General features: G+C 49.9%; 1 protein-coding gene across 1 annotated transcript; it reads right to left on the bottom strand.

Moving 5' to 3' along the window:
- Window positions 1-28,481: 28,481 nt before the first annotated feature.
- HAUS7 (HAUS augmin like complex subunit 7) lies at window positions 28,482-57,145 on the bottom strand. The gene is made up of 10 exons (XM_075322868.1): window positions 57,066-57,145; window positions 54,370-54,485; window positions 53,684-53,751; window positions 50,054-50,115; window positions 47,097-47,206; window positions 46,819-46,974; window positions 39,949-40,039; window positions 38,689-38,898; window positions 31,093-31,204; window positions 28,482-28,819 (listed from the first exon to the last, which is right to left on the bottom strand). The coding sequence occupies exons 1-10, from the start codon at window positions 57,117-57,119 to the stop codon at window positions 28,776-28,778; spliced, it is 1,023 nt and encodes a 340-aa protein (XP_075178983.1). The 5' UTR covers window positions 57,120-57,145; the 3' UTR covers window positions 28,482-28,775.
- Between the last annotated feature and the right edge of the window lie 3,823 nt (window positions 57,146-60,968).

Raw genomic sequence — 60,968 nt, forward strand, 5'->3', positions numbered from 1 at the left:
CGTTTTATCCACATCCAAAAGAATGTGGATGATGTCAAATAATTAAAACATATATTAAAAACAAACAATACATGCACAACTTGAGTTTCAGCAATAATATACAGCAAACATATAGAAATATATACGGATGAAGCCAAATGCTCCTTTAATCAACCTAGAAATACGCTAAGGTCATTTTTATCATTTAACCCTAGGGGGCCTGTTGTATTAAATCTCATAATATATTCAGCCTCCTTTCTTAGTAACGTTTTATGCGTATCACCTCCCCTGGCATTGGGCTCAACCAATTCTAACCCTGCAAAAGACAATACATTACAATCGGAATTGTGATATTCTTTTACATGGTTAATTAACCTGGTTGCACCTATTCCACTAAGAATGGAGTTCCTATGCTCTCGAAATCTTACAAAGAGTTGTCGTATCGTCTTCCCAATGTAAAAATATTGGCACGGACAGAAAATGACATAAACGACCATTTTGGTCCTACAGGTTATCAAATGCCGCACATAATGTGAATGGCCACCAATTATAAAGGAATTACCCATCATGTGAAAACCGCAAAACGAACAGTTTCCACATCTGTAATTGCCTATAGGACCCTCCTGGTGTAACCAGGTTTTAGGAGGTATATACCGTTTTTTGACTAAAATGTCACCAACATTTTTACATCTTCTATGCGTTATTAGGGGTTTATTGAGGGCCATTTCCCTAAGCTCTGATACACCTTCAATTATGTGCCAATTTTTATTTATGATTGTTTTAATCATCCGATCCATCGGGCCATATTTGAAGTTAAAAATGAATCGATCTAATTTTTTAACAGATGTCATGCTCTGATTTTCACTAGAACTATTTTTCTCCTGTTGAATCTTACATTCAGCTTGTTTTTGCATAGAGTCAATGAGTTTAGAGGGGTAACCCCTTGCCAAAAACCTTTGTTTTAGATCATTCCTCTGTGCAGTGAAAGTATCTGGATTATTCGTGATTCTATTTAACCTTAAGAATTGACTAAAGGGGACAGATCTCAGTACATGAGCCGGATGGGCACTATGAAAATGCAACAACGCGTTCACAGTGGCAGGTTTTCTATAAAGTTCACGTACAATATTCCCTTCTTTTACAGTCAATTTGACATCTAAGAACTCTATAGTTTTATCCCCAAAATGGTGTGTGAACAGCATATTATAGTTGTTATTCTCATTCAGATATGTAACAAAAGACTCAAACTGAGATCTATCCCCATCCCAGATTATCAATACATCATCCACAAAACGCATACATTTCTTTATGTGTCTTATGAAAAAGAAGAGCTGTGGAGAATAAAGCGCAATAGGGTCTTACCCTTATAGGCACAGGGCAATAGGCAAGGGGAGCAATTATACTCACCAACTTTAGTTGTGATAGTCACAACAACTGTAGTCGCATTTGCAAATGGATCCGGGCAGCGGCAACCCCAGGCGGCTGATAACAGAGAACAATTGTGGAAAAAAGGGTTTCTATACCGCGCCAATGATCACAAATCTGGAAGTCGGATTGATGTGGCTTTATTGTAGCACAGGTCTACGCGTTTCAGGAGCTCTGCTCCCTTCCTCAGGACCATAGAAACAACATCAAAACAATGATGTTGTTTCTATGGTCCTGAGGAAGGGAGCAGAGCTCCTGAAACGCGTAGACCTGTGCTACAATAAAGCCACATCAATCCGACTTCCAGATTTGTGATCATTGGCGCGGTATAGAAACCCTTTTTTCCACAATTGTTCTCTGTTTATGTGTCTTATGAAAGGGTTAATAGGGCTGTATATGAGATTATCTTCCATATGTGCAAGGAAAAGATTTGCGAAGGTGCAAGCCACAGGGGTCCCCATCGCCACCCCACTATTTTGCTGGTACCAGGTATGGCCAAATTTAAAGGTGTTATTTTTCAGTACAAAGAAGAGAGCCTCCTCCACAAAGTTTATTAATAAATCATCTTCACCGAGTCCCCTCAGCATCTCAATGATAACATCGACACCCAAATGCTGTGGTATTCTTGTGAATATACTTTCCACGTCCAATGACGCCCAGCAAAAAGTGTCTTGCCATTCAAACTGATTTAATTGTGTCACTAGATCCCCCGTGTCCCTTACAAAGGAGGGAATAATTTCTAACAGAGGATGTAGTAACCAATCAAGGTATGCCGACAGGGGCTCCGTGAGTGAACCTGAGCCGGAGACGATGGGTCTCCCTGGAGGTCTAAATTCAGACTTGTGCATCTTTGGTAAAAAGTACCAATGCGGCTTTGTGGGGAATAAAGGAAGAAGTTTTTCCGCTCTATTCTTTGTAATGAAACCCAGCATGACATGCTTGTTCAGAATGGTACGCAGTTTTTCTTTCAACTTATTAGTGGGGTCACACCCTAATTTCTGATATACATTAACATTATCTAGGTGACGTTTTGACTCTTCAAGATAATATTCAGTGGTCATAAGCACCGTGGCCCCACCCTTGTCAGCCTTCCTTATTACCACATTTTTAAGGGATTTAATTTTTTTCAAAGCAGATTTTTCAATATTAGATAAATTGTTTTTCAGCCCTGGGTAGTTTAACGCTCTCATGTCCTTCATGACAATTTCTTGAAATAAATCAATATTATTGCCCGGGGATATGGGTGGGACAAATGATGATTTCAAACCTTTAGAAAATCTTGCAGTTGTAGCTGCGATATTTTTCCCTGAGGGAAAAGGTGTATTATCTATACTGCTATCTGTTAAACTCAAAAGTTGCAGGGCGTCTTTACTAATCTTACTGTACTCTGAACCTTCATATGAAAAACCGAGGGGACCGTATTGACATTGCCTTTCACCCTTACAATCCTGTACTGTGCCCTTACTGATGTTAGCAAAATGTTTCTTTAAGGCTATGTGTCCACGGTAGAATGTACCTGCGGATTTTTCTGCCTGAAAATCCGCGACTTTCGCGGAAAATCCGCACCCGCGGATTTGCCGCGGATTTGCCACGGATTTTGATGCGGATTTTTTTTGTTTTTTTTTCCCCATTCAAAACCAAAAATCAGCACCAAATCTGCACCAAACAATTGACATGCTGCAGATTTTTCCGGATCAAAATCCGCGGCAAATCCGCAGTGGAAAAATCCGCAGCATGGACACAGCATTTCCAAAATGCCATTGAAATGGCTTGGAAGTGCCGCTGCTGCAGATTTTCGGGAAATCCGCGGCAAATCCGCGGCAAAATCCGCGCAAAATCCGCAGCGTGGGCACATAGCCTAAGGCTATGTGCCCACGCTGCGGATTTGCCGCGGATTTGCCGCGGATTTCCCGAAAATCTGCAGCAGCGGCACTTCCAAGCCATTTCAATGGCATTTTGGAAATGCTGTGTCCATGCTGCGGATTTTTCTGCTGCGGATTTGCCACGGATTTGCCGCGGATTTTGATGCGGAAAAATCTGCAGCATGTCAATTGTTTGTTGCGGATTTTGGTGCGGATTTGGGTATAGAATGGGGAAAAAAAAAAAAAATCCGCATCAAAATCCGCAGCAAATCCGCGGTAAATCCGCGGCAAATCCGCGGGTGCGGATTTGCCGCGAAAGTCGCGGATTTTCATGCAGAAAAATCCGCAGGTACATTCTACCGTGGACACATAGCCTAAATGTAATTTTCGACATGCTTTATATAAATCCACTTCAAACTGAACTAGATCAAAAGGTTCTGGAATGCAAAAGTTCAGCCCCTTCTCCAGGGTCGAAATCATGGCACTATCAAGCAGGTGGTCCGTAAGATTATATATTTTTTTCTTTTCAGAAATCTCAGTAGGATCCGATGTTAATCCCTCCAAGAGACAACTTTTCTCTTTCCCATATGCTGATCGCTTATTCCTGCCGCGACCTCTCCTTGTCCTCCTTCTAAAGGGCGACCTGGTTGATTATGTATCGCCTTGTCATCACTAAATCTCCTCTTAAGAGGCGGAGGTTCTTCTTGACCACTGGAATCAGAGTCCGTCGTCCAAGCAGGTTTTTTATTATTATTGCCAGCTTTATGAAATTTCTTCTTTGATTTACTCTTCTTAAAAAAGGAAAATTTATCAGTATTCTTATTCCAACTGAAAACATTGTTAGACTCGTAATCAGCCTTATCTCTCATAAATTTCTCTTTTTTCCGTTTGTGAGGTAAATCCGGAGATATGACGATAAATCATGATATTCAAGTATGTCAGGAAGCCCTCTCCTGGTGTCACCCCCCCCTTTCCTTCACACAACTGGTTTAGCAACAAATCCCATGGCCATGTCCTGTGATATGGAAATTAGGTGGCTTTAGGACAATGGACACAGGATGACTCCCTGCCGTCACCCTGTAGTAGGAGCTGCTAGCTAGTTAGCAAGGCTATGGAAATAGCCAGACAGAACGACTCCAGTAAAAAATGGTTCATATCTCGCAAGCCATATTTCCGATAAATATGGCAACCATAAAAATGGTGTCTCCGCATGTGGACGATGCCGGCACCCCCTTTTTATGGGAGCAGGACATTGGGAAATGCCCCAGGCGTGATATCAGCCAATGGGGAACTGGCAGACAGGTCATGAGTCCCCTCGTTCTGTAGCTAAATTCATAACTGTCACAATGAGAGCATTGGCGTCTGCCTACGACGCTCCCAGGCAAAGTTATGGCCAATATCCCCTTTGCTGGATAATTCTGATCCATGCAGGGGGAGTGGCAGTGCTTCCCTGTGAGGTCACTAAGGTAGGAGGGGACCTGGATTGCCCAGGTTGATAACCCTACTTCGGCCATTTTCCAGTGTTCTTCTGCTCGGGGGCCTGGTTGGGAAAGACCTGTGAGGGAGTTCCTGGAAACCTGGTCTACAGCGCCCCCCTGTGGCCAGACGCAACAAGGTAACTGCTGGAACTGTGTATGCCTGTTTGTAACCCATGCTTTGATTGTAACTGTACTCTGACATAACTGTATATTCTGTAGATTCCCTATTGTATATATTGTAGTTCTAGTGTGCTTTAGGCTGATTAAATTATATAATTAATCTTGGGCTGTTCTGTTATCTCGATCTTGAATCCCACGTCTGTGTGTTCGGCTAATAGTTACCGTAAATCGGTTGGTGGCAGCGAATTGTGCCAAGGATTATTGTGGGGAGGCCAGTGAGATTCGGGGAGATTTTATATATTCCGCCCGCGGAGGTCGGGGGAATATATACCTTACTCTCACCGGGGACCCTTCAATAATCGGCATAAGTAGTATAGCGGCCTCCTTGCTTATTGTCGGGCAATTCCATAATTGGCCTGACTATAAGAGGGGCGCTAGAGAGCGCGTCACGTGCTCTGTCTGTCGGTCGGGAGGTATAAAGGAGGGGTGACCCCCACTTGTTACCCCCCGATTGTGACGTACTGGTAGCCAGCGCGGGGGATTTTTGAGTGACCCCCCCGGTGGTTTGTGACATATTGGTGGCATAGCGGTGGGATCGAGATAATAGTGTGTGTGAGTGTGAGACCCATACTCCCAGACACTAAAGACTGCCTGCAGCAGCTGTGGCTGCTGGGGTCTTCAGACTAGCTCAACACTAGAGTGTCAGAGTGCAGATACTGTAAGGTGTGTGGAGGCATCAGGTGTCAGTTCTGTGTCAGTGACCAAAAGTCTGCAAGAATGGCTGATGGCACCAGGAGCAGAGCTAGGCAACTGGCCAATGCTAAGGCAGGAGCCGAAGAGAGGGAGGACGGTGCTGTGGACAGTAATGAGGAGGTTGCCCACGAGTCCTCCAGGAGCTCGACGCCAGAAAACCGTTCTGCCGAGGACATTGCGCAACCTGGCACTGCTGGACAAGATGAGGAGCAGCTCACCCAAGGTTCCTCAACGAGCCAGATGCCAGCCCTCCGCTCTGAAAGGGACAGTGAATCACCAGGCTCCGCAGCGTGCCGCAGATCACCACGTGCCATTCCACCGAGCCTGGGAGGCTCGGATAGCCTTCTTCAAATGGCTATGGCCCTTCTCCAGGCTGGAGACCAGAAGGGCTACAAGGAACTCCTGGCAGAGCGCAGGGCAGAGCGGCACGCAGAGCGTGAGGCTGCGGAGCGAGAGCGGCAGGCAGCGCGTGAAGAGCGAGAGCGAGAGCGACAGGCAGACCGTGACTACCAGCTGCAGCTAGCTCAGCTCCGGCCCTCATCAGCCACATGTGACCTTCAAAACACCAAACTTCCAAAGGTCCGTGTTGAGGACTTCCCAGTGCTGGAGAAGGATGGAGACTTGGACTCTTTCCTGACTGCTTTTGAACGGACTTGCTTGCAGCACCATCTGAACAAGGACCAGTGGGCCAAATACCTGACCCCCCGTTTAAGGGGTAAGGCCCTGGATGTCCTTGGGGACTTGCCTGCTGAGGCAGATCAGGGCTACGACACCATCAAGCGGGCCCTGATCCAACAGTACAACCTCACCCCGGAGTCCTACCGCAAGAAGTTCCGGAGCCTACAGAAGGGACCAAAGGACTCCTGGGCTGACCACAGGCGGGCACTTGCCCGAGCTGCCGACCACTGGACCCAAGGCCTGCAGCTTTCCCCCGGACCGGAGATCCTGGACTTGTTCATCACGGAGCAACTCTTGTGGAACTGCCCTGAGGATCTCCGCCAGTTCATCCGAGACCAGAAGCCAAAGGGGTCCACGGCTACAGCTGCCCTTGCCGATGACTACACCAACAACCGGGCCCCTGAGGCCAGGAGAGCGGCCACCAGCAGCACCTGGAGAGGGGGTAAGATGAATTCTGCGACTGCCCCACCTGCCCCTAGACTGCAGGGGGTGTCCCCCTCAACTCCCCTCTCCAGGCCCGTGGCAGAGCCAAGACGGTGCCACCAGTGCAACCTACCTGGACACTTCAAGGCCATGTGCCCTCAGCGTCCCAAGGCCCCGGCTCCGTCCCCGTCCCAAGGGCCGCCCAAGGTGTATTGTGTGGGTGGGGGTGGTGGTAGGTCCCTGGACAGCTTCCAACCTGTCACCGTCGGCCGGTCTGTGACCATAGGACTGCGAGACAGCGCCTCGGAGGTGACTCTGGTGCGGCCGGAGATGGTGTCCCCCCAAGACTTGATCCCTGGAAAAACCCTCGCTGTCTCCGGGATTGGAGGCACTGACCCGGCGCTGCCTGTTGCTGACATTTATGTGGACTGGGGCGCAGGGCGGGGGGTGAGGGAGGTGGGGGTAACTGATCGGATCCCTGCAAACGTGCTACTTGGGACAGATTTGGGGCAGATAACCTCCCAGTTCGGGCCCCAACCAAGGGCTGAACCTTCAGCCCGTACTGACATGCCTCCGGACAATGTTAATGTGTTATCTATGAATGATGTAAGGGAGGAGGGAGTGAACTCTGATATTTCTGCTTGCATAGACACCATAGACACACACACAGCTGCAGCTGTGACAGGGGAGGGGGTCAGAGGAAGGTGTGACAATGCCTCTACAAGTAACCAGCCTGTGAGCTGGGATCTGTTGCCCTCTGCAGGGATAAGCAGGGAGCAGGGTGCTGCAGGGGGAGGACCAGTGTGTGGGGTGGGGGCTACCACAGCAAATGTGGGGTCCCCAGAGATTTCACAGCGGGGTTCTGTTGCTGCAGGAGGGGAACAGGCAGGTGAGATTGGGGCCGGTCCAGGAGCGGAAGTGCTCCCAGGTAAGATCTCGGTGCATGGTTCCCCCACAACCGGGGTGTCAGGAAGCCAGGTAGGTCTGCCTGAACCGGCGACTTGGTCAGGAACGGAGGAGGAGCAGGCACGACCCACGGTCGCAGCGGCTGTGGCCGCTGTCACCCGCAGTGGGAGTGCTGGAAGCCAAGGGGCCTCCCGGAGGTCCGATAGCTCTTCCCCTTCTGACCAAGTGGCAGCCGAGTCAGGTGGAGGCCAGGACACAGGTCCCGGGGTACTGACCGAAGATGTGACAGTCTCGTCGATTCTGGCCACATCTAGTCAGGGGTTTCAGGCAGCGTTAGAAGCTGACGACAGCCTGAAAGCTCTTAAGGAGCAGGCGGCACAGCCTCCCTCGGACTCGGACCCGGAGCGAGTGGTCTGGGACCAAGGACGGCTGTACCGGGCCACGGTCCAGCAGGGTTCACCGGAGGCGTGGCCCAGGGACCGACAGTTGGTGGTACCCTATCCGTTCCGGACGGAGTTGTTGCGGATCGCACATGAGATTCCGATGGCCGGACACCTAGGGATCGCTAAGACCAAGGCCAGGTTAAACCAGCATTTCTACTGGCCAAAAATGGGGGCCGATGTGGCTGCCTACTGCCGTTCGTGTGAAACCTGTCAGAGAGTGGGGAAGGCGGGGCCACGCCCCAAAGCCCCACTGGTATCTCTGCCAATCATCGATGAGCCTTTCAGGAGGGTGGCTGTGGATCTGGTCGGCCCGCTGGCCATCCCCAGCAGCTCCGGGAAACGCTTCATACTGACGGTAGTGGACTATGCCACCCGGTACCCAGAAGCAGTGGCCTTGTCGTCCATTCGGGCTGACAAGGTGGCCACCGCATTGCTGGAGATTTTCTCCCGAGTGGGTTTTCCCCAGGAAATGCTCACTGACCGGGGGACCCAATTCATGTCCCAGCTGATGGAGGCCCTCTGTAAGCAAGTCCAGGTGCGACATCTGGTGGCCAGCCCGTACCATCCACAGACTAATGGCCTGTGCGAGCGGTTCAATGGCACCTTAAAGCAGATGCTTAAGATGTTGGTCGACTCCCATGGGCGTGACTGGGAGCGGTATCTCCCACACCTGTTATTTGCTTACCGGGAGGTTCCACAGGCCTCAACAGGATTCTCACCGTTTGAGCTCCTGTACGGGCGACGTGTGCGGGGCCCCCTGGCTCTGGTGAGAGAGGCTTGGGAAGGGGATTTGGCCACCCCTGGAGTGTCGGTTATCGAGTATGTCATGCGCTTCCGGGACAAAATGCAGGCCTTGACGCAACTGGTACACGACAATATGGCTCAAGCCCAGGCCGATCAGAAGCGTTGGTACGACCAGAACGCTTGTGAGAGGACCTACCAAGTGGGTCAAAAGGTGTGGGTACTGGTCCCCGTACCACAGGACAAGCTTCAGGCAGCCTGGGAAGGCCCATACCTCGTGTACCAGCAGCTCAACCCTGTAACGTACCTGGTCACCCTGGACCCTGCCCGTGGAAGGCGGAAGCCCTTCCATGTGAACATGATGAAGGCACATCATGAGCGGGAGGCATGTGCGCTCCCCGTGTGCAACCTGCCCGAGGAGGGAGAAGCGGAAACCCTCTTGGATATGCTAGCCCAGGTTAGGGCAGGCGGATCCATTGAGGATGTGGAGGTTGGCCACCAGCTCTTGGAAGACCAACGGTCCCAGCTGTGGGCCACCCTCCTCCCCTTCCGGGGGTTGTTTACCAACCAGCCCGGAAGGACTGACTTGGCTGTCCATCACGTGGACACTGGGGATCATCCCCCGATCCGGCGTTCAGCATATCGGGTCTCCCTGGAGGTGCAGCAACACATGCGCCAGGAGATTGACGAGATGCTGAAGCTGGGGGTGATCCAGGCATCCAACAGCGCTTGGGCCTCGCCTGTAGTCCTCGTCCCTAAGAAGGACCGAACCACTCGGTTCTGCGTGGACTACAGGGGGCTCAATGCGGTCACGGTCGCCGATGCGTACCCAATGCCACGCATCGATGACCTGCTCGATCAGTTGGCCGGGGCTCAGTACCTGACCATCATGGATCTGAGCCGGGGATATTGGCAGATCCCCCTGACTCGCAAGGCCAGGGAACGCTCTGCCTTTATTACCCCATTTGGACTGTACGAGTCCACGGTGATGCCATTCGGGATGAGGAATGCCCCTGCCACTTTCCAGCGGATGGTCAACACCCTGCTCAAGGGACTTGAAGGGTACGCGGCCGCGTACCTGGATGACATTGCCGTCTTCAGTCCCACCTGGGAGGACCACCTAGAGCATCTAGCACAGGTGCTCAGGCGGATCCACCGGGCAGGTTTGACCATCAAGCCGGGAAAGTGTCAGCTGGCCATGAGCGAGGTCCAGTACCTCGGTCACCGGGTAGGTGGGAGAACACTGAAGCCCGAGCCTGAGAAGGTGGAAGCCATCGCATCCTGGCCCACCCCCAGGACCAAGAAGCAGGTGATGTCCTTCTTGGGGACCGCTGGGTACTATAGGAGGTTTGTTCCATGCTATAGTAGCCTGGCAAAGCCCTTGACGGACCTCACCAAGAAGAAGCTGCCCTCTGCAGTCGATTGGACAATGGACTGCGAGACAGCCTTCCGGGCCCTAAAGGACGCCCTGTCCAGCCCGCCCGTGCTACAGGCAGCCGACTTCACGCGGCCGTTTGTAGTACAGACCGACGCCAGTGACTTCGGCCTCGGTGCGGTGCTCAGCCAGGTGGACTCTGCGAACCAAGAGCACCCGGTCTTGTACCTGAGCAGGAAGCTGTTACCAAGGGAAGTTGCCTATTCCACGATGGAGAAGGAGTGCCTGGCCATAGTGTGGGCCCTGCAGCGTCTGCAACCCTATCTATACGGGCGCCACTTCATCGTGGAGACGGACCACAATCCCCTCAGCTGGTTGCACACCGTCTCTGGGACGAATGGGCGATTGTTGCGATGGAGCCTTGCGCTCCAGCAATACAACTTCACCATTCGCCACAAAAGGGGCCGTGACCACGGTAACGCAGACGGGCTGTCCCGACAAGGAGAGGTCGCGGACGGGCGCACGGGGGAACACCGGAGTGTGCTGCCCCCTAGCGCCCTCAAAAGGGGGGAGGTGTGAGGTAAATCCGGAGATATGACGATAAATCATGATATTCAAGTATGTCAGGAAGCCCTCTCCTGGTGTCACCCCCCCCTTTCCTTCACACAACTGGTTTAGCAACAAATCCCATGGCCATGTCCTGTGATATGGAAATTAGGTGGCTTTAGGACAATGGACACAGGATGACTCCCTGCCGTCACCCTGTAGTAGGAGCTGCTAGCTAGTTAGCAAGGCTATGGAAATAGCCAGACAGAACGACTCCAGTAAAAAATGGTTCATATCTCGCAAGCCATATTTCCGATAAATATGGCAACCATAAAAATGGTGTCTCCGCATGTGGACGATGCCGGCACCCCCTTTTTATGGGAGCAGGACATTGGGAAATGCCCCAGGCGTGATATCAGCCAATGGGGAACTGGCAGACAGGTCATGAGTCCCCTCGTTCTGTAGCTAAATTCATAACTGTCACAATGAGAGCATTGGCGTCTGCCTACGACGCTCCCAGGCAAAGTTATGGCCAATATCCCCTTTGCTGGATAATTCTGATCCATGCAGGGGGAGTGGCAGTGCTTCCCTGTGAGGTCACTAAGGTAGGAGGGGACCTGGATTGCCCAGGTTGATAACCCTACTTCGGCCATTTTCCAGTGTTCTTCTGCTCGGGGGCCTGGTTGGGAAAGACCTGTGAGGGAGTTCCTGGAAACCTGGTCTACAGCGCCCCCCTGTGGCCAGACGCAACAAGGTAACTGCTGGAACTGTGTATGCCTGTTTGTAACCCATGCTTTGATTGTAACTGTACTCTGACATAACTGTATATTCTGTAGATTCCCTATTGTATATATTGTAGTTCTAGTGTGCTTTAGGCTGATTAAATTATATAATTAATCTTGGGCTGTTCTGTTATCTCGATCTTGAATCCCACGTCTGTGTGTTCGGCTAATAGTTACCGTAAATCGGTTGGTGGCAGCGAATTGTGCCAAGGATTATTGTGGGGAGGCCAGTGAGATTCGGGGAGATTTTATATATTCCGCCCGCGGAGGTCGGGGGAATATATACCTTACTCTCACCGGGGACCCTTCAATAATCGGCATAAGTAGTATAGCGGCCTCCTTGCTTATTGTCGGGCAATTCCATAATTGGCCTGACTATAAGAGGGGCGCTAGAGAGCGCGTCACGTGCTCTGTCTGTCGGTCGGGAGGTATAAAGGAGGGGTGACCCCCACTTGTTACCCCCCGATTGTGACGTACTGGTAGCCAGCGCGGGGGATTTTTGAGTGACCCCCCCGGTGGTTTGTGACACCGTTCTTTTATTATAGACTGATAGGGGATAAGCTTTTTATCTAGATGCTGCAAAAATTTCTTCCACTGGTCATTAGAAAGGCGTGTTTCAAGCTCTTTCCTTAATCTAATCAGTTCAGCAGTAACTTTAGCATGTTCTTGTTCATTTTTTTGCAAAACAAGATCCAAAAATTTGAGAGAACATTCATTCTGAACTTCATTCCATAAACCCTTAAAATCAATATCATCTTGATAGAAAGAGATGGTTTTCATGACACTCAAGCCCCTAGGGACACGTTTACAGTCCTTATAAGATCTGAGTGATTGGGCCGACCAAAAGAGGGAAATTTCTTTTTCTGCTAAATTAGAGATTTTTAATTCTAGTGATTTAACACTTAAAATGTCCGTATCCGTTTTGCTATTGCATTCAAGAAAGAACGTATTAGCGTCCTCCCTCCCCGCCAAAAGTCCTAGCCCATTGCTGTTAGATTCTCCGACCTCCATAGTATCCAGTTCAGCCATCTGTTAATATATCGTAGACTTCTACAATCTTCTGGCTTTTAAAGAGTGTGCTCACCGGCAAGGAAAGAAGGGAATTTTGTTTACTTACCGTAAATTCCTTTTCTTCTAGCTCCTATTGGGAGACCCAGACAATTGGGTGTATAGCTTCTGCCTCCGGAGGCCACACAAAGTATTACACTTTAAAAAGTGTAACCCCTCCCCTCTGCCTATACACCCTCCCGTGCATCACGGGCTCATCAGTTTTGGTGCCAAAGCAGGAAGGAGGAAACTTATAAATTGGTCTAAGGTAAATTCAATCCGAAGGATGTTCGGAGAACTGAAACCATGAACCAAAAGAACAATTCAACCTGAAGAACATGTGTACACAAAAGAACAAGAGCCCGAAGGGAACAGGGGCGGGTGCTGGGTCTCCCAATAGGAGCTAGAAGAAAAGGAATTTACGGTAAGTAAACAAAATTCCCTTCTTCTTTGTCGCTCCATTGGGAGACCCAGACAATTGGGATGTCCAAAAGCAATCCCTGGGTGGGTAAAAGAATACCTCGATAAAAAGAGCCGAAAAACGGCCCCCTCTTACAGGTGGGCAACTGCCGCCTGGAGGACTCGCCTACCTAGACTGGCGTCTGCCGAAGCATAGGCATGCACCTGATAGTGTTTCATGAAAGTGTGCAGACTCGACCAGGTAGCCGCCTGACACACCTGCCGAGCCGTAGCCTGGTGTCGCAATGCCCAGGACACCGACGGCTCTGGTAGAATGGGCCTTCAGCCCTGCAGGAATCGGAAGCCTAAAAGAACGGTAGGCTTCAAGAATCGGTTCCTTGATCCACCGAGCCAAGGTTGACTTGAAAACCTGAAATCCCTTACTCTGGCCCGCGATAAGGACAAGAGCGCATCAGACCGGCGCAGGGGCGCCGTGCGAGAAATGTAGAGCCGGAGTGCTCTCACCAGATCTAATAAATGCAAATCCTTTTCACCTTGGTGAACTGGATGCGGACCCAAAGAGGGGGAGACGATATCCTGATTGAGATGAAACGGGGATACCTTAGGGAGAAAGTCCGGACCGGACGTAGAACCACCCTATCCTGGTGAAACACCAGGAAGGGGGCTTTGCATGACAGCGCTGCTAGCTGAGACACTCTTCTGAGTGATGTGACTGCCATTAGAAAGGCCACCCTTTGCGAAAGGCGAGATAGAGAGATCCCGCATCGGCTCGAAAAGTGGCTTCTGAAGAGTCGTCAGCACCCTGATAAGATCCGAGGGTGTAAACGGACGCTTGTAAGGTGGGACCGGAAAGCGCCGATACTTGTCCCTTGAGAGAGCCGAGAGACAAGCCCTTGTCCATTCCGGATTGAAGGAAAGGAAGAAAAGTGGGCAAGGCAAACGGCCAAGGAGTAAAACCCTGATCAGAGCACCAGGATAAGAAGATCCTCCAAGTCCTGTGATAGATCTTGGCGGACGTTGGTTTCCTGGCCTGTCTCATGGTGGCAATGACATCTGGAGATATCCCTGATGACGCTAGGAGCCAGGACTCAATGGCCACACAGTCAGGTTTAGAGCCGCAGAATTCAGAAGGAAATATGGCCCTTGAGGCAGCAAGTCTGGTCGGTCTGGGAGCGTCCACGGTTGACCCACCGTGAGGTGCCACAGATCCGGGTACCACGATCACCTCGGCCAGTCTGGAGCGACGAGGATGGCGCGGCGACAGTCTTACCTGATCTTGCGTAACACTCTGGGCAGTAGTGCCAGAGGAGGAAAAACATAAGGCAGTCGAAACTGCGACCAGTCGTGAACTAGCGCGTCTGCCGCCAGAGCTCTGTGATCCTTGGACCAAGCCATGAATGCCGGGACTTTGTTGTTGTGCCAAGACGCCATTAGATCGACGTCCGGCGTTCCCCGGCGGCAACAGATCTCTAGAAACACGTCCGGGTGAAGAGACCATTCCCCTGCGTCCATGCCCTGGCGACTGAGAAAACTGCTTCCCAGTTTTCTACGCCCGGGATGTGAACTGCGGAGATGGTGGAGACTGTGGCTTCCGCCCACAGCCGAATCCGCCGAACTGCTCGGAAGGCTTGACGACTGCGCGTGTGCCGCCCTGGTGGTTGATGTACGCAACTGTCGTGGCGTTGTCCGACTGAATTCGGATCTGCCTGCCCTCCAGCCACCGCTGGAACACCTTTAGGGCTAGATCCACTGCCCTTATCTCCAGAACATTGATCTGAAGGGAGGACTCTGTCGGAGTCCAGGTTCCCTGAGCCGAGTGGTGGAGGAAGACCGCTCCCCACCCTGACAGACTCGCGTCCGTCGTGACCACAGCCTCAGCTGGGGGCCGGAAGGATTTTTCCTCCGCCCAGGAAGTGGAAAGAAGACACCACTGAAGAGAGGTTTTGCTGCAAGGGAAAGAGAGACGTTCTTGTCTAGGGACGTCGACCTCCTGTCCCATTTGCGGTGTCCGATAGAATCGGACGCAGACGAAAACTGCGCAAGGGAACTGCCTCCCTTGCTGCCACCATCTTCCTTAGAAAGTGCATGAGGCGCCTCAAGGGGTGACTGGGCCCGAAGGAGAGATTGCACCCCTGTCTGTAGTGAACGCTGACTATGCAGCGGAAGCTTCACTATCGCTGAGAGAGTATGAAACTCCATCCCGAGGCAAGTCAGTGATTGGGTCGGTGTCAGTTTTGACCTTGGAAATTTGATGATCCACCCGAACCCCTGGAGGGTCTCCAGAGCAATGGTCAGGTTGAGTTGACATGCCACCCAGGAGGGTGTCTTGACTAGAAGATCGTCTAGGTAAGTGATCACCGAGTGGCCCTGTAGGACCGCCACCACTGCTGCCATGACCTTGGTGAAGATCCGTGGGGCTGTCGCCAGGCCGAATGGCAGTGCCACGAACTGAAGTGTTCGTCCCTGATGGCGAAACGCAGAAAGCGTTGAAGCTCGGGTGCGATCGGCACATGGAGATAAGCATCCTTGATGTCAATTGATGCTAGGAAGTCTCCTTGTGACATCGAGGCTTCAGAGTGTTCACCGCCTGAAAAAGTGCATCGGCTCGCTCGGGGGGCGGAGATGTTTTGAAGAAACTAGTCGGAGGACGAGAGCAGAGCTCTATCCTGTAACCTTGAGACAGAATGTCTCTCACCCATCGGTCTTGGACATGTGGCCACCAGGCGTCGCAAAAGCGGGAGAGCCTGCCACCGACCGAGGACGCGGTCTTGGTGAGGCCGAAGTCATGAGGAAGCCACCTTGTGACTTAGACCGCCATGCAGAAGAGTTCCTGTAGCCCTCCTCTGACCTGTTGGACGTGGAGGAACGGAACTTTGCTGAGGACCGAAATGACCGAAACCTTTGGACTGGGGCAAGGACGATACCTTTCCCTTGGACTGTCTAGTAACTTCATCCAATTGCTCGTCAAACAAACGGTCGCCAGAAAATGGCAAACCGGTTAAGAACTTCTTGGAAGCAGAGTCTGCCTTCCATTCACGTAGCCACATGGCCCTGCAGACTGCCACTGAATTGGTGGATGCTACCGCTGTACGGCTCGCAGAGTCCAGGAACGGCGTTCATGGCGTAGAACGAAAAAACCTACGCCTGAGAAGTGAAGGACACAACCTGCGGGGCAGAGGTATGTGCAACCGCAATAATCTCAGCCAGAGAAGTTGAGATAGCTTGGAGTGCCCTCACGGCTGCGAAGGCTGGAGCAAAAGATGCGACTATGGCTTCATAGATGGATTTCATCATAAGCTTTATTTGCCTGTCAGTGGCATTCGTGAGAGATGGCATCTGCCACTAATACTACGGATCTAGCCGCCAGCCTAGAGACTGGAGAATCCACCCTGTGACACTGAGCCCAACCCTTAACAACGTCAGGGGGGAAAAGGGTAACGCGTGTCCATAAGGCGCTTAGTAAGCGCTTGTCCGTAAAGTTCTGTGCTTCTGGACGGCCCCTCTGGAGTTAGAGTGATCGAAACACGCACTCCTGATGAAGTCGGGGAAGGTTCCCAGCGGGCCCGCTTAGCCTATCAGAGGCCGCGGTCCGTGACGGAGTTCTCACCGTGGGATCTGGGTGTTACCCCAGGAGCCCCTTGTTGTACCGACCCAGAGGGACCCGGGAGCGATGAACTCCCTGGCCCTGTGTTATCGGTCTGGACTGCAAGGCTTCCAGTATCTTAGCAGACCCTCTGTCCATAGACTGAGTCCTGGAATGTGAAAGCTACTCAGAGATTTGCTGATTCCATCATGCAAACTCTGTCCCTGTCATCTGTGCAGTGGAAACCGGCGGTACCACCTGGCCGAGGGTCCCACCAGTGCCGGAGGCTCCGTCTGAGTGAGTGCCCTCGGGGCCAAGCATTGTACACAATGAGGGTATGTGGAACCTGCCTGTAATATAGCCGCACAAGAGGTACAGGTTGTAAAATAAGCCAGTGCCTTGGCACCCTTACTCTTTAAGAGCAGACAACAGCATGTCGTCCGCAGAGTATTCAGTGAGGGTATACAGCCAAAAGCAAATAATGCTGCCGAACAGTGAGAGCATATACCATATAAATAAACATATATATATATACACTGCGGCACCAAGGGGGGTCAGCACCTGAAAACTGGTGCCCCACAGTGCTCAGTGAGGGGGAAGGAGGATACCAACGTATGCTCCAGCCCTCCCTGCCGACGTCCAGTCGGCCGTCCCGTCGTTACCCCTGACTGGCAGGCCCGAGAACGGGAGTATATGGTACTAGGCCGCAAGAGCCGGGGACTAAATTTAAAAACACGGCCGGCAAACATGGCGCGGTCGGCGCGGTAGTCCCAGTCTCACAAACCACTCAGCAACCGCTGCGGCATTTGTAACACAGATGCTGCATGCACCGCCCCTCAGGGGACACAGAGTACCTTATGATGCAGGGCTCTGTCCCTGATGATGTCCAGTCTCCTGTCCGTCAGAATCCCCCAGGGGCTGCGGATGGAGCCCGGTCCCAGTGCATGGCGACCGGTTAGGATCCCCCTGTCCCAGAGCAGTGGGAAACCTTTGCAGATTCTGAGATCCTCCACCGGCAGAATTATAACAATGGCTGCCGGCGTTCCGAGGGGAGGAGAGAGCCGTGGGCGGAACCGCAAAAGTGCGGGAACCTGGTGGCCCATAGAGATCAGTGAGGGGGGCGGAGGACAGCGAAGTGTGCTCCAGCCCTCACTGTCGGCATCATACCGACCGTCCCGCCTTTCTCCCTGACTGGCAGGCTCAGGGGCGGGAGTTTAACACACTAGAACACACTAGGCCGCAAAAGCCGGGGACTAAAGTATAAACCGCGGCCGACAAACAGGCACGGTCGGCGCGGTAGTCCCAGACAAAAAATCCACACCGCAGTCGCAGCTGCGTCTGAGGCCAAGGTGCTTCATGCACCGTCCCAACGGGGACACAGAGTACCTGTAGATGCAGGGCCATGTCCCTGACGATACTCCGTCTCCTGTCCGGCAGATTCCCCCAGGGGCTGCGGAGGGAGCCCGGTCCCAGTGGCTGGATGACCGGTTAGGATCCCACTTCCCCAGAGCCCCTAAGGGATGGGGAAGGAAAACAGCATGTGGCTCCTGCCTGTGTACCCGCAATGGGTACCTCAACCTTAACAACACCGCCGACCTGAGTGGGGTGAGAAGGGAGCATGCCGGGGGACCTTATGGGCCCTCTTTTCTTCCATCCGATATAATCAGCAGCTGCTGCTGACTAAATTGTGGAGCATTGTGTGCATGTGTGCCTCCTTCAACACAAAACATAAAAACTGATGAGCCCGTGATGCACGGGAGGGTGTATAGCAGAGGGGAGGGGTTACACTTTTTAAAGTGTAATACTTTGTGTGGCCTCCGGAGGCAGAAGCTATACACCCAATTGTCTGGGTCTCCCAATGGAGCGACAAAGAAACAGGCAATCATTCAGATATATGAGAGAGATTTTCCAGGGCACTACTATACATATAGCCAGCCATTCTATCCAATGTAGGAGAAAGTCTCGTATTCAGAGGCTAGAGGCAAACACTGGGGTGCTTATATCCAAAGGTAGCAAATATCGCGTGGAAGTAGAAAAAAATATAGCACTCACCAGATTACTTTGCTGTGCAGGATCCTGTTTATTGAACAGCGGAGGTTACATGTGCGGAGAGGGCTGGTGGGGAGAGGGAGTGAACGCCGTGGCAGACGACGGCCGTTTCGCACCTGTCTGGTGCTTCAGCTGGTCTGATTAGGTATGACATCATGTCCGTTTTATCCACATCCAAAAGAATGTGGATGATGTCAAATAATTAAAACATATATTAAAAACAAACAATACATGCAAAACTTGAGTTTCAGCAATAATATACAGCAAACATATAGAAATATATACGGATGAAGCCAAATGCTCCTTTAATCAACCTAGAAATACGCTAAGGTCATTGTGATGTATTGTCTTTTGCAGGGTTAGAATTGGTTGAGCCCAATGCCAGGGGAGGTGATACGCATAAAACTCTACTAAGAAAGGAGGCTGAATATATTATGAGATTTAATGCAACAGGCCCCCTAGGGTTAAATGATAAAAATGACCTTAGCGTATTTCTAGGTTGATTAAAGGAGCATTTGGCTTCATCCGTATATATTTCTATATGTTTGCTGTATATTATTGCTGAAACTCAAGTTTTGCATGTATTGTTTGTTTTTAATATATGTTTTAATTATTTGACATCATCCACATTCTTTTGGATGTGGATAAAACGGACATGATGTCATACCTAATCAGACCAGCTGAAGCACCAGACAGGTGCGAAACGGCCGTCGTCTGCCACGGCGTTCACTCCCTCTCCCCACCAGCCCTCTCCGCACATGTAACCTCCGCTGTTCAATAAACAGGATCCTGCACAGCAAAGTAATCTGGTGAGTGCTATATTTTTTTCTACTTCCACGACATAAACCATGTTTGTTGAGCCGACTATCCACTCTACCATACACGTAACGCTCGCCATTGGGGATGGTACTGTGGTGAGTGAAAGTGGACCCAATGGACCACAGGGGAATCTCGGGCCTACCCTTACGTGGTGTAGAGGACCAGGACTGTGTCAGTTGACCCCCTGGACAGGGGTGGACAAAGGAGCAGAGAGGACCGAGTTTCAGGTGCTGACAGGGACCATCAGGGAGGTTCAAGGCAGATAGCACAGGCAGGACGGACAGGCAGAGTCTCTAGCACCAACAGGAAGGATAGGCAGCAGGTACGGGAAGGACAGAACTTGAACCTGGTGCCAACAGGCATGATGGGTTGGTAGCCAGGTACTGGCAGGACTGGACCAAGTACAGGACAGGGTGACCTGACCGCTACACAGAATCGACTAATAGGACTGAGGGTGTTGAACAGGCACCTCCCCTAGTGGGAGCGTGCCTTAAATACCCAGTGCCTGTCAGTGATAGGCACTTCCTAGAAGTGACACGATGGCGCTATAGGAGGAGGGCAGCGGTGCGCTCACATGCTCTAGGAGCACTCCCGGAGGCCTTGTGTGGAGAGCACAGACTCCGTAAGGCGGGAGGAAGAAACCCACGTGGGGGAAAGGCAGGGACGCCGGGCAGCATGGAAGGAGCCGGCCGCGGCGGTGAGTGATAACGCGTCCCTGCAGGAAGAGGAGAGCAGGGACCCAGCATTACACACAGGCACACTCAGTCTTGGGAGATTTAATAGTTGAACTTTGTCACAAACCACCGGGGGGTCACTCAGAAATCCCCCGCGCTGGCTACCAGTACGTCACAATCGGGGGGTAACAAGTGGGGGTCACCCCTCCTTTATACCTCCCGACCGACAGACAGAGCACGTGACGCGCTCTCTAGCGCCCCTCTTATAGTCAGGCCAATTATGGAATTGCCCGACAATAAGCAAGGAGGCCGCTATACTACTTATGCCGATTATTGAAGGGTCCCCGGTGAGAGTAGGGTATATATTCCCCCGACCTCCGCGGGCGGAATATATAAAATCTCCCCGAATCTCACTGGCCTCCCCACAATAATCCTTGGCACAAACTCGCTGCCACCAACCGCTTCACGGTAACTATTAGCCGAACACACAGACGTGGGATTCAAGATCGAGATAACAGAACAGCCCAAGATTAATTATATAATTTAATCAGCCTAAAGCACACTAGAACTACAATATATACAATAGGGAATCTACAGAATATACATATGTCAGAGTACAGTTACAGATAAAGCATGGTTTACAAACAGGCATACACAGTTCCAGCAGTTACCTTGTTGCGTCTGGCCACAGGGGGGCGCTGTAGACCAGGTTTCCAGGAACTCCCTCACAGGTCTTTCCCAACCAGGCCCCCGAGCAGAAGAACCCTGGAAAATGGCCGAAGTAGGGTTATCAACCTGGGCAGATCCAGGTCCCCTCCTACCTTCGTGACCTCACAGGGAGCACTGCTCCACCCCTGGCTTGAGTTATGGACAATATCCCAACATGGAATATGGGCCATAACTTTGCCTGGGAGCGTCGTAGGCGGACGCCAATGCTCTCATTGTGACAGTTATGAATTTAGCTACAGAACGAGGGGACTCATGACCTGTCTGCCAGTTCCCCATTGGCTGATATCACGCCTGGGGCATTTCCCAATGTCCTGCTCCCATAAAAAGGGTGTGCCGGCATCGTCCACATGCAGACACACCATTTTTATGGTTGCCATATTTATCGGAAATATGGCTTGCGAGATATGAACCATTTTTTACTGGAGTCGTTCTGTCTGGCTATTTCCATAGCCTTGCTAACTAGCTAGCAGCTCCTACTACAGGGTGACGGCAGGGAGTCATCCTGTGTCCATTGTTCCCACACCACCTCATTTCCATATCACAGGACATGGCCATGGGATTTGTTGCTAAACCAGTTGTGTGAAGGAAAGGGGGGGTGACACCAGGAGAGGGCTTCCTGACATACTTGAATATCATGATTTATCGTCATCTCTCCGGATTTACCTCACACCTCCCCCCTTTTGAGGGCGCTAGGGGGCAGCACACTCCGGTGTTCCCCCGTGCGCCCGTCCGCGACCTCTCCTTGTCGGGACAGCCCGTCTGCGTTACCGTGGTCACGGCCCCTTTTGTGGCGAATGGTGAAGTTGTATTGCTGGAGCGCAAGGCTCCATCGCAACAATCGCCCATTCGTCCCAGAGACGGTGTGCAACCAGCTGAGGGGATTGTGGTCCGTCTCCACGATGAAGTGGCGCCCGTATAGATAGGGTTGCAGACGCTGCAGGGCCCACACTATGGCCAGGCACTCCTTCTCCATCGTGGAATAGGCAACTTCCCTTGGTAACAGCTTCCTGCTCAGGTACAAGACCGGGTGCTCTTGGCTCGCAGAGTCCACCTGGCTGAGCACCGCACCGAGGCCGAAGTCACTGGCGTCGGTCTGTACTACAAACGGCCGCGTGAAGTCGGCTGCCTGTAGCACGGGCGGGCTGGACAGGGCGTCCTTTAGGGCCCGGAAGGCTGTCTCGCAGTCCATTGTCCAATCGACTGCAGAGGGCAGCTTCTTCTTGGTGAGGTCCGTCAAGGGCTTTGCCAGGCTACTATAGCATGGAACAAACCTCCTATAGTACCCAGCGGTCCCCAAGAAGGACATCACCTGCTTCTTGGTCCTGGGGGTGGGCCAGGATGCGATGGCTTCCACTTTCTCAGGCTCGGGCTTCAGTGTTCTCCCACCTACCCGGTGACCGAGGTACTGGACCTCGCTCATGGCCAGCTGACACTTTCCCGGCTTGATGGTCAAACCTGCCCGGTGGATCCGCCTGAGCACCTGTGCTAGATGCTCTAGGTGGTCCTCCCAGGTGGGACTGAAGACGGCAATGTCATCCAGGTACGCGGCCGCGTACCCTTCAAGTCCCTTGAGCAGGGTGTTGACCATCCGCTGGAAAGTGGCAGGGGCATTCCTCATCCCGAATGGCATCACCGTGGACTCGTACAGTCCAAATGGGGTAATAAAGGCAGAGCGTTCCCTGGCCTTGCGAGTCAGGGGGATCTGCCAATATCCCCGGCTCAGATCCATGATGGTCAGGTACTGAGCCCCGGCCAACTGATCGAGCAGGTCATCGATGCGTGGCATTGGGTACGCATCGGCGACCGTGACCGCATTGAGCCCCCTGTAGTCCACGCAGAACCGAGTGGTTCGGTCCTTCTTAGGGACGAGGACTACAGGCGAGGCCCAAGCGCTGTTGGATGCCTGGATCACCCCCAGCTTCAGCATCTCGTCAATCTCCTGGCGCATGTGTTGCTGCACCTCCAGGGAGACCCGATATGCTGAACGCCGGATCGGGGGATGATCCCCAGTGTCCACGTGATGGACAGCCAAGTCAGTCCTTCCGGGCTGGTTGGTAAACAACCCCCGGAAGGGGTGTAGGGTGGCCCACAGCTGGGACCGTTGGTCCTCCAAGAGCTGGTGGCCAACCTCCACATCCTCAATGGATCCGCCTGCCCTAACCTGGGCTAGCATATCCAAGAGGGTTTCCGCTTCTCCCTCCTCGGGCAGGTTGCACACTGGGAGCGCACATGCCTCCCGCTCATGATGTGCCTTCATCATGTTCACATGGAAGGGCTTCCGCCTTCCACGGGCAGGGTCCAGGGTGACCAGGTACGTTACAGGGTTGAGCTGCTGGTACACGAGGTATGGGCCTTCCCAGGCTGCCTGAAGCTTGTCCTGTGGTACGGGGACCAGTATCCACACCTTTTGACCCACTTGGTAGGTCCTCTCACAAGCGTTCTGGTCGTACCAACGCTTCTGATCGGCCTGGGCTTGAGCCATATTGTCGTGTACCAGTTGCGTCAAGGCCTGCATTTTGTCCCGGAAGCGCATGACATACTCGATAACCGACACTCCAGGGGTGGCCAAATCCCCTTCCCAAGCCTCTTTCACCAGAGCCAGGGGGCCCCGCACACGTCGCCCGTACAGGAGCTCAAACGGTGAGAATCCTGTTGAGGCCTGTGGAACCTCCCGGTAAGCAAATAACAGGTGTGGGAGATACCGCTCCCAGTCACGCCCATGGGAGTCGACCAACATCTTAAGCATCTGCTTTAAGGTGCCATTGAACCGCTCGCACAGGCCATTAGTCTGTGGATGGTACGGGCTGGCCACCAGATGTCGCACCTGGACTTGCTTACAGAGGGCCTCCATCAGCTGGGACATGAATTGGGTCCCCCGGTCAGTGAGCATTTCCTGGGGAAAACCCACTCGGGAGAAAATCTCCAGCAATGCGGTGGCCACCTTGTCAGCCCGAATGGACGACAAGGCCACTGCTTCTGGGTACCGGGTGGCATAGTCCACTACCGTCAGTATGAAGCGTTTCCCGGAGCTGCTGGGGATGGCCAGCGGGCCGACCAGATCCACAGCCACCCTCCTGAAAGGCTCATCGATGATTGGCAGAGATACCAGTGGGGCTTTGGGGCGTGGCCCCGCCTTCCCCACTCTCTGACAGGTTTCACACGAACGGCAGTAGGCAGCCACATCGGCCCCCATTTTTGGCCAGTAGAAATGCTGGTTTAACCTGGCCTTGGTCTTAGCGATCCCTAGGTGTCCGGCCATCGGAATCTCATGTGCGATCCGCAACAACTCCGTCCGGAACGGATAGGGTACCACCAACTGTTGGTCCCTGGGCCACGCCTCCGGTGAACCCTGCTGGACCGTGGCCCGGTACAGCCGTCCTTGGTCCCAGACCACTCGCTCCGGGTCCGAGTCCGAGGGAGGCTGTGCCGCCTGCTCCTTAAGAGCTTTCAGGCTGTCGTCAGCTTCTAACGCTGCCTGAAACCCCTGACTAGATGTGGCCAGAATCGACGAGACTGTCACATCTTCAGTCAGTACCCCGGGACCTGTGTCCTGGCCTCCACCTGACTCGGCTGCCACTTGGTCAGAAGGGGAAGAGCTATCGGACCTCCGGGAGGCCCCTTGGCTTCCAGCACTCCCACTGCGGGTGACAGCGGCCACAGCCGCTGCGACCGTGGGTCGTGCCTGCTCCTCCTCCGTTCCTGACCAAGTCGCCGGTTCAGGCAGACCTACCTGGCTTCCTGACACCCCGGTTGTGGGGGAACCATGCACCGAGATCTTACCTGGGAGCACTTCCGCTCCTGGACCGGCCCCAATCTCACCTGCCTGTTCCCCTCCTGCAGCAACAGAACCCCGCTGTGAAATCTCTGGGGACCCCACATTTGCTGTGGTAGCCCCCACCCCACACACTGGTCCTCCCCCTGCAGCACCCTGCTCTCTGCTTATCCCTGCAGAGGGCAACAGATCCCAGCTCACAGGCTGGTTACTTGTAGAGGCATTGTCACACCTTTCTCTGACCCCCTCCCCTCCTGTCACAGCTGCAGCTGCGTGTGTGTCTATGGTGTCTGTGCAAGCAGAAATATCAGAGTTCACTCCCCCCTCTCTCACATCATTCATAGATAACACATTAACATTGTCAGGAGTCATGTCAGTACTGGCTGAAGGTTCAGCCCTTGGTTGCGGCCCAAACTGGGAGGTTATCTGCCCCAAATCTGTCCCAAGTAGCACGTTTGCAGGGATCCGATCAGTTACCCCCACCTCCCTCACCCCTCGCCCTGCGCCCCAGTCCACATAAATGTCAGCAACAGGCAGCGCCGGGTCAGTGCCTCCAATCCCGGAGACAGCGAGGGTTTTTCCAGGGATCAAGTCTTGGGGGGACACCATCTCAGGCCGCACCAGAGTCACCTCCGAGGCGCTGTCTCGCAGTCCTATGGTCACAGACCGGCCGACGGTGACAGGTTGGAAGCTGTCCAGGGACCTACCACCACCCCCACCCACACAATACACCTTGGGCGGCCCTTGGGACGGGGACGGAGCCGGGGCCTTGGGACGCTGAGGGCACATGGCCTTGAAGTGTCCAGGTAGGTTGCACTGGTGGCACCGTCTTGGTTCTGCCACGGGCCTGGAGAGGGGAGTTGAGGGGGACACCCCCTGCAGTCTAGGGGCAGGTGGGGCAGTCGCAGAATTCATCTTACCCCCTCTCCAGGTGCTGCTGGTGGCCGCTCTCCTGGCCTCAGGGGCCCGGTTGTTGGTGTAGTCATCGGCAAGGGCAGCTGTAGCCGTGGACCCCTTTGGCTTCTGGTCTCGGATGAACTGGCGGAGATCCTCAGGGCAGTTCCACAAGAGTTGCTCCGTGATGAACAAGTCCAGGATCTCCGGTCCGGTGGAAAGCTGCAGGCCTTGGGTCCAGTGGTCGGCAGCTCGGGCAAGTGCCCGCCTGTGGTCAGCCCAGGAGTCCTTTGGTCCCTTCTGTAGGCTCCGGAACTTCTTGCGGTAGGACTCTGGAGTGAGGTTGTACTGTTGGATCAGGGCCCGCTTGATGGTGTCGTAGCCCTGATCTGCCTCAGCAGGCAAGTCCCCAAGGACATCCAGGGCCTTACCCCTTAAACGGGGGGTCAGGTATTTGGCCCACTGGTCCTTGTTCAGATGGTGCTGCAAGCAAGTCCGTTCAAAAGCAGTCAGGAAAGAGTCCAAGTCTCCATCCTTCTCCAGCACTGGGAAGTCCTCAACACGGACCTTTGGAAGTTTGGTGTTTTGAAGGTCACATGTGGCTGATGAGGGCCGGAGCTGAGCTAGCTGCAGCTGGTAGTCACGGTCTGCCTGTCGCTCTTGCTCTCGCTCTTCACGCGCTGCCTGCCGCTCTCGCTCCGCAGCCTCACGCTCTGCGTGCCGCTCTGCCCTGCGCTCTGCCAGGAGTTCCTTGTAGCCCCTCTGGTCTCCAGCCTGGAGAAGGGCCATAGCCATTTGAAGAAGGCTATCCGAGCCTCCCAGGCTCGGTGGAATGGCACGTGGTGATCTGCGGCACGCTGCGGAGCCTGGTGATTCACTGTCCCTTTCAGAGCGGAGGGCTGGCATCTGGCTCGTTGAGGAACCTTGGGTGAGCTCCTCCTCATCTTGTCCAGCAGTGCCAGGTTGCGCAATGTCCTCGGCAGAACGGTTTTCTGGCGTCGAGCTCCTGGAGGACTCGTGGGCAACCTCCTCATTGCTGTCCACAGCACCGTCCTCCCTCTCTTCGGCTCCTGCCTTAGCATTGGCCAGTTGCATAGCTCTGCTCCTGGTGCCATCAGCCATTCTTGCAGACTTTTGGTCACTGACACAGAACTGACACCTGATGCCTCCACACACCTTACAGTATCTGCACTCTGACACTCTAGTGTTGAGCTAGTCTGAAGACCCCAGCAGCCACAGCTGCTGCAGGCAGTCTTTAGTGTCTGGGAGTATGGGTCTCACACTCACACACACTATTATCTCGATCCCACCGCTATGCCACCAATATGTCACAAACCACCGGGGGGTCACTCAGAAATCCCCCGCGCTGGCTACCAGTACGTCACAATCGGGGGGTAACAAGTGGGGGTCACCCCTCCTTTATACCTCCCGACCGACAGACAGAGCACGTGACGCGCTCTCTAGCGCCCCTCTTATAGTCAGGCCAATTATGGAATTGCCCGACAATAAGCAAGGAGGCCGCTATACTACTTATGCCGATTATTGAAGGGTCCCCGGTGAGAGTAGGGTATATATTCCCCCGACCTCCGCGGGCGGAATATATAAAATCTCCCCGAATCTCACTGGCCTCCCCACAATAATCCTTGGCACAAACTCGCTGCCACCAACCGCTTCACGGTAACTATTAGCCGAACACACGGACGTGGGATTCAAGATCGAGATAACAGAACAGCCCAAGATTAATTATATAATTTAATCAGCCTAAAGCACACTAGAAACTACAATATATACAATAGGGAATCTACAGAATATACATATGTCAGAGTACAGTTACAGATAAAGCATGGTTTACAAACAGGCATACACAGTTCCAGCAGTTACCTTGTTGCGTCTGGCCACAGGGGGGCGCTGTAGACCAGGTTTCCAGGAACTCCCTCACAGGTCTTTCCCAACCAGGCCCCCGAGCAGAAGAACCCTGGAAAATGGCCGAAGTAGGGTTATCAACCTGGGCAGATCCAGGTCCCCTCCTACCTTCGTGACCTCACAGGGAGCACTGCTCCACCCCTGGCTTGAGTTATGGACAATATCCCAACATGGAATATGGCCATAACTTTGCCTGGGAGCGTCGTAGGCGGACGCCAATGCTCTCATTGTGACAGTTATGAATTTAGCTACAGAACGAGGGGACTCATGACCTGTCTGCCAGTTCCCCATTGGCTGATATCACGCCTGGGGCATTTCCCAATGTCCTGCTCCCATAAAAAGGGTGTGCCGGCATCGTCCGCATGCAGACACACCATTTTTATGGTTGCCATATTTATCGGAAATATGGCTTGCGAGATATGAACCATTTTTTACTGGAGTCGTTCTGTCTGGCTATTTCCATAGCCTTGCTAACTAGCTAGCAGCTCCTACTACAGGGTGACGGCAGGGAGTCATCCTGTGTCCATTGTTCCCACACCACCTCATCTCCATATCACAGGACATGGCCATGGGATTTGTTGCTAAACCAGTTGTGTGAAGGAAAGGGGGGGTGACACCAGGAGAGGGCTTCCTGACATACTTGAATATCATGATTTATCGTCATCTCTCCGGATTTACCTCACAAACTTGCTCCATCCCTTTCTCCCTCAACAATGTATGTACAGTCAAACAATAAGATAAGTCAGTACACCCTTATCGGGAGGTGTAGGCGACTGTGATATACCCAATTCAACAAAGATGTCCACTCCCTATGTGGGTAGGAAGATATAGGTGTCCATGCGAAGGCGTCTCCACCGATCACCAAGGACGGCAATCAACGTCATATACTGGGAAACCCCTTTTAATGGCACAGAGTGCGGCAATCACTGGATTTGGCGCTCTTGAAAGGGGGTTAAATCGGCAACGATGATCAGATCCACAACGATTCCATCCCATGTGGACTTAGTGATGACGCCAGCAGATATCAGCATTGAATATGGTAAAATCAGGAAACGGTTAATACATGGAAATATTCTCTTTATTAGAACTATACCCGGCATTCTGCGTACGTGATCGGGTCTGTGCGATTGCTGCATTTACCCATGAATGGACAGAGGACACCAATGTCGAGGATAGCCCGGATTCTTCACTATACACAATACGGAGGGGTCACGGTCCTGGTCCGATCATTTCAAGTTCATCAAAGTCTTTATATCTGAACAGGACGGTGGTGACGCCGCCGCAAAACGGGACTGGCGTGATGAGGATGACGGCGGAGGCGTGTCGTCCGGTTTCTGAATCTTGGGAGTGACCTCTAAAATTTCTCGTAGTCTTGCTTCAGTTCCTTGATTTTCTCACCTAAGTAATAAAATCAGGGGATGATCAGTAACAGCAAATAATCAAGACCCCACATTCCTAAGAACATTCGTTTGATCGATAACGAGTCCCTGGTAAAAATCCCTAAAGGGTTATTTGCCCCTTATAAAGTATTTTTTTTTTAGAAAAATTTGTCCCTGTTCTCTTATCACTATACTATTTTTTGATTGTTTACAGTTCATTGCCAAGGAAGGCCAATGCTGCCATTTCGTGGCTTAAAAGGTGCAGCATTTACAAGCTTTTTCCTAATTGTAAGCGCTGCACTGAGGTTGTCCAGAATCGTTTACAGCTCATTGCCAAAGATGATCGGCCAATGCAGTGGCTGAACCTGTGCAGTGTTTACAAGCTTTTTCCTAATTGTAAGCGCTGCTCTTTGAGCTGTCCAAAACTCTTTACAGCTCGTTGCCAAAAGGTGACCAGCCAATGCAGTGGCTGAACCTGTGCAGTGTTTACAAGCTCTTTCCTTCTTGTGAGCGCAGCTCTGAGACAGTCCAGAATCGTCTCCAGCTCATTGCCAAGGAGACCGGCCAACGCTGCCATTTAGGAGGAGTGGCTGAAAAGGTGCAGTGTTTACAAGCTTTTTCCTAATTGTAAGCGCTGCTCTGAGGCTGTCTAGCATTCTTTACAGCTCATTGCCAAAAATGATTGGCCAATGCAGTGGCTGAACAGACGCGGAGTTTACAAGCTTTTTCCTAATTGTGAGCGCTGCTCTGAGGTTGTCCAGAATTGTTTGCAGCTCATTGCCAAGGTGACCGGCCAACGCTGTGATGTATGAGGAATGGCTGAACATGGGCAGCATTTACAAGCTTTTTCCTAATTGCGAGCGCTGCTCTGAGGCTGTCCAGAATAGTTTACAGCTCATTGCTCAAAGGTGATTGGCCAACTCTGCCATTTAAGAGGTGTGACTGAACCTGCGCAGTGTTTACAAGCTTTTTCCTGGTTGCGAGCGCTGCTCTGAGGCTGACGAGAATTGTTTACAGCTCACTGCCAAAGGTGATCGTCCAACGCAGTAGCTGATCATGCGCAATGTTTACAAGCTTTTTCCTAATTGTGAGCGCTGCTCTGAGGCTCTCCAAAATCGTTTACAGCTCATTACTAGTAGGTGACCAGCCAACGCTGAAATTTACAAGTAGTGACTAAACATGCGCAGTGTTTACAAGCTCTTTCCTTCTCATGAGTGCAGCTCTGAAGCTGTCTGGAATGGTTTACAGCTCATTGCTAAGGTGACCGGCCAATGCTGCCATTTAGGAGTGGCTAAATATGCGCAGTGTTTACAAGCTTTTTTTGTAGTTGTGAGCGCAGCTCTGAACCTGTCCAGAATGGTTTATAGCTCATCGCCAAAAGGTGACCAGCCAACGCTGCCATTTAGGAGTAGAGGTTGAACGTGCGCAGTGTTTACAAGCTCTTTCCTTCTTGTGAGCGCTGCTCTGAGGCTGTCCAGAATCATTTACATCTCATTGCCAAAAATGATCGGTCAACACAGTGGCTCAATATGCGGAGTGTTTACAAGCTTTTTCCTAGTTGTGAGCGCTGCTCTGAGGCTGTCCAGAAATGAAGATGATTGAACTATTGATCAGTAGTATCTGGCGGCTAAACGTGAGGCCCATGAATCACTTCCATCACATGGCACACGTCGTCACAACAGCCCTTATTAATCAAATGTTGCGCCAGTGACACTGGAAGGTAAAAGATTTGCCTCCCTTTAGCCGCCAAATATCACTGACGTACAGGTACCTAATTATGGCAAATAAGTGCTCATTAAAAGGAATCTTTCAGCAGGTCTTTGTTATTTAATCTGAGAGCAGAATAATGTAGGGGAAGAGGTCCTGATTCCGGTGATGTGTCACTTATTAGGCTGTGTGCTGTAGTTTCAATACAATCAGTGTTTTAACTTATCACTGCCGAACTAGGTGTCTTGTGCAGGCCAGCCAGGATAATCTGTATAACCCCGCCCCCAGCACTGATTATACAGTGTACACAGGAAGCTGCCAATCAGTGGTGTGGGCGAGGTTATACACAGCTCAGAACTCTTCTTAGCTCTGCTAAATCTACATAAAAAAACAGGGATTTTATCAAAACTACAGCAAGCAGCCCAGTAAGTGATACATCTCTGGAATTGGGGTCTCTGTCTCTACATTATGCTGTGTTCAGTTGGGGGAGCAAAACCTGGTGACAGATTCCCTTTAAGGCCCAGATGTCTTCTGAGAAGGGCAGAAGTGTGTTTACACAGGCTGCATGTATGTACAGTGACTTACACAGGGTGGACATGCTGCCTCTGCCCCAGTACTCTTTAGCTTGCTCTCGTTTATTCACCACCTCTTCTACTGTACTGGAAGTCTCTGTAAACTGGCCAATCGCTTCTAGCTCCTGAAAAGACGGCGAATAAAAAAATAAAATATAAAATTAAAAAAAAATGTCACAAATAATTGAATTTAAAAAATAAATAAATAAATAAATAAATAAATAAATCAGCCAAAAGTAACTTACAATAATCAATAAACTGGTTCTGACTCTAATTTGTATAGAAGTATTGTCTGGCCATGCTCAGATCTGGACAAAGGTCATTGTACAGGAGAGGGGGGAGGCGAGCTGTGACATCAACTTATTGTGAAGGATGAATCCTGTGTCATCAATGTATATAGACATGTAATCAGGCATTGTACAGGAGAAGGAGAGCTGTGACATCACCTATTTTGAATGCTGTGTTATCTACTGTATATAGAGGTATTATCAGTCATTGTACAAGGGGAGGAGGAGGTGAGCTGTGACATCACCTATTTTGAATGCTGTGTTATCTACTGTATATAGAGGTATTATCAGTCATTGTACAAGGGGAGGAGGAGGTGAGCTGTGACATCACCTATTGTGAATCCTGTGTTATCTACTGTATATAGAGGTATTATCAGTCATTGTACAAGGGGGGAGGAGGTGAGCTGTGACATCACCTATTGTGAATGGTGAATCCTGTGTTATCTACTGTATATAGGTGTTATCAGTCAGTGTACAGGAGGAAGAGGAGGTGAGCTCTGACATCACTTATTGTCAATGGTGGATCTTGTGTTATCTAATGAATATAAAGCTGTAATTATTCACTATACAGGCGGGGGGAGGAGGTGAGCTGTGACATTGCCTAATTGTCTACAGATGTGTTATCAGTGTACAGAAGGAGGAGGAAGTGATCTGTGACATCACCTATTGTCAATGATGGATCTTGTGTTATCTAATGTATATAAAGCTGTAATCATTCACTATACAGGAGGGGAAGGAGGTGAGCTGTGACATTGCCTAATTGTATCTAGAGGTGTTATCAGTCATTGTCCAGGAGGAAGAGGAGGAGGGGAGCTGTGGCATCTATTTTGAATGGTGCATACCCTATTTTCTACTGTATTCAGAGGTGTAATCACTCATTGTACAGGAGGAGGAGGGGAGCTGTGACATCCCTTATTGAGAAGATGAAAACGTATCTACTGTATATAGAGGAGTTACCAGTTGTACAGGAGAGGGAGGAGGTGAGCTGTGACATTATCTATTGTGAATGGTGAATCTGTGTTATCTACTCTATATAGAGGTGTTATCAGTCATTCTACAAAAGGGGAGGAGGTGAGCTGTGACATCCCTTATTTAGTGAAAACGGTTATCTACTGTATAGCGAGGAGTTACCAGTTGTAAAGGAGAGGTAGGAGGTGTGCTGTGACATCACTTATTGTGAATGGTGGATATTGTGTTATCTACTGTATATAGAGATGTAATCAGTCATTGTACAAGAGGAGGAGGTGAGCTGTGACATCTATTGTGATGGTGGCTCCTGCTATCTACCGTTTATAGAAGTGTTATCAGTCATTGCAATCATGTCTGATGATAATGAAATTGCTAAAAATTGTTTACAATCTTGTTATTTTCACACTGGGCCTTATTTCGAACAATAAAATTGCAAAAAAAAAAATAAAAAAAAACAAAAAAGAGAATTTTGTTTACTTACCGTAAATTCTTTTTCTTATAGTTCCGACATGGGAGACCCAGACCATGGGTGTTTAGCTTCTGCCTCCGGAGGACACACAAAGTACTACACTAAAAGTGTAGCTCCTCCCTCCGAGCATATACACCCCCTGGATGACAAATCCAATCAGTTTAGTGCAAAAGCTGAAGGAGGACATCCACCCATAAGTAGAGATAGAGTAAAACCCGGAATAACCGGAACCTCTGTCTACAACAACAGCCGGTGTTAAACACACGGAACAAGAACTGCCAACAGGCAACAGGGAGGGTGCTGGGTCTCCCATGTCGGAACTATAAGAAAAAGAATTTACGGTAAGTAAACAAAATTCTCTTTTTCTTCATCGTTCCTTATGGGAGACCCAAACCATGGGACGTTCCAAAGCAGTCCATGGGTGGGAAATAAACAGAAACGGAGAAGTAGGCGAAACCTAACTTCACAAATGGACGACAGCTGCCTGAAGGATGCGTCTGCCCAAGCTCGCATCTGCCGAAGCATGAGCATGCACTTGGTAGTGCTTCGAAAAGGTGTGCAGACTAGTCCAAGTGGCAGCCTGACAGACCTGCTGAGCCGTAGCCTGGTGCCTGAAAGCCCAAGAGGCACAGACAGCTCTGGTCGAGTGCGCCTTAATCCCTGGCGGGGGAGGCACCTGAGAACATTGGTAGGCATCGGATATGGCCGACCTAATCCGACGAGCTAGGGTCGGTTTAGAAGCCGAGAGACCCTTGCGCTGACCTGTGGTCAGCACAAAAAGAGAGGTGCACCGCCTAAGAACAGCGGTGCGTGACACATAGATCCGGAGCGCCCGCACCAAATCTAAAGCATGCAACGCTTTCTCAAAGCGATGTACAGGGGCCGAACAAAGGGAAGACAATGAAATGTCCTGGTTAAGGTGGAAAGGAGACACCACCTTAGGGAGAAAGTCCGGGGTCGGACGGAGAACCACCTTGTCTTGGTGAAAAAACCAAAAAGGGTGACTCCGAAGAGAGCACAGCCAAATCAGAGACTCTCCTGAGAGAAGTTATGGCCACCAGAAAGACCACTTTCTGTGAAAGACGAAACAACGAAACCTCCTTAAGAGACTCAAAGGGGGGTTTCTGTAAGACCGTGAGGACCAGATTAAGGTCCCAGGGATCCAGAGGCCGCCGGTAAGGCGGAATGATGTGAGATGCGCCCTGCATGAAGGTGCGCACCTGGGCCAGTCGGGCGATACGCCGCTGGAACAACGCTGACAGAGCCGAGACTTGTCCCTTGAGGGAATTGAGGGACAGTCCTAGCTGCAGACCGGACTGTAGAAAGGACAGGATGGTCGGCAAGGAAAAGGGCCAAGGAGCATGGCCGGAAGAGCGACACCAGGACAGGAAAATTCTCCAAGTCCAGTGGTAAATCCTGGCCGAGGAAGACTTCCGAGCCTGAGTCATAGTGGAGATGACCTCGGAAGGAATGCCTGAAGCCGTAAGGATCCAGGACTCAAGAGCCACGCCGTCAATCTGAGAGCCGCAGAATTCTGGCGGAAAAACGGACCTTGTGAGAGAAGGTATGGGCGGTCCGGGAGATGCCACGGCACCTCTACGGACAGACGGAGCAGGTCTGGGAACCAAGCTCGCCTGGGCCAGTCTGGGGCGATGAGTATGACCCGACAGCCCTCCATCCTGATCTTGCGCAGGACTCTGGGCAAGAGAGCTAGAGGGGGAAACACGTAGGCCAGACAGAACTGGGACCAATCCTGAACCAGCGCGTCCGCCACCAAGGCCTGAGGATCGTGGGAGCGAGCCACGTAAACCGGGACCTTGTTGTTGTGCCGGGATGCCATTAGATCCACTTCCGGAGTGCCCCACTTGCGGCCGATTGACCGGAACACTGCCGGATGCAGGGCCCACTCGCCGCTGTCCACGGTTTGACGGCTGAGATAATCTGCCTCCCAGTTTTCTACGCCTGGGATGTGGACTGCGGATATGGTGGACTTGGAGTCCTCCGTCCACTGAAGGATGCATTGAATTTCCAACAGGGCTAGGCGGCTGCGAGTCCCGCCCTGGTGATTGATGTAGGCAACTGCTGTCGCGTTGTCTGACTGGACTCGAATGTGCTGCCGACAGGTGGTCAAAAGCTACGAGAGCTAGGAGCACAGCTCTGATTTCCAGCACATTGATCGAGAGGGCTGATTCGGACGGAGTCCAAGTGCCCTGTGCTCGGTGGTGGAGAAACACTGCTCCCCAGCCGGATAGACTGGCATCCGTGGTGAGGATCACCCAGGACGGGGCCAGAAAGGAGTGTCCCTGGGACAGAGAGAGGGGCCGAGCCACCACTGAAGAGAGCTCCTGGTCTGTGACGACAGAGCCACCAACCTGTGCAAGGAAGAAGTCCGCTTGTCCCAACAGCGGAGAATGTCCAGCTGTAGAGGACGCAGATGGAACTGGCAAAGGGAACCGCTTCCATTGACGCCACCATCTGACCCAGCACCTGCATGAGGTGCCTGATGGAATAATGGCGGGGCCTCAGCAGAGAGCGAACCGCCAAATGAAGGGACTGCTGTTTGACTAAGGGCAGCTTCACAAGTGCCAGCAGAGTCTCGAATTGCATCCCTAGGAACGTAAGTTTTTGGGTCGGGGTCAGAGTGGACTTGGGCAGATTGACAAGCCACCCGAATTGGGCTAGAGTGGCGAGAGTGAGCGAGACACTCCGCTGAGAGTGAGCAAGACACTCCGCTGACAGTCTGCACTGGATGAAGCCTTGACTAGAAGGTCGTCCAGGTAAGGAAACACTGCCAACCCCTGGAGGTGCAGAACCGCAACCACTGCTGCCATGACCTTGGTGAATACACAAGGGGCCGTGGCTAACCCGAAGGGGAGAGCCACGAATTGGAAATGCTCCTCTCAGATTACAAAACGTAGCCAACGCTGGTGAGAAACTGCAATTGGCACATGCAGATAGGCATCTCTGATGTCGATGGATGCTAAGAAATCTCCTTGGGTCATTGACTGATCGCAGAGATTCCATGCAAAAATGCCGCACCTGAACATGCTTGTTGAGAAGCTTGAGATCCAGGTCGGAAAGCACCGTCCTTTTCGGGGACTAGGAAGAGATTTGAGTAGAAATCTCAGAACCGTTCCCAGTCGGGAACTGGTACAATTACTCCATTGGCCTGCAAGAATGCCCCGGCCTGTGAGAAGGCGGCGGCCTTGGAGCAGGGGGGAGTTGACAGAAAAAATCTGTTTGGCGGGCTGGATAGAATTCTATTCTGTAGCCGTGGGAGATGGTAACCCGCACCCACTGATCGGAGACGTGTTGAAACCACACGTCGCCCAAGTGGGAGAGCCTGCCACCGACCAAAGGACGTTGCTGGCGCGGCCAGATAATCAAGGGGAGGCTGCCTAGGTGGCAGCAGCTCCTGCGGACTTCTGAGGACGCGGCTTCATGCGCCAGTTGGTTTACGGACCTTGCCTGAGCTAGTGGACGAGGCCGAGGGCTTAGAGGACGACCAGTTAGAGGAACGAAAGGAACGAAACCTCGACTGGTTCCTGCCCTGGACAGGTTTCCTGGGTTGTGGCATGGAAGTACTCTTCCTGCCAAAAGCTTCCTTAATAATTTCATCCAGTTGTTCTCGAATAGACTGGTCCCAGCAAAAGGGAGCCCAGCAAGGAACTTCTTAAGAAGCATCTGCCTTCCACTCTCGAAGCCACAGGAGCCTGCGGATAGCGAGGGAAGTAGCCGAGGCCACCGCAGTGCGGTGACAGTCTCCAGCATGGCAGACATGGCATAGGATGAAAAGACTGAAGCCTGGAAGTTAAGGCAACCATTTCGGGCATAGATTCCCTGGTGAGGGAATGCATCTCCTCCAGAGAAGCAGAGATGGCTTTGAGAGCCCGCACTGCTGCAAAAGATGGGGAGAACGAGGCCCCTGCCGCCTCATATATAGATTTGGCCAGGTCAACCTGGCGGACAGTGGAATCCTTAGAGAGGTGCCGTCAGCCACTGATACAACTGTCCGGGCTGAAAGTCTAGACACCGGAAGGTCCACCCTTGGTGAATGAGCCCACTCCTTGACCACCACTGGTGGAAGGGGGAAACAGTCATCAGAACCACGCTTTGGGAAGCGTCTGTCAGGACGGGCTCTGGGCTTGGTCACAGTGGGCTGACAAACTGGAGTGGATAAGGAACACACTCCTTGTTCTCTTAAGGTATACTGATGCCTTTCTGCCAGAGGGGAATGCACCCCTGATACAGGCGGATTGAGGTCCAGTACAAATATAATGGACGCAATCAAATCATTAGCATCTGCGTCACCTTCGGACAGATCAATGGGGTACATGAAGAAGCGTCCGAGCCCCTAGTAAAAGCATCCTCCTCGTCCTGCGAGTCAGCTCGTGAATCAGAGCCGCGGGACGAGGAAGGAAAGGGGACCCTGCGTCTCCATTTTAGGAGGACGGGGTCTGAGACCAGATGAAGAATCCTCTGTGAGCTTTGCTGAGCGAGCCGTAGCAGCAGAAGCGCCCTGAGAAGGGGGCTGATGCATGCTCAGCAGTGTCCGGGACAGCTGTCCCCTGAAGAGAGGGATTCTGCCCAAACCGGGGGTTCAGCCACCGGAGCCAGAGCAGCTGGAGGGACCACTGATGAGCTTCCAGGCTGAGGGACCACTATGTTAGAGCAGGCATCACAATGTGGTTATGTGCTCGGTACAGGCAGTACGAGTCTACATGCAGTGCATATTAAGAACAGCCTTGCTCCTCGTGTGAGACATGCTGCAGAAGTGGGGGCTCTGTCCCGAATGACCCCCAGCAGAGTATATAAACAGAGTATATAAGCAGCTGCACAACCGGAGGTTGTGGCTTGCCAGACCGTTTAACATAGGGACATCTCTGTGCCCTCCAGATCCCCCAGCCCAGGCCCCCATTTGTCACAATGTGTTATGCAGACATTGAGAACGCTGAGAAAATGGCCGGAGCGAGGAGAGGGGGCGGGGCATACTCTGAGAGCGGGATCCGGAGGGCAAATGAGGTATACAGCGGAGGGAATCCTTCCTCAGTGAGGAGTGTCCCTTCCCTGTGCTGAACAGCCGCTGGGCGGAGCCACACTGTCCCACTGCACGACTGACATGCAGGGGTAGTGAATCAAAACTAGGCCTCAGGCGAAGCCGGGGCCTAGATTTAAACATGCGGCCAGCGTGCAGGCACCATCGGCGCGGTTCTCCAGTGAAAACTGGAGAACCGGCCAGAAATGTTAACACAGTCATAAAACACACTCTCCCCAATATATAAAGTACAAGGGACCCCTGGAAAGACCACTGTCTGTGGTAATAACGTCTCAGTACTTAGCTTGTGAGACGCAGGTGCCAGGTCCCTGGGGGGTCATCGCTCCGTCCGGCAGGATCCTGAAAAGGGCTGCGGATGGAGACCGGTCTCCTGCAAAGCAGTGAGAACCGTGCTGGCTCCCACTTCAAGCCAGAGCCTCAGGGGATGGTGAAGGAGCGCGGCATGTGAAGGCTCCAGCCTTGTAAAATCAACCTTAACAGCACCGCCGACACAGTGGGGTGAGAAGGGACATGCCGGGAGTCCAGCTTGGACCCGCTTTTCTTCCAAATCTTTGAAATCAAAAACCAAAATTCAGAGAATGCATGTGTGTGTGTGACCTCCTGAACACAAAGCATTGAACTGGTTGGATTTGTCATCCGGGGAGTGTATATGCTCGGAGGGAGGAGCTACACTTTTAGTGTAGTACTTTGTGTGTCCTCCGGAGGCAGAAGCTATACACCCATGGTCTGGGTCTCCCATAAGGAACGATGAAGAAATTTAGATTTAAACAGCAGGTAATTTAGCTGATAAATATAAAAAGCCAAAATTTAGAGAAGGCCGTGGAGTACCTTACAGCATGTGGTCAGTAACTGGTGAGCTAACTGGAAGAGGGGTCCCGAAGGGCTCATCGGGGGCGGCGCGTGCCCGCAGTGCTCCTGAAATTCATTCTCATACACCTGGGAGAAATCTGCGATCAGCCGGTGGAAATCCGTCAGGGCCGATCTCAGCTTTGGGACGACAGTGTCCTCGTCAGGCGCGGAGCTGCAGAGGAACTGACACTGAGGAAAACAGAAGATGGATGACCACAAAGGACCCCGAATCCTAACACACAAGAATCTACGCTGCGAAATATCCAACATATGCATCAGATTCCTCACACCTGATGAGGCCGGTGTACTTACTATGAAAAGCAAACGTCAGAACTGTTGCATAATTATATTAAAACGAATCAGACTTATCAAAATGTTCCTTTTTAGTGTTGAACGGATCCAAACTATAAAAATCCGGATCCGCGCGGTTTCAGCGTCCAATCCGGACACGGGAATCCGGCTGCACGATCCGGGTCCTTTTTTTTTTTTTCTCTCTCTCTCTCTTCCCTCTCCTTCTCTCCCTCTCCTTCTCTCCCTCTCCTTCTCTCCCTCTCCTTCTCTCCCTCTCCTTCTCTCCCTCTCCCCCTCGCCTTCTCCCCCTCGCCTTCTCCCCCTCGCCTTCTCCCCCTCGCCTTCTCCCCCTCGCCTTCTCCCCCTCGCCTTCTCCCCCTCGCCTTCTCCCCCTCGCCTTCTCTCCCTCGCCTTCTCTCCCTCGCCTTCTCTCCCTCGCCTTCTCTCCCTCGCCTTCTCTTGTCCCGGATCCGCTCCCCATTCACATACATGGGTCCGGATTCCAGATCGGATCCGGACTTCTTTTCCAACCCGCAGCAGATCCGCCGGACCCAGATTATTAGAAGTCCGCTCAACTCTATTCCTTTTGTATACCAGAGATGGTGACAATGGATTAAGCAACCATTCCAACATTTTTCTTTTTAATAGTAAGTACACCAGCCTCATCAGGTTCACACTTCTAAAATGTTCACTTGAATACCAGAAATGGTGACTTTCAGAATGGATTAGGCAACCATTAACCATTCTGACATTTTTATTTTAACGGTAAGTACACCAGCCTCATCAGGTTTAGATAGATTTAATGATGTATGCAGTTTATATTGTGAAATCTGCTCATTTATCCACTCTAATGATTAAAGAGAACTTGCCGGATCTCTTAAGTGACAGTACACCCGAGACATCCCATAATCGATGCCGGCGGGGCGACGCTTGGTGCCCGTACAATACCTCTTTTTTAAGATCTTCAAGACTCAAGGAGAGTTTCTGCAGCTCTTGGACGTGGTCACTGCCATCGTTGTCTTTGCTGCATGGAGGCGTCCTGGGTGAATAATGAGAACATTATAGTGAAAAATGTCCAAAAAACAATGGCTGCCTCTATTTATGGGGTCATAGTGGGGCGCGGATACGAATCCAACAGTATCCATGATGTAGGGGCTGAGACCCCAATTCCAGGAATGCATCACTTATTAGGTTGTAGTTTTAATACAATCAGTGTTTTATCAGAAGGAGATTATCACTGCAGGACTAGGAGTTCCTTGCAGGCTAGTCAGGCTTGTTTCTATAATTCCGCCCCCCACCACTGATTGGCAGCTTTCAATGTACATTGTCAGCAAGCTACCAATCAGTGGTGGGGGCGGAGTTATACAAATATGCCTGACTAGCCTGCAAGGGACTCCTGCTGATAAAACACTGATTCTATTAAAACTACAGCCTGATAAGTGACACATCTCAGGAATCAGGGTCTTGGCCCGTACATCATGCTGCTCTCTAACAAAATGAATCTGTCAGCAGGTTTTTTTTAAATTAAAGAGCAGCATGATGTAGGGGCTGAGACCCTTGATTCCAGGGATGCATCACTTATTAGGCTGTAGTTTTAATACAATCAGTGTTTTATCAGCAAGAGAAAATCACTGCAGAACTAAGATTTCCTTGCAGGCTAGTCAGGCTTATTTGTTTGTACAACTCCACCGCCACGATTGATTGGTAGGTTTCTATGTACGTTGTCACCAAGCCGCAAATCAGTGGTGGCGGCAGAGTTATACAAACAAATAGGCCTGACTAGCTTGCAAGATATTCCTAGTCCTGCAGTGATAATCTCCTGCTGATAAAACACTGATTGTATTAAAACAACAGCATAATAAGTGACACTTCCCTGGAATCAGGGCCTCAGCCCCTACATCATGCTTCTTGCTAATTAGAAAGAAAAAAAAAACCTGCTGACAGATTCACTTTATTAAAGAGCAACATGATGGAGGGGGTGAGATCCTGATCCCAGGGATGTGTCACTTATTAGGCTGTAGTTTTAATACAATCAGTGTTTTATCAGAAGGAGATTATCACTGCAGGACTAGGAGTCCCTTGAAGGAAAGTCAGGCTTATTTGTTTATATAACTCCCTCCCCAGCACTGATTGGCAGCTTGCTGACAAAGGGATTGTCAGATTTCTATATAACTTTGTCAGCAAGCTGCCAATCAGTGCTGGGGACGGAGTTATATAAACAAATAAGCCTGACTTTCCTTCAAGGGACTCCTAGTCCTGCAGTGATAATCTCCTGCTGATAAAACACTGATTGTATTAAAACTACAGTGCACAGTTTAATTAGTGGCACATCCCTGAAATCACCTAGAAATCAGGCTTATTTGTATAACTCCGCCCCCACCACTGATTGGCACCCTGCTAACAAAGGGTGGGGTTATACCCAGCTCAGCATTCTGAGCGCTGCTAGATCTGCAGCAGAGAAAACTGGGATTGTATCAAAACTGTAGTAAGCAGCTCAGTAAGTGACACATCGTTGGAATCAGGGTCTCTGCCCCTACGTCATGCCGCTCTCAGATTCCACAGCAAAAATCTGCTGACAGATTCCCTTTAATAATCATATTAGAAGCAGAACAGTGAGCAGAGATAATATCTTTATGATATCACCAGGAGGGATTTTGGATCCACTTTCTTGTCAATGGGAAATAACATAAAAATCAAAAAGACTATTGCAATCATATAAAAGTGGCTGACTATGATTGCAGCTCCGGAGCACAAATGACTCCTTCAACAAGTTATAATACTATGCATACAAAAAATTGGAGCAGACCATGATCCAGTTTTTCCCCCTCCAGAAACAGCACCACCTTTGTTTACAGGAAGGGTCTGGTATTGCAGGTCAGACTAATTAATTTAGATATAGGCTGCAATACCGGGCACAGCCTCTAGACCAGGGGTCTCAAACTCAGCTGGGTGTATGGGCCGCATATATAAAAAAAAAAATGAGGGGGGCCGCATTATTTGCAGGACAAAGTGAACATTTTTAATGAATCCATGTTTTTTTTCTATACATCTTGGATCACTTTTGTAAACATTTTTCGCTTGTTTATTATAACAAACGTGCACTTTTATTGTTAAGTTTATATACAGAAAAGCATTTTTAATGTAAATAAAAAAAGTCATGCTTTAGGATTTATTTTTTTTACATTTTATCACCTTCTTGTAATTGTTTTACAATTAGCAGCATCATATAGTAATCTTAGCCAAAATCTTGTAGTGATGTGCCCATCCGTGTGCCCTGTAGTAAGGTGCTCATCCTTGTGGTATTGTGCCCAGTAGTATAGTGCCCATCCTTGTGCCCTGTAGTATTGTGCCCAGTAATATTGTTCCAATCCTTGTAGTATTGTGCTCATCCTTGTAGTATTGTGCTCTGTAGTATTCTGCCAATTCCCGTAGTATTGTGGCCATCCCTGTAGTATTCAGCCCATCCCTGTAGTATTCAGCCCATCCCTGTAGTATTCAGCCCATCCCTGTAGTATTCAGCCCATCCCTGTAGTATTCAGCCCATCCCTGTAGTATTCAGCCCATCCTTGTAGTATTGTGGCCATCCCTGTAGTATTCTGGCCATCCCTGTAGTATTCTGGCCATCCCTGTAGTATTGTGGCCATCCCTGTAGTATTCTGCCCATCCCTGTAGTATTCTGCCCATCCCTGTAGTATTGTGGCCATCCCTGTAGTATTCTGCCCACCCTTGTAATATTCTGCCCATCCTTGTAGTATTGTGGCCATCCCTGTAGTATTGTGGCCATCCCTGTAGTATTCTGCCCATCCCTGTAGTATTGTGGCCATCCCTGTAGTATTGTGGCCATCCCTGTAGTATTCTGCCCACCCTTGTAGTATTGTGGCCATCCCTGTAATATTCTGCCCATCCTTGTAGTATTCTGCCCATCCCTGTAGTATTCTGCCCACCCTTGTAGTATTCTGCCCATCCCTGTAGTATTCTGCCCATCCTTGTAGTATTGTGGCCATCCCTGTAGTATTCTGCCCATCCCTGTAGTATTCTGCCCATCCCTGTAGTATTCTGCCCATCCCTGTAGTATTGTGGCCATCCCTGTAGTATTCTGCCCACCCCTGTAGTATTGTGGCCATCCCTGTAGTATTCTGCCCACCCCTGTAGTATTGTGGCCATCCCTGTAGTATTGTGCCCACCCTTGTAGTATTGTGGCCATCCCTGTAGTATTCTGCCCATCCCTGTAGTATTCTGCCCATCCCTGTAGTATTGTGGCCATCCCTGTAGTATTGTGGCCATCCCTGTAGTATTCTGCCCACCCTTGTAGTATTGTGGCAATCCCTGTAGTATTCTGCCCATCCCTGTAGTATTGTGGCCATCCCTGTAGTATTCTGCCCACCCCTGTAGTATTGTGGCCATCCCTGTAGTATTGTGCCCACCCTTGTAGTATTGTGGCCATCCCTGTAGTATTCTGCCCATCCCTGTAGTATTCTGCCCATCCCTGTAGTATTGTGGCCATCCCTGTAGTATTGTGGCCATCCCTGTAGTATTCTGCCCACCCTTGTAGTATTGTGGCAATCCCTGTAGTATTCTGCCCATCCCTGTAGTATTCTGCCCATTCCTGTCGTATTGTGGCCATCCCTGTCGTATTCTGCCCACCCTTGTAGTATTGTGGCCATCCCTGTAATATTCTGCTCATCCTTGTAGTATTGTGGCCATCCCTTTAGTATTGTGGCCATCCCTGTAGTATTCTGCCCATCCCTGTAGTATTGTGGCCCATCCTGTAGTATTCTGCCTATCCCTGTAGTATTCTGCCTATCCCTGTAGTATTCTGCCCACCCTTGTAGTATTGTGGCCATCCCTGTAGTATTGTGGCCATCCCTGTAGTATTGTGGCCATCCCTGTAGTATTCTGCCCATCCCTGTAGTATTCTGCCCATCCCTGTAGTATTCTGCCCATCCCTGTAGTATTGTGGCCATCCCTGTAGTATTGTGGCCATCCCTGTAGTATTCTGCCCACCCTTGTAGTATTGTGGCCATCCCTGTAGTATTGTGGCCATCCCTGTAGTATTGTGGCCATCCCTGTAGTATTCTGCCCACCCTTGTAGTATTGTGGCCATCCCTGTAGTATTTTGCCCACCCTTGTAGTATTGTGGCCATCCCTGTAGTATTGTGCCCACCCTTGTAGTATTGTGGCCATCCCTGTAGTATTCTGCCCATCCCTGTAGTATTCTGCCCATCCCTGTAGTATTCTGCCCACCCTTGTAGTATTGTGGCAATCCCTGTAGTAGTAGTATTCTGCCCATCCCTGTAGTATTGTGGCAATCCCTGTAGTATTCTGCCCATCCCTGTAGTATTGTGGCCATCCCTGTACTATTCTGCCCATCCCTGTAGTATTGTGGCAATCCCTGTAGTATTCTGCCCATCCCTGTCGTATTGTGGCCATCCCTGTAGTATTGTGGCCATCCCTGTAGTATTCTGCCCACCCCTGTAGTAGTCTGCCCATCCCTGTAGTATTGTGGCCATCCCTGTAGTATTCTGCCCATCCCTGTAGTATTGTGGCCATCCCTGTAGTATTGTGGCCATCCCTGTAGTATTGTGGCCATCCCTGTAGTATTGTGGCCATCACTGTAGTATTCTGCCCACCCCTGTAGTATTGTGGCCATCCCTGTAGTATTCTGCCCACCCTTGTAGTATTGTGGCCATCCCTGTAGTATTCTGCCCACCCTTGTAGTATTCTGCCCATCTCTGTAGTATTCTGCCCATCCCTGTAGTATTCTGCCCATCCCTGTAGTATTCTGCCCATCCCTGTAGTATTGTGGCCATCCCTGTAGTATTCTGCCCACCCCTGTAGTATTGTGGCCATCCCTGTAGTATTCTGCCCACCCTTGTAGTATTGTGGCCATCCCTGTAGTATTCTGCCCACCCTTGTAGTATTGTGGCCATCCCTGTAGTATTCTGCCCACCCTTGTAGTATTGTGGCCATCCCTGTAGTATTCTGCCCATCCCTGTAGTATTCAGCCCATCCCTGTAGTATTCAGCCCACCCTTGTAGTATTCAGCCCATCCCTGTAGTATTCAGCCCACCCTTGTAGTATTCTGCCCATCCCTGTAGTATTCTGCCCATCCCTGTAGTATTCTGCCCATCCCTGTAGTATTGTGGCCATCCCTGTAGTATTCTGCCCACCCCTGTAGTATTGTGGCCATCCCTGTAGTATTCTGCCCACCCTTGTAGTATTGTGGCCATCCCTGTAGTATTCTGCCCACCCCTGTAGTATTGTGGCCATCCCTGTAGTATTCTGCCCACCCTTGTAGTATTCTGCCCATCCCTGTAGTATTCTGCCCATCCCTGTAGTATTGTGGCCATCCCTGTAGTATTCTGCCCACCCCTGTAGTATTGTGGCCATCCCTGTAGTATTCTGCCCACCCTTGTAGTATTGTGGCCATCCCTGTAGTATTCTGCCCACCCCTGTAGTATTCTGCCCACCCTTGTAGTATTGTGCCCATCCCTGTAGTATTCTGCCCATCCCTGTAGTATTGTGCCCATCCCTGTAGTATTCTGCCCACCCCTGTAGTATTGTGGCCATCCCTGTAGTATTCTGCCCACCCTTGTAGTATTGTGGCCATCCCTGTAGTATTCTGCCCACCCTTGTAGTATTGTGGCCATCCCTGTAGTATTGTGGCCATCCCTGTAGTATTCTGCCCATCCCTGTAGTATTCTGCCCATCCCTGTAGTATTCTGCCCACCCCTGTAGTATTGTGGCCATCCCTGTAGTATTGTGGCCATCCCTGTAGTATTCTGCCCACCCTTGTAGTATTGTGCCCATCCCTGTAGTATTCTACCCACCCCTGTAGTATTGTGGCCATCCCTGTAGTATTCTGCCCACCCTTGTAGTATTGTGGCCATCCCTGTAGTATTCTGCCCATCCTTTAGTAATACGCAAACAAAAAAAAAAAAAATCTCCTCACCTTTCCTCCGTTCCCTGTGTGCCCACGATCAGTACTTGCAGAGTTTTGGATGCAGCATGCTTCAGCTGCGTCCAAAACCCTGCTATGTATGGTAAAAGCACAGTGGGCATGGGATTTCTAAAATCCCATGCCCACTGTGCGTGTACGGCCCGCAGTGAAAACGGAACTGCGGTGTGGCTTCCAGAGGCCGCAGCATGTGAATTTATGCTGCGGCGTCTGAAGCGTCCTCCCTAGGCAGAGCACAGCGAGGAGACCGCAGCGGCCCGAACCCCTGATCGCAGGCACGGGCAGCTGCGGTCTCCTAAGGAGTAGACTTGCGGCCCCGCCGATCAGGACGCGCTGTGTCCAGCACGCAGCGGGTCCTGAACTTGAGCACGTACCTTACCTGCTTGTCGCGGCCCGTGATGATCGCGGCTCTGTGCTGAGGGTCGGCGCCGGCAGGAACTTCACTGCATTTGAATCCATTTGCGGTGCCGCGCAGAGTAGCTGTGTCTGGACCAATGGCTGCTGCCTGCCAATCAGATGCAAGGAAGTGACGTCGCTGTATGACGTCACCTCCTTGCATCTGATTGGCAGACAGCAGCAGCAACTGGGATAGAACTGACAGCTCCTTGCGCGGCACCGCAGATGGATTCAAATGCAGTAAAGTTCCTGCCGGCGCCGACCCTCAGCATAGAGCCGCGATTTGTCACGGGGTCTGCGGGCCGCAACAAACAGCCTCAGGGGCCGCATGCGGCCCGCGTGTTTGAGACCCCTGCTCTAGACAAAGGTGGCGCTATACGTAGGAAAAGAGACTCTTTAGGAATCCCTGGCAGCATAGAGCCGGACCGCTGCTGCAGATCATCACCTCGGGACTCATTTACTACCTTTTCTGCAGTTCCTCCGGGACTAGGAGGGGTTTCATGTCCGCCGGCCAGGGATTGCACTCCGGCGCCAGGGTCTCTTGGAATTGAGGACTTGAGAATAGTTCCTTAAGAAGTTCCTCGTTCTCACGAGCGCAGGTAAGAAGGTTCCTGCCACCGCTGGGAAGGAGGGAGGAGAAAAAGCCGCATTATTAACCCTATTGTCTATGGAAATACAGCGCAGCCCCTCCCCACCTCTACAGATCAGTGCCAGGAGGAGCAACTGAGGCACATTGCCTTACCCCGGAGTGGTGGGCTGCAGCTCGGAGAGGACGGACGCCTTCTCACAGGTCTGAATGATGTCCAGTAACTGGCCCATAAATGACAGCTGTCGGCTCGGACTGACCGCCCCCTGAGGAGCACGGACAATATCTCATCAGTACATGTGTGGCGGCAAACCTCTAATATCACATGGATGATATCAATACATGGTAAAAAGGTTTCTTAAAAGGGATTGTTAGGAAAAATTACCCCCCACCCTTGAGATGAGCCAGTCCGTCTGCTGGTAAAATCTGTATTCAGTGAAGACTTTCCCATTACTGAGATAGGAGATGGCAGTTGGTGCTGATGAGATTCTATGTAGATACAGGAGGAAGGAAGGAGCTAGAGGCAGAACTCCGCCCCTTCTCCTAGCTACATAGAATCTCATCAGCACCAACTGTCATCTATGTAGCTAGAAGAGGGAGGAGCCAGAGGTAGAGCTCCACCCCCTCCTCCTGCTTCTATCTACATAGAATCTCATCAGCACCAACTGTCATCTCCTATGCAGCTAGAAGAGGGAGGAGCCAGAGGTAGAGCTCCACCCCCTCCTCCTGCTTCTAGCACCAACTGTCATCTCCTATGTAGATAGAAGAGGGAGGAGCCAGAGGCAGAGCTCCACCCCCTCCTCCTGCTTCTATCTACATAGAATCTCATCAGCACCAACTGTCATCTCCTATGTAGCTAGAAGAGGGAGGAGCCAGAGGTAGAGCTCCACCCCCTCCTCCTGCTTCTATCTACATAGAATCTTATCAGCACCAACTGTCATCTCCTATGTAGATAGAAGAGGGAGGAGCCAGAGCAAAGCTCCACCCCCTCCTCCTGCTTCTAGCACCAACTGTCATCTCCTATGTAGATAGAAGAGGGAGGAGCCAGAGGTAGAGCTCCACCCCCTCCTCCTGCTTCTATCTACATAGAATCTCATCAACACCAACTGTCATCTCCTATGTAGATAGAAGAGGGAGGAGCCAGAGGCAGAGCTCCACCCCCTCCTCCTGCTTCTATCTACATAGAATCTCGTCAGCACCAACTGTCATCTCCTATGTAGCTAGAAAAGGGAGGAGCCAGAGGTAGAGCTCCACCCCCTCCTCCTGCTTCTATCTACATAGAATCTCATCAGCACCAACTGTCATCTCCTATGTAGATAGAAGAGGGAGGAGCCAGAGCAGAGCTCCACCCCCTCCTCCTGCTTCTAGCACCAACTGTCATCTCCTATGTAGCTAGAAGAGGGAGGAGCCAGAGGTAGAGCTCCACCCCCTCCTCCTGCTTCTATCTACATAGAATCTCATCAGCACCAACTGTCATCTCCTATGTAGATAGAAGAGGGAGGAGCCAGAGCAGAGCTCCACCCCCTCCTCCTGCTTCTAGCACCAACTGTCATCTCCTATGTAGATAGAAGAGGGAGGAGCCAGAGGTAGAGCTCCACCCCCTCCTCCTGCTTCTATCTACATAGAATCTCGTCAGCACCAACTGTCATCTCCTATGTAGATAGAAGAGGGAGGGGCCAGAGCAAAGCTCCACCCCCTCCTCCTGCTTCTAGCACCAACTGTCATCTCCTATGTAGATAGAAGAGGGAGGAGCCAGAGGTAGAGCTCCACCCCCTCCTCCTGCTTCTATCTACATAGAATCTCGTCAGCACCAACTGTCATCTCCTATGTAGATAGAAGAGGGAGGAGCCAGAGCAGAGCTCCACCCCCTCCTCCTGCTTCTAGCACCAACTGTCATCTATGTAGATAGAAGAGGGAGGAGCCAGAGGTAGAGCTCCACCCCCTCCTCCTGCTTCTATCTACATAGAATCTGATCAACACCAACTGTCATCTCCTATGTAGCTAGAAGAGGGAGGAGCCAGAGGTAGAGCTCCACCCCCTCCTCCTGCTTCTATCTACATAGAATCTCATCAGCACCAACTGTCATCTCCTATGTAGATAGAAGAGGGAGGAGCCAGAGCAGAGCTCCACCCCCTCCTCCTGCTTCTAGCACCAACTGTCATCTCCTATGTAGATAGAAGAGGGAGGAGCCAGAGGTAGAGCTCCACCCCCTCCTCCTGCTTTTCTATCTACATAGAATCTCGTCAGCACCAACTGTCATCTCCTATATCAGTAATGGGAAAGTCTTCACTGAATACAGATTTTAAAGGGCAGTACGGTGGCTCAGTGGTTAGCACAGCAGTTTTGCAGCGCTGGGGTCTTGGGTTCAATTCCCAACAAAAGTTCCTGGTTCCTTTCATCTCTATTTCATTATTAAAGAACCTATGGAAAGTAACTGTTCAAGCTGGAAGATCCTTTTAAAATACAATAGAACTCATCAGGGTGGGTAGTAATTATCATTGGAACTTTGGAATTCGAACGGAATTCAAGCCTGGATTGTAATAAAAGGATAATAGGGCTAACAGCTTCATGATTATTGACAAACTGGATTATGAGTAGTTTATATCTAAATTATTATTTTGTTTACAGATTACTATTCAGCCAACTCATCATAAAATCGATGGATATTAAAATAAATTCCACTTTGAGACCAATGGAAACTCAAAACTCAACCCCTCCCCCCCACCAAGTGTCTACTTGACCCTGACAAGGGTACAAAGATTACCAAAAAGGACTGTAGTCCTTTATTACTAACAACTTTCTTTACTACTCTACAGTTACTAATTGATTAACATTATTTTACATTTACAACTTGAGAGCCATAAATTTACACTTTTCTTATCCCTTTTACTAACAGGTCTCCTCCCCCCCTCTAATTTTACCTTCTTTCTTTATTTTCATGTATTATCCCTTTAATATTGAAAATATTAATATAAATAGTTTGGATAAAGACTGAAATTTCCCAAAATTATAAGCAGGATCGGCCAACGGTCTAATGAGTAAAAACAATGTGTTATTCCAGAGCAGTGGGGCGACCCTATCTGAGGTGGTCGGGAGCGGGGTCTGTCCTGTACCTTTACCAGGTCCACGTCGTCCACATTACACAGCATCAGATCAAAGCCAAGTTTTGCCATTTCTGTGGAAGAGAAGCAGAAATTAATAAGGCAGAAGCCAAAAAGGGGCACAAATATGTATACACTATATACCCAGGAACACCTCGTTATAGGGGTCTAGATCGTATTTCTGCCCGAAACGAGCGGCGAGTGGTTCACCGCATCATTGACCGGCCGACATTACAGGGAGGTCATCGCTGCTCATGTTATTTTACTTTCAGGCATCAATGAAGGGGAAGGGGCTGATAGGAATGATAGTGTCATACCCTCTGCCTCCTATATGTGACACTATCATCGGCAGCACAGCCCGAGTACACCAGGGACCTGCAGCACAATCATTATTGGCATGTGCATTGTATAGATTAATAATAGATTCTTCTGGATAATAATATAATAAACATAGATATTCTATTTGTTATTAAATACATGTTCATTATCTGTATCCATCGGGCAAATTATTTTATTTTTCTATTGTGCGAAATTTTCTAATCTAACAAGTTGTTTTTCAGCAATCTTCCCAAAGTTTCATCTATTTATCTATTGTCCAGATTATTTTTATATTCATTTTTTCTAGCCATCTGTCATTCCATCATCCTTCGATCCATCCATCATCCTTCCATTTTCATGCCTTCGATCCTTCCATCCTGCCTACAATTCATCCTTCCCACCCTCGATCCTTCCTGCCTTCGATCGTTCCTTCGATCCTTCCTGCAAACCATCCTGCCTGCAATCCATTTTTCATGCCTTCGATCCTTCCTTCCTTCTCGCCTTCCATCCTTCCTTCTCGCCTTCCATCCTTCCTTCGATCCTTCCTTCCTGCCTTCGATCCTTCCTTCCTGCCTTCGATCCTTACCGCCTTCGATCCTTCCTTCCTGCCTTCGATCCTTCCCGCCTTCGATCCTTCCCGCCTTCGATCCTTCCCGCCTTCGATCCTTCCCGCCTTCATGCATTCCTTCCTTCGATCCTTCCCGCCTTCGATCCTTCCCGCCTTCGATCCTTCCCGCCTTCGATCCTTCCCGCCTTCGATCCTTCCCGCCTTCATGCATTCCTTCCTTCGATCCTTCCTGCGATCCTTCGATCCTTACCGCCTTCGATCCTTCCTTCCTGCCTTCGATCCTTCCCGCCTTCGATCATTCCCGCCTTCGATCCTTCCCGCCTTCGATCCTTCCCGCCTTCATGCATTCCTTCCTTCGATCCTTCCCGCCTTCGATCCTTCCCACCTTCGATCCTTCCCACCTTCGATCCTTCCCGCCTTCGATCCTTCCTGCCTTCGATCCTTCCTGCCTTCATGCATTCCTTCCTTCGATCCTTCCTGCGATCCTTCGATCCTTCCTGCGATCCTTCGATCCTTCCTGCGATCCTGCGATCCTTCCTGCGATCCTGCGATCCTTCCTGCGATCCTTCCTGCGATCCTTCGATCCTTCCTGTGATCCTTCGATCCTTCCTGTGATCCTTCGATCCTTCCTGTGATCCTTCGATCCTTCCTGCGATCCTTCGATCCTTCCTGCGATCCTTCGATCCTTCCTGCGATCCTTCGATCCTTCCTGCGATCCTTCCTGCGATCCTTCGATCCTTCCTGCGATCCTTCGATCCTTCCTGCGATCCTTCGATCCTTCCTGCGATCCTTCCTGCGATCCTTCGATCCTTCCTGTGATCCTTCGATCCTTCCTGTGATCCTTCGATCCTTCCTGTGATCCTTCGATCCTTCCTGTGATCCTTCGATCCTTCCTGCGATCCTTCCTGCCTTCGATCCTTCCTTCCTGCAATCCTTCCCGCCTTCGATCCTTCCTGACTTCATGCATTCCTTCCCGCCTTCGATCCTTCGATTGTCCAAACTTTTCCATCTATCATTGTGTTGGTACATATAAAGACGCACAATATTTTCCTGTATTTTTTCTATGCACAGAGCGGGGCGAGGTTTATATTTTAGAGGACTGGATCAGTTTTTATTTGTACCACTTTCAATGATTTTTGCTCAATCATTTTTTTTTTAAAAAAAAACACGACCCTGGAAATTCCTGGACTGTTTTTCTCGCTATTTTTACCTCACACACAGTTGTGGGCGCAGCTGATCTTTACCTTCGGCGCTCGCAGACGTGTCGGCTTTTCTCACAACCTTATCACGGGTTTTCCAGTTCTCCACATTTAGCTCCCGGTCACTACGTTTGTTGATCAGACGGCAAAATATTCACTACTAATACTAAGGAGGGGAACAGGAGCCCACCCCTGAGAGTGATATTACTAGGAAGTGGAAGGAGCCGCAGCAACTCAATGGAGACCCCATAATGTTACAGAGCGGGGGCCGACTGCTGAGGAGCAGAGAGCAGAAAAGTCCCCACCGCTCTACTGACCCCATAACTGCAGAGTCCAGACCTTCTCTGCCGAGCCATACGTCACCAAGCACAATGCCGAGCCGTACGTCACCAAGCACAATGCCGAGCCGTACATCACCAAGCACAATGCCGAGCCGTAAACCACCAAGCACAATGCCGAGCCGTACATCACCAAGCACAATGCCGAGCCGTAAACCACCAAGCACAATGCCGAGCCGTACATCACCAACCACAATGCCGAGCCGTACATCACCAAGCACAATGCCGAGCCGTACGTCACCAAGCACAATGCCGAGCCGTACATCACCAAGCACAATGCCGAGCCGTATATCACCAAGCACAATGCCGAGCCGTACATCACCAAGCACAATGCCGAGCCGTACATCACCAAGCACAATGCCGAGCCGTACATCACCAAGCACAATGCCGAGCCGTACATCACCAAGCACAATGCCGAGCCGTACATCACCAAGCACAATGCCGAGCCCTACATCACCAAGCACAATGCCGAGCCATACATCACCAAGCACAATGCCGAGCCCTACATCACCAAGCACAATGCCGAGCCATACATCACCAAGCATAATGCCGAGCCGTACATCACCAAGCACAATGCCGAGCCGTACATCACCAAGCACAATGCTGAGCCGTACATCACCAAGCACAATGCCGAGCCGTACATCACCAAGCACAATGCTGAGCCGTACATCACCAAGCACAATGCCGAGCCGTACATCACCAAGCACAATGCCGAGCCGTACATCACCAAGCACAATGCCGAGCCGTACATCACCAAGCACAATGCCGAGCCGTACATCACCAAGCAAAATGCTGAGCCATACATCACCAAGCACAATGCCGAGCCGTACATCACCAAGCACAATGCCGAGCCGTACATCACCAAGCACAATGCCGAGCCGTACATCACCAAGCACAATGCTGAGCCGTACATCACCAAGCACAATGCCGAGCCGTACATCCCCAAGCACAATGCCGAGCCGTACATCCCCAAGCACAATGCCGAGCCGTACATCACCAAGCACAATGGTGAGCCGTACATCACCAAGCACAATGCAGAGCTGTACATCACCAAGCACAATGCCGAGCCGTGCATCACCAAGCACAATGCTGAGCCGTACATCACCAAGCACAATGCCGAGCCATACATCACCAAGCACAATGCCGAGCCGTACATCACCAAGCACAAGAATCTGCGACTTAACATTAAATTGCTCAGAATAAAACGTGAAAAAATTACCTTTCACCTTTACATCTGCCTGAGATTCCTTCAAAGTGAAGAACTGCTCCTGGAGAGGGGGGTGGGCTCTGCAAAAGGAGAAGACCCGATAATACCGTCACATGGTGCAACTATACATTATTAACAGCAGATATACGACAACATTCACAGGTAGAAGACAAGTCACTTTGACACAGAAGATTTCTAAGGACCCTGGCTGTCATTGCTACCCATTAGCACTGTGATTGTGTCATGGGGTGAGCGGAAGGATTCCCCATTACTTAGATACTGCAAGCGGCATTCAAGTGCTTAAAGTGTTTCCAGCGCTTTAATTTTTATTTCATAAATCAATTGTACGGGTGAAAATAAGAAACTTTGTAATATATTTTATGAGGGAAATCCGCTTATTTCTCCTGCAGGACACAGATTTAACCCATGAATTGAAAGTGAAAGCTCAGTCCAGGAGGAGAAAGAAGCGGATTTCTCTGATAAGATATATTACAAAGTTTCTAATTTTCACCCATACTATCGATTTATGAAATAAAAATGAAAGTGAAAGATACACTTTAAGAAACTGTAAGTGTAGCTCCTTTCAAAAGGCAGGTGCCGGCTGTATAGCACAGAGGGCACCTGATGGGTACAGTGCAGGCTCAGCTCCTGGGCCCACTCCATACACGGCGGATGTCAGGGAGGGTCATGGATGTTACCGTGTACAGATCCATTCCAGGATGTCCAGGCGATGGACAGACGGGGAGCACAGGAGCTCATGGATGCTCTGGGGATCGGTCACATAGACTCCTTCAAGACCCGGACAAGACAACCTCTGTAAGAGAAGAAAGGCAACATGCATAAGTCCAAGGAGGTTGGTTTCTATTGACAGTCAGCAAGCCTGAAATGAGGGCATAGAGGAGAAACGTTTACCCTTTAGGACCCTGTCAGAGCCCCTCACCCAGCCAAATCAGACCCCCGAAACACCGTGTATGCAAATAAGACTGCATCTTATCTCAAGGCTCCTTAAAATGTAAGAAAAACGAGGCGCTCAGTTATTCCTCCTGTAAATTTATGAAAAAACGAGGCGCTCAGTTATTCCTCCTGTAAATTTATGAAAAAACGAGCCGCTCAGTTATTCCTTCTGTAAATTTGTGAAAAAACGAGCTGCTCAGTTATTCCTCCTGGAAATTTTTGTAAAATAAGGTGCTCAGTTATTCCTCCTATATATTTATGTAAAATAAGGCGCTCAGTTATTGCTCCTGTAAATGTATGTAGAACAAGGTGCTCAGTTATTCCTCCGGTAATTAATGAAAAACGAGGGGCTCAGTTCTTCCTTCTGGAAATTTATGCAGAATAAGGTGCTCAGTTATTCCTCTGGTAATTTATGAAAAATGAGAGGCTCAGTTATTCCTCCTTGAAATTTATTAAAAACGAGGTGCTCTGTTATTCCTCCTGTAAATTTATGAAAAACTAGGCGCTCAGTTATTCCTCCTGTAAATTTATGAAAAACGAGGCGCTCAGTTATTCCTCCTGGAAATTTATGAAAAATGAGGCACTCAGTTATTCCGCCTCGAAATTTATGTAAAACAAGGTGCTCAGTTATTCCTCCTGTAAATTTATAAAAACGAAGTACTCAGTTATTCCTGCTGGAAATTTATGGATAAGTTGACACCTGGGTGTATGGCCCTGCACAGTGACACTCAGCGCCCCCTATCAACGAAGGAAAGGAAAAGAAAAGGATAACACAAAGCTGTCAAATGATTCAGTTTTCAGGAGGAATAACAGAGGCACAGGACATTGTACAGGTCTGAAAAAGAAATAAAATGCTCCAAAATGTTTATTTAATGGGGAATACGAGTAACCGGACTGATCTTATTATCTTTCATTCTCAATTCATGGGTAAAAATGTGAAGACTTTCCCATTATGAAGACAGGGATGACGGTTGGTGCCCATAAGGTTCAATGGAGATGGGTCAGGCCACGTTCACTATATGGGGGAAGGGGGTTATGCCAAGTACAATGTGTTTTCAACAGCTTTGAGATTTCAGAATCCTAATAAGCGCATTTTTTTTTCCCAATTCAACTTGAGACCTGTTTGGTTTTTTTTCTTTTCACCCGAAACCAGTGAGAAATAAACGACGAAAAAAAATGCAATAATAAAATAAAAATAAAAAAATAAAATAAAATAAATTAAGAAGTGCAGCAAAAACGCGTAGAAAACGGACATTTTTATTAATGCAGGTTGGGGCTTTTTTTGTTACTTCCAAAAGAATGCAGGCTTTTTTTGGCTGCAGGAAAAAAAAAAAAAAAATAAAAAATAACTGATCAAAATATAAAAATGCATAAGATAAAAAAGCACCATAACTGTTTTTGTGCTCCCTCCCCACCCAAAAAAAAAGATTTTTTTGTTTTGTTTTTAAAAAGTGCATTAAAAACCTGACTATTAATGCAATTTTTGTTGTTGTTTTTTTTACTGGCAAAAGAAGGTTTTGGCTTAATAAATAAAAAACAAAACAAAAAAAATGCTGTGTGAAACTTAAAAAAACCCAACATTTTTAAAAATAAATAAGAAAAAGTTAAAATTGTTATTTTTTTTTTATAAAAAAAAAAATCTGATCAAAATATGAAGACACGTAAAGAAAAAAAAAAAAAAAGCACCAGAACTGTTCCTCTGCTCCCCCCCCCAAAAAAAAATGAAGAAAAAGAAAATATATATATTAAAAAAGTGCCATTTTTATTAATGCAGGGATTTTTTTTGTTACTGCCAAAGAAGCAGCTTTTGGCTGCAGAAAAAAAAAACCCCAAAAATAAAATGTGTGAGAACTTGCAGCAGAATTTAAAAGAAAAAAAAAACCAAAACAAACAAAAAAAACCCCAAAGTTGAAATTGTCCCTTTTGTCTTTATGAAAAAGATAAATTAAAAAAAAAATCTGATCAAAATATGAAAATGCATAAGATAAAAAAAAAAAAAAAAAAAAAAAAAAGCACCAGAATTATTTCTCTGCTGCAAAAAAAAAAAAAAACAAAAAACAAAAAAACAAACAAACTATAGTTTGGGAACTTGCAGCAGAATTTAAAAGGTAAATAAAAAAAAAAAAATTAAAAAAAAAAAATTAAAATTATAAATCGCATTATTTACAACAAACGATAACCCCCCCCCCCCCATTCCTGGTTTTCTGTCACTCCTACCCAAAAAAGGTCACGTGACAGGACTAACATCACAGCCTGACTTCTTGGAATTAGAGTAAACCGGCAGCGCAGGGGGTTAAATAAAAAAAAAAGTCCCATTTTTATAGTCTGCGCCTCACAGGGTGCCGTAAACTACAACTCCCAGCATGCCCCGGAGACATAATATCACAAGGAATAAATACGCCAAAACTGGGAGTTATTGTTTTTTTTCCGCCGCGCTCACCCGCAGCCGCTCGTACAGCTCTGCCGCCTTCTCCAGCTCCGCTCCTCCCGCCATCTTCACCGCCAAACCCCCCACCACCATCGCTGATTGGCTAAAGCTCTTTATCGCAGCTTTCTGATTGGTAGAAAAGCATTGTATCGCACTCTGCTCTTATTGGCTGTTGGGATAGTGACATGCGACCTGCCTCCTTCAACTGCTGATTGGTTGTTTACCATTCTCCCCGCCCACTCATCCTCTTTCTATTGGTAGAAGAGAGTTTCTATGCTTCCTGTATTTCATTGTGTGATCTTGGTGTCACAAAGTGTTTTTTATATTCAGTGATTTTTTTTTTTTTTTAGCTTTCAGGAATGTGTCAGTCAGAAAAAGAACTCTACCTTTAACCCTTTAAGGACACGGCATTTTTTGTTTTTGTTCCATCCCTACTTTCTGGGAGCGATTATGCAATAATAAAGTTACATTGGTAGAGTTGAGGGGAGAGAAAAGACCTGAAAGGGGGAATGGGAGGGCGGAGGAGGGCTCAGGGTCTACAGTTACACAGGGTAAAAGTGCAAAATGTCGTTCTAGCGGTAGAAGATGAGGTTATTTACGCCTGTGCTCTGCATAGGCAGCAACTGAGATGACAAAGGTCTCATTATAAGCAAAGTGAGCCGCACACCAAGACAAGACCCCCCACCTTCATGTAACTTACTGTGGTGCAAAAGATGAGTAACTCACCCATGGCTACCGCCCAGCGCCATGTTACTATCTCAGATACTGCCTATGCAGAGAGCAGCAGCCAATAAACTCATTTTGACTGTTGCGCTCTGCATAGGATGCAAATGAGATGACAAAGTTATCAGTATAAGTAAAGCGAGCTGTCATCTCCGTAGCTGCCTATGCAGAGTGCAGCAGCTGATAAACTCATTTTGACTGCTGCGCTCTACTTACGTACACTGTAAATGTGAAGACAAAGTTATCAATATAAGTGATGTGAGCTTTGTCATCTCATTCGCTGCCTGTTCAGAGACCAGCATCCGATAAACTAATTTTGATTGCTGTGCAGTGCATAGGCTGCAAATAAGACGACAAATTTATCAGTATAAGTGAAGTGAGCTGTCATCTCAATAGATGTCTATGCAGAGTCCAGCATCTGATAAACTCATCTTGACTACTGTGCTCTCCATAGGCTGCAAATGAGATGACAAAGTTATCACTATAAGTGATGTGAGCTTTGTCATCTCAGTTGCTGTCTATGCAGAGCGCAGTAGCATCCGATAAACACATTTTGACTGCTACACTCTGTATAGGCTGCAAATGAGGTAACAAAATTATCATATAAGTGAAGTGAGCTGTCATCTCAGTCGCTGCCTATGCAGAGAGCAGCATCCGATCAACTCATCTTGACTGCTGCACTCTGTATAGGCTGCAAATGAGATGACGTTATCAGTATAAGTGAAGTAAACTGTCATCTCAGTCGCTGCCTATGCTGAGAGCAGCATCCAAAAAAATTAAATTTGACTGCTGCACTCTGCATAGGCTGCAAATAAGTTGACAAAGTTATCAGTATAAGTGAAGTGAACTTTGTCATTTCAGTCTCTGCCTATACAGGCTGCAGAAGTTGATTAACTCATCTTGACTGCTGTGCTCTGCATAGGCTGCAAATGAGATGACACAAGCAACTAAAATACCTAAGTTGCAATGCCCTGCACATGAGGTAAGTGACATAGCTAATCAGGAGAACTATACTACATTTCTAATTGGAGGTATTTGCTAATATTATTACACCTACTACATATTGGGATCGGATCTTGGAGATGGAATACCCCTTTAAATTAAAGGAAGAGAAGGAATTCCTGACAGTCTGAATTCTATATGATGAGTATGTATTGGCGGAGGTCCAGCCGCCCTGCGCCATGTTACAGGTCTAATGTCTAAAATCACCGATGGCCTCCAGCCTATTGATTAATATGTTTATTTTCAGAGATCAAATAGGAGAGCGCGTCAGCTGGGACGGAGCCTTTATTTTCTCACAGTCGATAGTATATATAAGGCACCGGTAAGAATACGTCATGGGTATACGCTGCTATTCCTGTGGATTCCATTGCCCGGGCAGGATCTCAGAGGAGCAGGTAAAGTATTTTTTCACATTTTTTGGGCCCCATGTGCCATATTCAGCTGATAAATACATTAGATACATTGACATATTGTACTAGAAATTGGAATCATTGGCCACCCCCCTATCCGGCTAAGCAACACCCCCATTTCCGACTAAGCAACACCCCCATATCCGACTAAGCAACACCCCCATATCCGACTAAGCAACACCCCCATATCCGACTAAGCAACACCCCCATATCAGACTAAGCAACACCCCCATATCCGACTAAGCAACACCCCCATATCAGACTAAGCAACACCCCCATATCAGACAAAGCAACACCCCCATATCAGACTAAGCAACACCCCCATATCCGACTAAGCAACACCCCCATATCCGACTAAGCAACACCCCCATATCCGACTAAGCAACACCCCCATATCAGACTAAGCAACACCCCCATATCCGACTAAGCAACACCCCCATATCAGACTAAGCAACACCCCCATATCAGACAAAGCAACACCCCCATATCAGACTAAGCAACACCCCCATATCCGACTAAGCAACACCCCCATATCCGACTAAGCAACACCCCCATATCCAACCAAGCAACACCCCCTCTATCCAACTAAGCAACACTCCCATATCTGACTACACAACACCCCCATATCCGACTAATCAACACCCCCACATCCGACTAATTAGCACCTCCTTATCCAACTAAGTAACACCCCCCTATCTAACTAAGCAACACCCCTATATCCAACTAAACAACATCCCTCCCAGCCAACTAAGCCACACCCCCTATCCAACTAAGCAACACCCACCTATCTAACCAAGCGACACCCCCATAACCAACTAAGCAACACCCCCATACCCGACTAAGCAACACTCCCATACCCGACTAAGCAACACCCCGATAACCAACTAAGCAACACCCCCATATCCGACTAAGCAACACCCCCATATCCAACTAAACAACATCCCTCCCAGCCGACTAAGCAACACCCCCTATCCAACTGAGCAACACCCCCTCTATATGACTAAGCAACACCCACCTATCTAACCAAGCAACACCCCATGTCCAACTAAGCAACACCCTCCTATCTAAGTCACACCCCTATATCCAACTAATCACCACCTTCCTATCTGAATAAGCAACACCTCCCTATCCAACTAAGCAACACCACCATATCCAACTAAGCAACACCCCCATATCCGACTAAGCAACATCCCCATACCCGACTAAGCAACACCCCCGTATCTGACTAGAAAACACACCCATATCTGACTAATCAGCACCCCCCTATCCGACTAAGTCACACCCCCACATCCAACTAAGCAAGACCCCCATATTTGACTAAGTAACACCCCCATATCCAACTAAGCAACCCCCTCATATTCGACTAAGCCACACCCCCTCTATCTAACCAAGCAACACCCCCATATCCGACTACTCAACACCCTCAAACCGACTAAGTCACACCCCTATATCCAAATAATCACCACCCTCCTATCCGAATAAGCAACACCTCCCTATCCAACTAAGAAACACCCCCATATCCAACTAAGCAACACCTTCATATCCAACTAAGAAACACCCCCATATCTGACTACAAAACACACCCATATCTGACTAATCAGCACCTCCCTATCTAAGTCACACCCCCACATCCAACTAAGTAACACCCCTATATCCAACTAAGCAACACCCCCATATCCAAATAGGCAACACCCCCTATCCAACTAAGCTACACCCCCTATCCAACTAAGCTACACCCCTATCCGACAAGCCACACCCCCGTATCCAAATAGGGAACACT

Source organism: Anomaloglossus baeobatrachus, chromosome 9 (genome assembly GCF_048569485.1).
Source record: "Anomaloglossus baeobatrachus isolate aAnoBae1 chromosome 9, aAnoBae1.hap1, whole genome shotgun sequence".
Classification (NCBI taxonomy): domain Eukaryota; kingdom Metazoa; phylum Chordata; class Amphibia; order Anura; family Aromobatidae; genus Anomaloglossus; species Anomaloglossus baeobatrachus.

Excerpts from the sequence above, each read along its gene's own strand:
- HAUS7 (XM_075322868.1), bottom strand. The coding sequence starts at position 57,119 with ATGGCGGGAGGAGCGGAGCTGGAGAAGGCGGCAGAGCTGTACGAGCGG. Across the intron at positions 54,486-57,065 it reads AGCTGTACGAGCGGCTGCGG|AGGTTGTCTTGTCCGGGTCT; the intron begins GTGAGCGCGGCG and ends CTTCTCTTACAG. Across the intron at positions 31,205-38,688 it reads TACTGACCACATGCTGTAAG|GAGCTAGAAGCGATTGGCCA; the intron begins GTACTCCACGGC and ends CCGTCTTTTCAG.